General features: G+C 44.7%; 3 protein-coding genes across 5 annotated transcripts in view; all 3 read left to right on the forward strand.

Moving 5' to 3' along the window:
• The first annotated feature begins 1,169 nt into the window (after nucleotides 1-1,169).
• On the forward strand, nucleotides 1,170-9,746 carry GPANK1 (G-patch domain and ankyrin repeats 1). Its single transcript, XM_073641723.1, has 3 exons — nucleotides 1,170-1,429; nucleotides 2,103-2,706; nucleotides 9,238-9,746. Exons 2-3 carry the CDS (start codon nucleotides 2,123-2,125, stop codon nucleotides 9,695-9,697), a joined length of 1,044 nt encoding a protein of 347 aa, XP_073497824.1. The 5' UTR covers nucleotides 1,170-1,429; nucleotides 2,103-2,122; the 3' UTR covers nucleotides 9,698-9,746.
• Nucleotides 9,747-10,695: 949 nt separating this feature from the next.
• On the forward strand, nucleotides 10,696-29,602 carry LOC141153286 (uncharacterized). Its single transcript, XM_073637996.1, has 5 exons — nucleotides 10,696-10,780; nucleotides 19,464-19,838; nucleotides 20,755-20,865; nucleotides 27,326-27,348; nucleotides 29,266-29,602. Exons 1-5 carry the CDS (start codon nucleotides 10,717-10,719, stop codon nucleotides 29,425-29,427), a joined length of 735 nt encoding a protein of 244 aa, XP_073494097.1. The 5' UTR covers nucleotides 10,696-10,716; the 3' UTR covers nucleotides 29,428-29,602.
• A 42,185-nt stretch (nucleotides 29,603-71,787) lies between these two features.
• LOC141153287 (NF-kappa-B inhibitor-like protein 1) overlaps nucleotides 71,788-72,089 on the forward strand; it is a 4,245-nt gene continuing 3,943 nt past the window's right edge. Inside the window, exons 1-2 of one of the 3 annotated variants that reach the window (XM_073637999.1) lie at nucleotides 71,832-71,903; nucleotides 72,077-72,089. The exon at nucleotides 72,077-72,089 is cut by the window's right edge and continues 52 nt beyond it. Coding sequence is in view for 1 of the 3 variants with exons in the window: in XM_073637998.1 (XP_073494099.1) it covers nucleotides 71,861-71,903 (43 nt within the window). In the remaining 2 variants the exon portion in view is untranslated. Of the gene's footprint in view, nucleotides 71,904-72,076 lie in introns of all 3 variants that reach the window. The other 2 variants (XM_073637998.1, XM_073638000.1) reach the window with 2 other exon arrangements.

The raw sequence follows: 72,089 nt of genomic DNA on the forward strand, positions 1-72,089 counted from the left end.
GAGGCCAGTGACTGGCTGCAGCGTTGATTTAAGCTGTAGTCATGGCGTCACCACTGCAGCCATTCACTGAACTCATTTAGTCTACATCAGAAAAGCTGCTGAGCTTAGTGACTGGCTGCAGCAGTGATGTAAGCTGTAGACATGGAGTCACCACTGCAGCTAATCACTGAACTCATATTGTCTATATCAGAAAAGCTGCTGAGCTTAGTGATTGGCTGCAGCGGTGATGTAAGCTGTAGTCATGGGGTCACCACTGCAGCTAATCACTGAACTCAAATTGTCTATATCAGAAAAGCTGCTGAGCTTAGTGACTGGCTGCAGCAGTGATGTAAGCTGTAGACATGGAGTCACCACTGCAGCTAATCACTGAACTCATATTGTCTATATCAGAAAAGCTGCTGAGCTTAGTGATTGGCTGCAGCGGTGATGTAAGCTGTAGTCATGGGGTCACCACTGCAGCTAATCACTGAACTCAAATTGTCTATATCAGAAAAGCTGCTGAGCTTAGTGACTGGCTACAGCGGTGATGTAAGCTGTAGTCATGGCGTCACCACTGCAGCCAATCACTGAACTCATCTCATTTACATCAGCAAAGCTGCTGAGCTTAGTGACTGGCTACAGCGGTGATGTAAGCTGTAGTCATGGCGTCACCACTGCAGCCAATCACTGAACTCATCTCATTTACATCAGCAAAGCTGCTGAGCTTAGTGACTGGCTGCAGCGGTGATGTAAGCTGTAGTTATGACGTCACCTCTATAGCCAAAACCCTGAGACTGGTGCTAGGGAGGGTGAGAACTCTCTGTATAGCTTTATACTAGCATGAGATTGTTTTTAACCAAGTTCACCCCCTGCAGTCACTCCTTTCTGGAGGATAACATTACATTACAGCAGGAGAAGCTTTGTCCTCTTCTTTTTGACATCCTACAATTTGACACTTTAGACGACAGCAACTGCCATGCGGGCAGAGCATGCTGGGAATCTAAATCAGGAGGGCGGGGCGGCGGGTAGTCATCTGCCGCTGACGTCACTCAGCCTACTGGGTTAGACAGTGCGCAGTGCTGACAGAAGCCGGCTGACCGCGCTTGCGAGCGAGCTCGTGACGTCCCGACGCTCCAACCAATCACGTGCTCTGTCTTTTACTCTCACTCGCTGATTCGCTCTTGCGTCCCTTTGGCTTCCGCCCTTCACACGTATAAAGGAAAGTCCCGCCCCTTCCTCGCCGCAGCCGCCATCATTGTTGTGGTCGGAGCGCTGCACTTTTTCTGGTGAATGTTGGTCTTTCCGGACCCAGAAGTGTAATTATGGCAGGAAGTGACGGCTGTGAGAAGATGGCGACTGTGGTTTACTGGGGGCCGTGAGTGCAGCTGAGGAGTAACCGAGAGCCCGAGGCTGGAGAAGGTGTGACTGCCGCAGGAAGCAGCACCGAGAGGTGAGAAGCAGCAGGTAGAGGAGCATGGCCTCAGCTGCACCCAGAATGACGCATTCTGCTAGTGAATGGCCACCTCTGGTGGCAATTACCTGCCCAACACTGGTCGGCGCTGGCCTGCCCCCCCCCCTCTGGCACTGGCCTCCCCCTGCCCCTCCACAGCGACCTTTTTCTGACCGCTTCATCCTATATCTCAGATGAAAATTGCCCGATCGTCTGATCAGTTTAGGTTCCTGCAGTCGGATCTTCCCGATTAATGAGTTACTGTCGCCCATTATCCATCCTAATCCCTGTTCCTTCTTGCTGAGCATGCCCTCTACTTCTACATGTATGTGCTTGGGACGGACAGCAGAACATGGTACCACCTGCCCCATAGGCTGTGAATGGAGCGGCAGCAGGCACAGTGAGAAGCATCAGGTTCCCATTCTGGTGCTTGGAGGGCTCCTGCAAGAATAGACCTTTATTACCCCTCCTGTGGATAGTGGGTAAATGTTTAGTAGGAAAGCCCATATAACGCGATGACTTATCGCCAGGAGTGTATCAGCAGTGGGGGTCTGACTCTTGGTATTTCCTCCGATCCTGTTAATGAAGGGGGCTGAAGCACCGTACCCCTCCCTGTATATATACTACTAGTAACTCTTTTCTAGATAATGATAAATGCTTCCATTTATTTTAGGTTCCCCCATTATAAAGAAGATGAACTTCCCGCGGCTCATCACGTTTACCAAGGCTCGAGAGAAGTCAGACTTCTGGGAAAACGGAGAACAAAGAACTAAGGCTTCACGCCGGACAGGAGAGGGGAACATCTCTGGTGAGGAGGCGAAAACCTTCTATGAGAGTCTCCTATCAAACGATGGGGAGACGACCAAGAGACCTTCTCGGAAACGTAAGCAGGTCACCTTGTCCTCTCACGAGGGAGCAGGACAATCTTGGCACAGACCGACCACGACCGCTCCTCGGGGCACTGACCAACTGGATGGCCACCGGCTACTAAACTGCTCACAACACGGAGACCTAAAGGGAGTGAGACGACTCCTGGAGAAGGAGGGCTGCAATGTCAATTTTCAGGATGGTTATTACTGGACGGCTCTGATGTGTGCCGCATATGCTGGGAAAAAGGATGTAGTGGGGTATCTGCTGACGAGGGGCGCAGCATGGATCGGGGTATGTGAAACGAAGGGAAAGGATGCTTTGACCTTAGCAGAAGAGGCCGGTCATCGGGACGTGGTACAGATTCTACAGGATTCCCTGAGGGATCACCCTCAAGACCGGACTCCGAGGTGGGTGAAGGTGTTACCACGTATGTTGTGTAGGCGACGTCCACAGCAACATCACATTAGGAAGCCGGTGATGTCACTAAATCGTGATGGACATTACTGACGTCATAGCAGCTGTGCTGTACCATTGTAATCAAGAAGGGTCCAACCTCAGATTCAGAAATGGAAGGCAACTACCGGCCTGTTCTACGCGGCGTCAGCTCAGTGGTCACTAACCGTTCCTGCCGGAGATTCGGCTTCTCCACGTCAGCCGAGCAGCTCTTTCTTCCAGGTTGCTGTGTTGATGTAGCGTGACTACCAACGTTATGCTGATTGACTGCCGGCTCTTTGCAGTTAGGCAGCGGGGAGCCAGCTGTCAATCAGTATGACATCGGCATTCACGCCCCGTCAGCAGAAGCGGATGAGAAGCTGCCGCTGTGTCATAGTGACGTCAGCAGAAGCCGCTGAATCGCCAGCAGGAACGGTCTGTGACCACTTTGTGCCAGAAGAGATTGGTGCCAGGCACAACTGGCAGGTAGCAACTACCTGAGCACAATATCAACAGAACAGAGTACATTATATCTAAGGTAAGGACCCTATGCCAAACACTCTATGGGCCCAAATAGTCATATGGACACTCCACCACTATAACATTATTCCAAAAGTATGGAGTAAACAGTCCATTATAAAGTATAACAAAATTTAGACAGAAGTTGATACAAAAGTCAGTGATCACACTTGGGTGCTAAAAGACATACCACTCCATAATGTATCCAGGGTGGGAAGAAAAGGAGCCGGGATAAAACCCCACAATCATAGACAAGTGCCAACCCCAAACAGTAATATCACCACCACCATATATCCTATCTCATATGTCACCACAAAGGCCAATGAAGTATATACCATGTCAAAGTACAAGAGTAATATATGTGAGTTGTAATGGCATATAACTACTGTATTTTTCGGACTATGAGACGCCACTAGTTTTTAGAGGAGGAAAATAGAAAAAAAACATAAGCAAAAAATGTGGTCATGATGCCCTGTTAAGGGGCAGGGGCAGGGTCTGCTGCTGACACTGTTATAAGGGTAATCTCCCCCAATTCTGTTAATATCCCCCATCCTGATATATATGGCCCCCTCCTTCCTGTTATACGTGGCCCCCATACTTGTGTGCGTGGCACACCCTGATCCCTAGTCCTGGTGTGCGTGGCACACCCTGATCCCCAGTCCTGGTGTGCGTGGCACACCCTGATCCCCAGTCCTGGTGTGCGTGGCACACCCTGATCCCCAGTCCTGGTGTGCGTGGCACACCCTGATCCCCAGTCCTGGTGTGCGTGGCACACCCTGATCCCCAATCCCCCAGATCCACAATGCATGGCGTCTCCATCCCATTCTGCTCACAAAAAAATAAACACTTCTACTCCCCTTCCTCCCCCCTGCTGCCAGCACGGATCTCACAGTGTGAACCGCGCATGATGTTACTGCCATGCACCCTCACACTGAGATGGTCTGCCGGAAGAGTCACTGCTCCCCACGCCGGGACTATGGACGTGGGGAGCAGTGACCATTCATTCTCCTTAATAAGCGCGCACAGTGTACCCACAGCGAGGCTCCTGCAGCGGCCGGCGGTCATGTGTGCCTGCTATTAAACTGCATGAATATTCACACCTCTCCACGCCCACGGGAGTGGGTTGTAGTGAATATTCATGGTCTTTAGCAGCGGGGACAGTGTAGGCTGCAGCAGGCCGCTCCTGCCTCTTGTGCCACGCTCCTTCGCCACTGCCGCTCCCCCACACCAGCCACAGTATATACATTCAGACTATAAGACACACCCCCCACTTTCCTCAAAAATTTGAGGAAAAAAAAGTGCGTCTTATAGTCCGAAAAATACAGTAGTTAGTATAGTGACAAAAAACCTATGTAAGGCTATGTGCCCACGATGCAGAAATGAAGCAGAAAATTTCTGCAGCATTTCTGCATCTCCCTGGCAGAAAAAACGCATGCAGATTGTGCATACGTTTTTCCTGCAGAATACATGCGGATTCACATGCGTATACACATGCGCTAACGCTTGTGTTTCCGCATGCGGACTGACAAACACTTTCCAGGCGATAGCATCACTTGGAAAGTGCTTGACAACTAGGTCACGCTGTATAAATTCATGCAAAAGGCATGGATTTATACAGTGTGACCGTAAGAATAAAAAAATAAAAGCTATACTTACCTCCGATGCCGTCGCGCTCCTTCCTGGTTCCTTCCTGGCTTGCCGGCATCTCGCGAGACAGGCTGCGGTCACATGACCGCGACGTCATCTCAGGTCCTGGAAGGAGAAGCGCTGCAGGGGCCGCCGGACAGGTGAATATAAACTTTATTATTTTATTCTTTTTTTTACAGGTACAATGGTACCCAGGTCTGGATTAGAGTCTCCTCTCCTCTAGAACTGGGTACCATCCGCACATTGAGACGCATGATATCCGCTTGTACAAATGTACAGTCACGGATTCTATGCGTCTCAATGCAAGTCAATGGCGGCTCTTCCGCTGTGCTTCCGCAAAATTAATGAACATGCTGCGGATTTATGAGCGCTGCAGAAACGCTGCGGAAAAATCCGCAGCATGTGCATTGACATTGCGGAATGCCATTGAGGACCATGGGGTGCGGATTACCAAGCATTTTTGATGCGTTTCCGCTGCGGAAATTCCGCAGCATAAACGCATGAAAAACGCATCGTGTGCACGCAGCCTTATAAACCAGATACATGAAGTGGAGATAAAAATTTAGCAGACAATGTTCAGGCACTAACCACACCGGGACCAGGGTACTTCAGGGACATGACTGGCTACACCAGGACCAGAGGACAATGTTCAGACACTGGCTGCACACAGACCAGGGATTCAGGTTCAGGATACTGGCCCCATTGGCACTGGAGGACCTAACAACTCACTAGTAGGGGAGACTACATACTAATGAAAGCTGTTGCTTTGGCGACTCCATAAGGGAGAGGGAGTCTTTTATACAGGATGACTCCCAGCAATAGGCTGAGGGCCATCCAGCAGGTGAACTCATTATGCTAAATGCCTCTCCGCAACAAGCTGAGGGAAGTAGACTATATGCGTGCTGACCCCTTAAGAGCAGGGGAGCATGTGCGCATGCCCTAGGCACGCCTCTGGGACAATGAACAGAGTAGGAAGCAGGGAACTCGCTCGGGACCATGCTACTATGGGGTCTGTGAGTAAGCTGGCTTCCCTTCATGGAGGGAGAAGGGGACATCATGCAGGGGTGCCAGCAATAGCATTACAGAATTGTTTGTTCAAGGCGAAGAGGGAAGGGGAGGTCAATAATGAGAAAAAAAAAATGGGGGAAAATAAATAAATATATGAAAAACTAGATGTTCAAATCGGCATCTTTTTTCCCCATTCCAAAGATAAATTGGAAATGTGCAATCCTTTAAAAAAAAATATATCGTGCTGGCAAAATTTTACCGCACAATGAACGCCGTAAAAACAAAACCCATGAAATCATGACAATTTTTTTTTTCTGCAATAATTTCACCACACTTGGATTTTTAGACGATAAATATGTATGGACAATCCCTTTAAGCAACGAGAACTAATTAGAAAATTTTCTCCTTTAAAAAGTTGTATATTTTTCCTAGGAGTTATATTTTGGGACATATAGAATGGTGTGAAAAAGTGTTTGCCCCCTTCCTGATTTCTTATTCTTTTGCATGTTTATCACAATTAAATGTTTCAGATCACAAAACAAATTTAAATATTAGACAAAGATAACACAAGTAACCACAAAATGCGGTTTCTAAATGAATGTCTTTATTATTAAGGGAAAAAGAAATCCAAACCTACAGGGCCCTGTGTGAAAAAGGGATTGCCTCCTAAACCTAATAACTGGTTGGGCCGCCCTTAGCAGCAACAACTGCAATCAAGCGTTTGCGATAACTGGCAATGAGTCTTTACAATGCTGTGGAGGAATTTTGGCCCCCTCATCTTTGCAAAATTGTTGTATTTCAGCCACATTGGAGGGTTTCCAAGCATGGACCACCTTTTTGAGGTCATGTCACAGCATCTCAATCGGATTAAGGTCAGGACTTTGGCTAGGCCACTCCAAAGTCTTAATTTTGTTTTTCTTAAGCCATTCAGAGGTGGACTTGCTGGTGTGTTTGGGATCATTGTCCTGCTGCATAACCCAAGTGCGCTTCAGCTTGAAGTCACAAACAGATGGCCGGACATTCTCCTTCAGGATTTTTTGGTAGACAACAGAATTCATGGTTTCATTTACCACAGCAAGTCTTCCAGGTCCTGAAGCAGCAAAACAGCCCCAGACCATCACACTACCACCACCATATTTTACTGTTGGTATGATGTTCCCGTAATGCTGTATTACTTCTATTCCAGATGTAATGAGACATGCAAAAGTTAAAGGAGTTGTCCACTACTATTTAAAATATGCAAAAGCGTTTTTATGATGAAAAGAAGCTTCTTTGTAATTACCTCCCTCTGCCTTTTCTGCCTGTGAGCGGCGCTATCACAGGCCGCTCACAGGCATCACGTGACCCCCGGCTGCAGCCGGCTTTGACATCACGACAAGTCCAGGCTGCAGCCTGGGGTCCCTCTTCCCCATTCCACGGTGGCTGCTGGGTTGTGGGCGGGGTTATCCCCGCGCGGTGGATGCTGGGTGTGACGTGGTGGGGTAACCCCGCCCACAATCCAGCAGCCACCGCGGGGACCCCAACGCTGAGTCACGCCTCAATAGACGGGACGTCAGCAGGGGGTCACGTGCTGCTTGTGAGCGGCGCTATCACTGGCACAACAAAGAAGCTGCTTTTCATCATAAAAACTCTTTGGCATATTTTAAATAGTAGTGGACAACCCCTCTAAACTTTTCTCATTCGTCCACAGAGTATTCTCCCAAAAGTCTTGGGGATCAATAAGACGTTTATTGGGAAAAACTGAGATGAGCCTTTGTTCTTTTTGCTCAGCAGTGTTTTTTGTCTTGGAACTCTGCCATGCACGCCATTTTTTGCCCAGTCTCTTTCTTATGGTGGAGTCATGAGCACTGACCTTAACTGAGGCAAGTGAGGCCTGCAGTTCTTTGGATGTTGTTGTGGGGTCTTTTCTGACCTCTTGGATAAGTAGTTGCTGCGCTCTTGGGGTCATTTTGGTCAGCCGACCACTCCTGGAAAGGTTCACCACTGTTCCATGTTTTCGCCATTTGTGGATAATGGCTCTCACTGTGGTTCGCTGGAGTCCCAAAGCTTTAGAAATGGCTTTATAACCTTTTCCAGACTGATAGATCTCAGTTACTTTGTTTCTCATTTGTTTCTGAATTTCTTTAGATCACAGCATGATGTCTAGCTTTTGAGGATCTTTTGGTCTATTTCACTTTGTCAGGCAGGTCCTATTCAAGTTATTTCTTGATTGGAAACAGGTGTGGCAGTAATCAGGCCTGTGTGGCTAGGGAAATTGAACTCTGCTTCCCAAAGATGTGAATAAACCACAGTTAATTTATGTTTTAAGGGGGGAGGGGGGGAATCACTTTTTCACACAGGGCTCTGTAGGTTTGGATTTCTTTTTCCCTTAAAGGAAACCTGTCACCAGAAATAATACTGTTAACCTGCAGATATGCGGTTAATAGCGTTATTATGCTGCATACAGCCGAATTCAGTGGGGAGAAAATAAACTTTTATTCTCCCCGCCAGCATTCAGTTTTATTCAGGGGGTCTGTGCCGGTAAACGCGCCCCCAGCCCTGACTGACACTGGCTCGGCATTGGGGCCGGCTATCCGTCAGGGGTGAGGTTACAGCTGCCGCTCTGTATTCTCAGAGCGATGACTGAACCCGCGGCGCCCCCACCCCCCTGTGACTGAAACAGAATGCTGGCGGGGAGAATAAAGTTAATTTAAAAACTGCATTTTGTGGTTACTTGTGTTATCTTTGTTTTCATTTTCATATTCCTTTTGTGATCTGAAACATTTAAGTGTGACAAACATGCAAAAGAATAAGAAATCAGGAAGGGGGCAAACACTTTTTCACACCACTGTGTATGTGTGTAGATAGATATACACAGTACTTTTCTATGACAGTCAAGGAATCCAAAAATGTGTGAAAATCTGGTCCCTTGGAAAATTAAGTTAGTTATGTCTTGGTGGAACTTTTAGACCCCCACCCAGATTGGTGGGGGTGCGATACCTGGCATCCTCGCCGATCAGCTGTTCCCGGTTCTGGCGGCAGCAAGATATACCGAGTTATGGGGAGCAGAACAACTGCAAGGTGGTCGCAGCCAGGTACTCTAAAGATGCAGTTCCCGTCCGCGGCCACTATACACTTGACTGTGCTCTCTAGCTCCACAGCTGATCACAGCTGATCACATCTGGCCGCCTCTGGCACCGGGAACTGCTCATCGGTGGGGTGTCAAGCGCTGCAACCCCACCAATCTGGTATTACTGTCCTATCCTAAGGCTAGGCCATCCATATTAAAGTGACCAATTAACCCCTTTAAATTTAATTCTCTGCATTCACCACAATGTCTGTTCTCTACACAGAACAAATCCACCAGAAAGAAAATACTGCAACGTCTGCAAGACTCATTACCAAGAAGACAGTATCGAGACTCACGAGCGCTCCACCGTACATCTCTTCAACACAAAAAAGAAGCTTCCTTCCACCTACTACGTCATCCCGCAGCACAACATCGGGTATAAGATGATGCTGAAGGAGGGCTGGGACGCTGAGGTCGGGCTCGGGCCTGATGGCGCCGGCAGGAAGTTTCCTGTACAGACAGTTCTTAAAAGGGACCACAAAGGCCTTGGTTTCCAAAGTAACGAGAAGCCAAAAGTCACCCATTTTGCTGCTAATGACACTTTGGCAGTAGCCAGGCCGGCGATCACACACAGGAGAACCGAGCGAGTGGCGACTGTCAGCAGGAAAGAAGAGCGGAGGAAAGAGGCCAAAGCGAAGGCCTGGGAGCGAGACCTGAGGACGTACATGAATATTGACCTATAGTATCAGTGCGGTTTCTCAGTGATGTTAATAAACCAATCTTTATCCTTTATTAATGGGCTTGTGTTCTTCCAGGGCCTGTAACCACTTCTCAATGAAGTCAACGGAGCGGGAAGCTTAGGACAGGATGAGATAAAACTTGGCCAAGTTTCATGTTGCTGAACAAATCCCTTTGCATCATTCTCACTGTAATCCGCTCCACCCAATCAGTTTACTACTACCCCAATTCCTGGCAAATGAACTGTGTCCAGTATAAAAATGGCCACTGGCCCAGTGGGTAATTCCAGGTTGGGTTTGTCACCTTCTCCCAAGTCATACAGTTCACCCTTCTGCCTTGTGTGGATGTCTGGCTTTGTTCGATGAATGTCCGGTGCATGCAAATTACAAGCTGCCCCGCCCTTTACAGCGCAAGGGTTACAGCCCAGCTACGCACATGCGCCCGGTGTCCCGTGAATGGAGCATGTGTGGGATTTTGAGCTTGACGTGGATTATTTAGGTGGAGACGGCCAGTTATGTCAGTAGGTAGGCTGTGTTGCGTAGGCTGTGTTGCGTAGGCTGTGTTGCGTAGGCTGTACGTTCTGCGTATTCAATCCATGATGAAACTCCTCATTCTATAAGAACAGTAATGTGGATTTAGGGTTCATTGGGGGACATCGTCCAGATTGCCCTTTCCACCACTGATAATTTTATAGATTTTGACTGGCAACAGATACCTGATAAATCCGTCATGACTGCAAGAATGAAGTCTTCTGCTCGCAGAACCTGCTTCCTCTAGAGTTGACGTTCTCTCCTTCGGGTGGACAGATCACGAGTGTGATAGCACTTATTGAGGCAGCGCGTTCACCGGTGGTGACCCTTAAAGCAATGCTTTGATGGCTAACCCCAAGCTACGTAACCACATTTTCCATGATGAGTGAATCATACAGGGTAAAGCAGAAGGTGTGACATGGGGGGGGGGGGGGGTAAGACTGTCAAAAGCAAAAAATAACCATTGTAATAAACACTTCTCCATTCTGACAAAAATGAAGCTTCAGATCGGCCGCTCGTCTTTCGCTTTTCTCATGATTTTTTCTATTCCGCTAACCGGTAAGGAGCTGATCGTCTGTCTTGGGGGAAAAAAAAAGATATATTTTTTTGTTTTACAATTTAATATTTGCTAAATTATTATCTGGAAATCAAAAAGTATAATATAGTTTATGAAATGTACCTTTTTTTTTTTTTTTTTTTTTTTTTTTTTTTTACGTAATTTTAATACTTTTTAGGATTTATAGCTACTATTGTATTGAGGGTTTTTTTTTATTTTATTTTATTTTATTTTATTTTGCATACAACCCTAATAATTCTGCTTCTACTTGATTTAAAAAAAAAATAAAAAAAATAATAATTATAAAGAATTATAAAAAAAAAATAACCGGAAGGGATATTTATTATTCATTTTTCATCTGCTGTAAAACCTTACATATAATAAGTCTAATTTTTATAATCCAATATAAAGCTTTATACTAGAAACTGAAAAATTTTTTTGGGGAAAAAACCCCTTCATTCCTCCACTCTAGGATTATATTTAAGAACCTTCACACAAATCTTTTAAAATTTTGAAAAACAACTTGCACAAAAAACTGCATTTTATTTCTTTTCTTGTCAAAATTGCAGAATTCTCTAGGTCTACATTTTCCCTTAGGCAATATGTGACATATTTTCCCTTTTATTATACACCTTTTTTTTCATTGTGTATAATGCATTTCTTTTTTTTTTTTTTTATAAAGTTTTTGACATTATAAATCATCTGATACTAAGTGGAATTTTAGAATCACACAAAACCAAAAAGGCCAAGAAAACAAAATGTGCTCCAGCATTGAAGCAGTTAAAACAAGAATCCCTAACGCCCGAAAAATTTATTTTCTGCTAGTTTCATGACGTGTCCAAAATAAAAGCTGAAGATTTTTTTTTCTCTTCTGTTAACTATTTCAATGCTGGAGCACTTTTTTTTGGGGGGGGGATTTTCTGGTGTTACCAGGACTGCTTCATCCACACTGAAGGAGGTAAGCTTTCAAATTTTTCTACATCTAAAGAAAAATCTCAAAGTAATAAATTATGTTAGTTTAAAAATGCACCAAAAACATTGAAACAATGGCAGAAAAAAAGTGTGAAAATGCTGGAGTTCTTGGTGGCAATTCATTAATTTTTAGATTTTATTTTTTTTTTCATTTTTAGATATTTTATTTATTTACTCACATTAACTCCATAGCACTTTACAGACATTATATCATCACTGTCCCCATTGGGGCTCACAATCTACATTCCCTATCAGTATGTCTTTGGAGTGTGGGAGGAAACCGGAGAACCCGGAGGAAACCCACACAAACACCGGGAAGAACATACAAACTCCTTGCAGATGTTGTACTCGGTGAGATTTGAACCCAGGACCCCAGCACTGCAGTGCTAACCACTGAGCCACCGTCCTGCCCAATAACTATGTATATGTATATATATGTATTTGAACTGTTGATCGTCGGTTCAGACTAAAATGTAGAGTAATGACGTGCTATATAAATGTGATGTTCTGATCACGATCATTTCAAAATAGTTGTTTGTTTAGTATTAGTTGTAAAATTTAAAACCACTTTTTACATATTATTAAATTTTTTTTATAGATTTTTTTTTTTTTTTTTTTGCAGTTTTGTATCGTGAAAGCCTGTATCCTCACCCCTCCCTTGTCGGCCATGAGCCCTCGCGGGGGCAGGGTCCTCTCTCCTTCTGTACCAGTTTGCCATTGCTTTTTTGTTCAAGATTTTTGGTACTTGTTTTCACATGTAAAGCGCCATGGAATAAATGGCGCTATAATAATAACAAATAATAATAATTTAAGCTAGAGAACCCAATTTCTTCATTTCGATGATTGACCCTTAGGCCACATTCACACATTTAGTATTTCCCATTAGTATTTTTAAGCCAAAACCAGGAGTGGGTAGCCTGGGTGTACTATTTAAAGACAGAAGTTTTTTTTTTTTTTCTTTTCTAGATTGTTTAGCACTTTAATAAATGTGATGTAGAAGTTAGTTAATTACCCATTTTAGATGCATTGATTGATTTTCTGTTTTGGGCACTTTTGCTATTCTTTTATCTTGCTAAGAAGATTGGATTTTTTTTTTTTTTTTTTTTATTGCTGTCTTTGTGCATGGCATACGTTAAGCTAAAGGGTTAGATTCATCCTATAAATTAAAATTCTAAAACTACAACTTGAAAGAAAATACCAAACATCTTCTTATCGGCATCACTTCCTTTAGTTATAGCGAGGATCCAATAATAACCGAAAAATAGAAGAAAAGAAATTTCATTTTTGAAATACATTATGGAGTGTAGAACGCCATGCCTGAGAGTGCTCCGAACAGACTTCTGATCTACGGAAGATAAAAACACAGGAAATATAGATACTGGCCTAATAGATCCTATACGCTACATAAAAAAGACAGTTTTACATTGTTATAATTTGACAACGTTTCTACCAAGAGATCTTCCCAGTTCAGTTGAAATTAACCTAGATTAGATAAATTTGGATTGGCAAAACTGCACAGAAGGGGGAACTAGGATTTAAAGCTAGTGTGCTATGTAATACTGGTGGTTTTTGGTATATATATATATATATATATATATATATATATATATATATATATATATATATATATATATATATATAATATAATTTTTTTTTTTTTTTTTCATCCATGCTCTGCTGGGATTGAGCTACACAGATATTCGAGCATTGATCACTAATTGTCTACCAGGTGGAAATTGCCGACAGTGCATTTGATCCATTTTTGCCAAATCACACCCCACATAAATATACCCCCCCCCCCCCCCAACATTCGGACCATAAGACGCACCCCCCCCCCCATTTTCCTCCAAAATTTTGGAGGAAAAAAGTGCGTCTTATGGTCCGGAAAATATGGTATATATATATTTATTATTTTTAGATATATATTTATTATACTTTTAAGTTATTCCGGTCGTGTGGATGCATAATAAAGTTAGTAGTTTTTTTTTTTTTACGTAGAATGTGCAAAAAATCTAGCTATTACAAATTCTATGCAAAAAAACGACTAACTTTATTACGCATCCACACGACCGGAATAATGAAAAGTATTAATTAACTAGTTGAGTTTATCGTGAAATGTGAACTGTAATACAAGACACAACAGTGAAACAATGAAAAAAGGTTGACTTCTAAAATGGAGAGGCAAAAACGAAAAAAAAAAAAAAAAATTGGCTAGTCTTGTGCGATTTGGTTATTTTCGGGTGATTAGAACAAGAATAGTATTTTCTACTTATGGATATATCAATCGCACTAGGACTGTAGACGGAATGAAAAAGTCAGCACAGATGACCAAAGTGCTTCTCAACCAAAAAAAGCAAGTACAAATAAACAATTTTTGGAAAATTTATGTTCATCAAATAAATAGATGATATGGATTATTTGAATATATTATAATATACAGTGCTGGCCAAAAGTATTGGCACCCCTGCAATTCTGTCAGATAATACTCAGTTTCTTCCTGAAAATGATTGAAATCACAAATTCTTTGGTATTATTCTCTTCATTTAATTTGTCTTCAATGAAAAAAACACAAAAATAATTGTCCTAAAGCCAAATTGGATATAATTCCACACCAAACCTAAAAAAGGGGGGTGGACAAAAGTATTGGCACTATTTGAAAAATCATGTGATGCTTCTCTAATTCGTGTAATTAACAGCACCTGTAACTTACCTGTGGCACCTAACAGGTGTTGGCAATAACTAAATCACACTTGCACCCAGTTAACATGGATTAAAGTTGACTCAACCTCTGTCCTGTGTCCTTGTGTGTACCACATTGGGCATGGAGAAAAGAAAGAAGACCAAAGAACTGTCTGAGGACTTGAGAAACCAAATTGTGAGAAAGCATGAGCAATCTCAAGGCTACAAGTCCATCTCCAAAGACCTGAATGTTCCTGTGTCTTCCGTGCGCAGTGTCATCAAGAAGTGTAAAGCCCATGGCACTGTGGCTAACCTCCCTAGATGTGGACGGAAAAGAAAAATTGACGAGAGATTTCAACGCAAGATTGTGCGGATGGTGGATAAAGAACATCGACTAACATCCAAACAAGTTCAAGTTGCCCTGCAGTCCGGGGGTACAACAGTGTCAACCCGTACTATCCGTCGGCGTCTGAATGAAAAGGGACTGTATGGTAGGATACCCAGGAAGACCCCACTTCTTACCCCGAGACATAAAAAAGCCAGGCTGGAGTTTGCCAAAACTTACCTGAGAAAGCCTAAAACGTTTTGGAAGAATGTTCTCTGGTCAGATGAGACAAAAGTAGAGCTTTTTGGCAAAAAACATCAACATAGAGTGTACAGGAAAAAAAAGAGGCATTCAAAGAAAAGAACACGGTCCCTACAGTCAAACATGGCGGAGGTTCCCTGATGTTTTGGGGTTGCTTTGCTGCCTCTGGCACTGGACTGCTTGACCGTGTGCATGGCATTATGAAGTCTGAAGACTACCAACAAATTTTGCAGCATAATGTAGGGCCCAGTGTGAGAAAGCTGGGTCTCCCTCAGAGGTCATGGGTCTTCCAGCAGGACAATGACCCAAAACACACTTCCAAAAGCACTATAAAATGGTTTGAGAGAAAGCACTGGAGACTTCTAAGGTGGCCAGCAATGAGTCCAGACCTGAATCCCATAGAACACCTGTGGAGAGATCTCAAAATGGCAGTTTGGAGAAGGCACCCTTCAAATATCAGGGACCTGGAGCAGTTTGCCAAAGAAGAATGGTCTACAATTCCAGCAGAGCATTGTAAGAAACTCATTGATGGTTACCGGAAGCGGTTGTTCGCAGTTATTTTGGCTAAAGGTTGTGCAACCAAGCATTAGGCTGAGGGTGCCAATACTTTTGTCCGGCCCATTTTTGGAGTTTTGTGTGAAATGATCAATGATTTGATTTTTGCTTCATTCTCTTTTGTGTTTTTTCCTTGCAAGCAAATTAAATGAAGATAATAATACCAAAGAATTTGTGATTGCAATCATTTTCAGGAAGAGACTGAGTATTATCTGACAGAATTGCAGGGGTGCCAATACTTTTGGCCAGCACTGTATTTTATTTATTATCTCTATCTTTTTTTATATTCAAAAGCTGATATCTTTTATATTATAAACATTGACACCACTAATTCATACACCTACCCTTATAATACAAGCCATTGTATGTTTTTTATTTCGGTTTTATCGTGCTGTTACACTGTATGCAGCTCTGTGGGACAACGCTGTATTCATTGCAATTTATACATTTTTATTGCATTATATTTTTTCTGGTTTGTTGTTTTCATATGTATTTGGTTAATTTTTTTTTTTATAGTTTGCACATTTTGCTTTTTCGATTACCAGCACTGGTGATATGTTGGGTTATATGTTGGTTTATGTATTTGCCAGTGTTCACACCTTAGGCTGGCTTCACATGTCCAAGTTTTACAGTCCGTGTCCGGACCACGATTTCTGGCCTCGAGTAAATCTTTAAAGAAACAGTCAAAGGAAAAAATATTTCTAATTTTCCGATGGACACATTTTCAGGAAAATGTTCTCTGCCAGCCTTATTTTTTTTCTTGTCTCCTCTGGACATTCCCCTCTTCTCTATTGTTCCATTGCTCCCAATCAATGTCTATTCTGGTAACCATGACCTGGAATATCCATACCTTTGGGAATTTTGATTTTATAATAGGCTTTGGATATCGTGTCCCGTTTTATGAACTGTCCATGAACTTTATGGATGGTTGGTGACTCTGTTGTGTGCTTAAAGGCGATCTGTAAACAGGTCAAGTGTCGTTTATATTTTGCACTTATTTTCTTCCCTCTGCTTCTCTCAATATCCCTTTTATGTTTTTTTTTTGTTTTTTGTTTTTTTTTTGTAAATCCATCATACGGTTCCAGAGATATGGGCATTTTTATTTATTTCTACTTTTTTTTTTTTTTTTTTTTGTGGGTGAGGCTCTCGGGATCCTCTCGGGCGTGTCTTTGTCTTTAGGCTCCATAATTACTCTGTGAGGCTCTTTCCCATGTGAAGACAATTAAAAATTAGCACTGAATAAAAAGGCCCATATCTGTAGAATCCGAGGGCGTTTTTAAAAAAAGAACAAAAACCGGGAGCAGCAGGAATAAAATAAGAGCAAAAACTGGACACGTTTTGACCTGGTGACATGTCCTCTTTAATGTCTTAATTGTCCAAAACCAAGTCTCACAAACAAAAATAGTTACAGGTGAATCTCACTAAATTAGAATATCATCAAAAAGTTAATTTATTTCAGCTCTTCAATACAAAAAGTGAAACCCCTATATTACACAGAGTGATCTAGTTCCAGTGTATATTTCTGTTAATGTTGATGACATGGCTCCCCAAACCATCACTGATTGTGGAAACTTCACACGAGACCTCCAGCAGCTTGGATTGTGGCCTCTCCACTCTTCCTCCAGACTCTGGGACCTTGTGGAGTGTGTCAGTGACTGCCTTCTGGACATCTGTCAAGTCAGCAGTCTTCCCCATGATTGTGGAGCCTACTGAAACAGACTAAGGGACCTTTTTAAATGCTTAGGAAGCCTTTGCAGGTGTTTTTTGTTAATTATTCTAATTTACTGAGATAATGACTTTTGTGCTTTCATTGGCTGTCAGCCATAATCATCAACATTAACAGAAATAAATGCTTGAAATAGATCACTCTGTGTGTAATGACTCTATATAATATATGAGTTTCACTTTTTGTATTGAAGAACTGAAATAAATTTAACTTTTTGCTGATATTCTAATTTTGTGAGATGCACCTGTATATCTTGATGGAGGTAGAATCTCGGTGGGTCACCGTACTACGTCTCCACGTCTAGTTTTATTGTAGTATGTATATGGGAAATTTATGTGAAAATAGGTTCTTAGCAGTCACATTGCCTGTATGTCTAATACATGATATAGGACTGGTGGTCAACTAAAGGCCACACGAAAATGAAGTGGGTCATGTATTCTCCTCATGACCACAGAGGTTTCTTCTAGTTAGCAGCTCGGTCTGAGTGACTAATGTTTCACGTTCTTTCCATCTGCGTGAGCCTTACGACTTAGTCCTGATGTTCTTCCCTCTTAGTCCTGATGTTCTTCCCTGATGATTATTTCTAATGATGCATTAAGCCTCACGCACTGAAGAACACATTTTAAAGCCTAAATTTCTTGACAAAATAATATATAACAGGTACTACGATCTAGGTTACACCAGTGCAGTAAGTTTCCTGTGTGAAGCCACGATCTACTCCAATTGATGTGTGTACCTGTCAATCAAATTATCACTTCTTGACTCTATGACCACAGATTAGTGTGTGCCGAGAGTAGATGGAAGATAGGAAATAACGTCCTAATGTGCATAAAGCGATAAAGATTTTGTATGGGAATTAGAAGGGTCATAGATGTAACAATGCCTTTCTACCCCAGTGATATCATTAAGGGTTTCACCTGCTAAGAACTGCAAATCGGTTCTCATACTTTGCTCTGATGAGGGGTAACAGCCTGAAACTCCGTGTCTTCAAATTGAGATTCTGATTTGGCTTTTATCCTAAGTCATATTGCACGACTCGTTTAAAAGGTTGATTGCGACTTGTAGGATCGCTGCTTCCAATAGGTGGCGCTATAGAGTACAAGTCCTCTTTTTCTTTGAAGTGGCAATTTGCATACCTGCTCAGTGAGCACTTTAGGCAAACCATAATCCCATCAGGTTAATTTGGACATCTTCATCCTTTTTTCTGCTGTTTGACTTGAAAAGTTTGCTCATGTACCATGTTCTTGGTCATGTTCTCATCGAGTAAAAAACTGAAGGACTGTATGACCCCCCACAGCCTGTTCTCTAAAGATTAAGGCTCCAGTAGAGAGAGAGAGAGAGAGCGGATCTCTGCCTAGGTTCCTACTACTCTTGGGGAAGAAGACCTTGTTTTAGTAAGTTTTGCCTTCCGGAGACCATATTAGTGTGGCGCCACTCCCGGATGGATTCTCCCAGTGCTCCTAGAGTTGATTGACAGGTCTCTCCCTTATGTATACATAATAAGACCTGTCAATCATATACATTTTTTTTTTAAGATATACCTGAAATGCTTCGGCGTTTCAGAGAATACTATAGCTGGAAAACCTACAAGAAGCGAAATGAACATGAACATAAACCCTGCTGTAAATAAATAAAAAGCAAGTGCATTTAAATAAAATAGGGTTCTTAGTAACACTTTTTTTGATCAAAAATAGTATATAAGCCATCCCACCACAACAAGGTGAACCCATTCGGGATAGTCCTACACTGTCTAATATTAAAAACCTTACCATGTGTCAACGTTGACCTCAATGTGTGAATAAGGGCAGACCCAGGACTGGGTTCCAAACTGTGAACACCAGCCTAGAGGAGCTTTAAATGTATTATCGAGCTTTAGGAAGCCTTTGCCATCTTTTGTGTGGCCAGCTTAAAGTTGAAGAAAAGGGGTGATTTTTAACTATGGCGTCATTTGGGAGAAATTTAACAATGAGGTTTTAGCAGAAAAATGTTACTTCATTGTCATCTGTAAAGAAGTTTGATCTGTCTGAAATCAGACTGCCGGCCAGTATGGTCTAATATGTGTTTAGCTGTGTGGAGATATGATCATTCACCAATCAGTCATTGAAGGGTTGTTCAACCATCGACCTACTTCTATTTGATGTGTATGGCCATCTTTACTCCTTTACAGGAGCCGTCCAAGCAGGATTGGTGGTGACACAACCAGAGGGCGTGACGGCAGACGTTGGAAAGTCGGTGACCATCACTTGCTCGTTTACGTCTGAGTCTCCTTCCTACTCTGTGACCTGGTCCATAGGGTGCAATAGTACCGAGAACCTTCGGTATAACTTGTGTTACCAGCGTAGGGTAAACCTCTCCTTCCCAGATGCTGTCAAAACACCACAAAACTCAGAAGTACCCAACTATGAGGGGAAGACCACAATCACTATCAACAACCTGACAGAGAATGACTCGGGAAGGTTCTGCTGTCATATAACGTCTGGGAGAAAGACTGGAAAAGGAGCTGGGACCAGACTGGAGGTCACTCCAAGATCATTTTCTGCAGGTATTATATGAGTAGTAGTTTATAGCCGTATCCACTGAATTGTAAGTGTAGCTGGATCTAAGAATCGTAGATTACTCTCGGTCAGAGGAACTTGAGAAATAAGAAATTTGTCATAAAAGTACAGAGACCTGACCCCATTTGGACCCAAGATCGTGGTGAAATTTGATTAAGCATTTTTATACTTTTTCATAACCCTTATGTTATTTTCTTGATACTATCATGATAATGGCAGAAAAGACCCTGGTGGTCCCATCTAGGCTGCATCTAGCTAGGCTGCACAAGATCGAACTTCCTACAGATCGTCCAAGTCACCATGGCTCGAAATTGAGCCAAAAGCCGTTAACATTTATTATTTTTTTATTTTAAGTATATCCTGACCCAATTAGCTATTCTACAGTGTCACTACTTTTACAGGAAAAGAGCCTTTCTCAAACATGAGATTTTACCCCTTATTCCATTGGTTGGAGATGATGAAATTGTGAATAAAACGCAATTCTGCTATGGTTTTTGGGGTTTCGTTTTTTTATACCATTCATTCCATGGTAAAAATGTCTCTGAAACATAATTCACTAAGTCAGTACCATTACAGTGAAACAAAACTTTCATCAATTTGACTTTTTTAGTTAAATTATGAAAAAAATCAACAGTTAAAAAAAAAAAATTGGAAAATTTGTTATTTTTCTGCTGTTGGAGCTGTTTTTGCGTGGTAAGCTCACACCAACTTCACAGGAGTGCCACGAGGGTAACCCAGCGGTGCCCCGCGATCATGTCGCGGAGGGCTGATGTGAGCAGGGTATGCGAGAGATCCAGCACACGTTCCATTTAAATCCTGCTGTCAGAGATGGACAGTGGCATTTAAATGGTTAACAGCCACGGACGAAGCTCAACTGTAATATTTACTTTTTTTTTTTCTTAGAACCACAGGATCAAGAACAATTGACAATGTATATATCCTACGCCGTGATTGGGGCTGAAGCATTTGTTATAGTAATCCTGATTGCTGTGGTTATTAGGAATCATCCCCGAGGTTTGTATGAATGTATCTCTAGATCTTTCAATAGTAATAATTCCCATGATTTACCACCAGCCATTTTGTCACATGTTGGTAAAGGCAGACTGCATTGCGAGGGGCAAGATGTGATACATTGGGGGGGTGAGAGGCTGGATGTGATACACTGGGGGCGAGAGGCTGGATGTGATACACTGGGGGGTGAGAGGCTGGATGTGATACACCGGGGAGGGGGTGTGAGAGGCTGGATGCCATACACCGGGGAGGGGGGGTGTGAGAGGCTGGATGCCATACACCGGGGAGGGGGGGTGTGAGAGGCTGGATGCCATACACCGGGGAGGGGGGGTGTGAGAGGCTGGATGCCATACACCGGGGAGGGGGGGTGTGAGAGGCTGGATGCCATACACCGGGGAGGGGGGGTGTGAGAGGCTGGATGCCATACACCGGGGAGGGGGGGTGTGAGAGGCTGGATGCCATACACCGGGGAGGGGGGGTGTGAGAGGCTGGATGCCATACACCGGGGAGGGGGGGTGTGAGAGGCTAGATGCCATACACCGGGGGTGGGGGGTGAGAGGCTGGATGCCATACACCGGGGGTGGGGGGTGAGAGGCTGGATGCGATACACCGGGGAGGGGGAGTGAGAGGCTGGATGCCATACACCGGGGAGGGGGGGTGAGAGGCTGGATGCCATACACCGGGGAGGGGGGGTGAGAGGCTGGATGCCATACACCGGGGAGGGGGGGTGAGAGGCTGGATGCCATACACCGGGGTGGGGGGTGAGAGGCTGGATGCAATACACCGGGGAGGGGGAGTGAGAGGCTGGATGCCATACACCGAGGGTGGGGGGTGAGAGGCTGGATGCCATACACCGGGGGTGGGGGGTGAGAGGCTGGATGCCATACACCGGGTGGGGGGGGGTTAGAGTGAGGGGCTGGATGCGATACACCGGGGGGTGAGAGGCTGGATGCGATACACCGGGGGGAGTGAGAGACTGGATGCCCCAGGTTTTGCTCGTTTAAATTACAGTACCTTGCATAATGTCCTGGCTTGTGACAGCGGCGGCAGATGGGTTGGCCGTCCTGGTCGTAGCGGTCACTGTTCCTCCCTCTGGTTGGTGGAATCCTCCTCTGTTGTCGCCACGGGACGTCCTTCGGACTGGAAGCCAGCTGGATCTTCCCTTTGGGGGACACCTGCAAGGACTGCACAGTTTTGGTTAGTGCAGCTACACTTTTAGTCAGCTCTTGGACCTGAAGGTGCAGGTCTGTAGACGGATCATTGTCCAGAGTCTGTGCATCAGCTCCCACAGGCTCTGGGGAAAAGGGTGCCACCTCCTGGTGGTAGGTGATAGCTGGGCGCCGGTGAGATGTAGCGCCACCTGGTGTTGGTTCTCGCAGCACCCGGATAGCTCTGTCTTTAAATTGTGCAAAGTCGAGATCAGGGTTTTGCAGAGCCATTATGCGCAGCTGTGTCCGGTGAGCGATGGACAGTAGACCCTCAATAAAGTGCCCAGTTAACAGTCTATTCTTATCATGCACACTGTCGGGGTCTACCTGTTTGATGGCACTCAGCGCCTCCTGCAGGTTTAGAGCATAGTCCCGTACACTGTCTTGCGCCCGTTGTTTGCACCCATAAAACTTCCTTTTTATCTCAGCTGTAGTACGGGTGTCAAAGGTATCCTTTAGGCGGGCCAGTATCTCTTTCACAGTCCCTTTGTCTCTGGCTGACCAGGACTTCACTTCTCTCTGGGCTGCACCAATCAACTGGCCTATGAAGATGCTCACTTTCTGCTCCTCGGACAGGGGGTACACTTTGAACAAGCTGCTCAGTCTTTCTTTAAAGTCACTCAGGGTGTGTGACTCTCCTGAGTACTGGGGCAACCACGCCGCCCCCGGTATATATGGCATGTAGAATAGCATTACCGCGGCAGCGGCCGCGCCTGCATATTGGGCGTCTTCCTCCCCCCTAGTGAACCGTGGCCTACCTTCTTTCACTTTCCTTCCGTAGGCCGCAGTTCCGCAGGCGATGGTCTCCTTCCAGGACCTGGCGCTGCGTCAGGAGGGGCTTGGGCTTCGTGCGCTTCCAGCGGTTACGCCCCTCTTCTTCCCGCGCGGCGATCCGGAAATGGCGGCCAATTGCGGGAAACAGAGGCAATTGGCGGGAAAACTTCACCACGGTATACGACACAGTTCGTGAAGGCGCACAGTACCCGGTGGTAATGGGCACGTAATCCTGCAGACTACGCCAAAGTTGACGCGCCCCCTGGGCCGTGGGGTACCCGGAGCCGGGCCTGTAGATGCTGGGGGTTGTAGTCACCGTGGCGGTGACCCAGGTGGTCAATCCAAGGGTAGTTTATGTATAGGTTTATAATGTCCGACTACGACACCTGTGGAGTGCGGTTAATAGAGACCGCCGCTGCGGAACAGTCCTCTGAAGCCAGTGGTATAGCAGCAAAGGTGGTATAACTCCCCACAGGAAGAGTTAGCTTCAGGGCAGCATGTGTGGATGATGGTGGTTGTGCAGGGTGTTGCAGTGCAGAAATAACCACAGAGTCCGTGCAGTGCAGTCCCAGGGTCTTTACTGGTAGCAATTAGACAGGCCTGGGCTGGAGTACTGGCTAGAGATAAGAGTCTGGTCAGTCTGGGAGCAAGCATAGAGTCCCCCTGGACAGGTGGAGTTGTAGGCCTGCCGTTCTCGCTATACTCTTTGGCTATTCTGCTTGTAGCTGTGTTGTAGCCCACGTCCCTGAGTGTAACGTGCGGTGCTCACCCGTATGGCTGGCAGCTCGGGCCTTCTGGATGCCTCGCTCCTCCTTGGCGGTACTGGTCCCTCGGTGCTGCTGAGCCTCCGGGCGTCTGATGGGGCCAGGAGACCTGCAATCTCCTGCCCTGCGGTATATGCTGCTGGGCCTGAAGGGTCCCACAGCCTCAGACTCCGGTGTCTGGTTCCTTGTGTAGTCCAGCTAGCTCCAGTCCCTAGCTCCTCTCTCTTCAACGTCCTAATCTCAACTCCTCACACTAAGCTAAACTAACCCCGCCCCCAGATCCAGTTGCCAAGGGGTCCTCCCCTTGCTGGTCTGAAGCCAGGAAGTGTTGCATGTGTTATCTTCCTGACCAGGAAACCCCTGCTTGCCTCCAGACATGGCATTACCTCTTTTGAGGGAAGCAATACCACTGTGGAAACCAGACCCTTGGGGTGCCACAGATGCGATACACAGGGGAGGGGGGGTGAGAGGCTGGATACCATACACCGGGGAGGGGGGGTGAGAGGCTGGATGCCATACACCGGGGAGGGGGGGTGAGAGGCTGGATGCCATACACCGGGGAGGGGGGGTGAGAGGCTGGATGCCATACACCGGGGAGGGGGGGGTGAGAGGCTGGATGCCATACACCGGGGAGGGGGGGTGAGAGGCTGGATGCCATACACCGGGGAGGGGGGATGAGAGGCTGGATGCCATACACCGGGGGTGGGGGGTGAGAGGCTGGATGCGATACACCGGGGAGGGGGGGGTGAGAGGCTGGATGTGATACACCGGGGAGGGGGGGATGAGAGGCTGGATGCCATACACCGGGGATGGGGGGTGAGAGGCTGGATGCCATACACCGGGGAGGGGGGGTGAGAGGCTGGATGCCATACACTGGGGAGGGGGGGTGAGAGGCTGGATGCCATACACCGGGGAGGGGGGGTGAGAGGCTGGATGCCATACACCGGGGGTGGGAGGTGAGAGGCTGGATGCCATACACCGGGGAGGGGGGGGTGAGAGGCTGGATGCCATACACCGGGGAGGGGGGGGTGAGAGGCTGGATGCCATACACCGGGGGTGGGGGGTGAGAGACTGGATGCCATACACCGGGGGTGGGAGGTGAGAGGCTGGATGCCATACACTGGGGAGGGGGGGGTGAGAGGCTGGATGCCATACACCGGGGAGGGGGGGGGTGAGAGGCTGGATGCCATACACCGGGGAGGGGGGGGGTGAGAGGCTGGATGCCATACACCAGGGGTGGGGGGTGAGAGGCTGGATGCCATACACCGAGGGGGGTTGAGAGTGAGGGGCAGGATGTGATACACCGGTGGGGAGTGAGAGGCTGGATGCGGTACACCGGGGGGGTGAGAGGCTGGATGTGATACACCGGGGGTGGGGGGTGAGAGGCTGGATGCAATACACCGGTTAGGGGGGGTGAGAGGCTGGATGCCATACACCGGGAGTGGGGGGTGAGAGGCTGGATGCCGTAGACCGGGGGGGTGAGAGCGAGGGTCTGGATGCGATACACTGGGGGGGGTGAGAGGCTGGATGCGATACACCGGGGAGGGGGGGAGAGAGGCTGGATGCCATACACCGGGGGTGGGGGGTGAGAGGCTGGATGCCATACACCGGGGGTGGTGGGTGAGAGGCTGGATGCCATACACCGGGGAGGGGGGGTGAGAGGCTGGATGCCATACACCGGGGAGGGGGTGGTGAGAGGCTGGATGCCATACACTGGGGGTGGGGGGTGAGAGGCTGGATGCCATATACCGGGGGTGGGGGGTGAGAGGCTGGATGCCATATACCGGGGGTGGGGGGTGAGAGGCTGGATGCCATACACTGGGGGTGGGGGGTGAGAGGCGGGATGCCATACATCGGGGGTGGGGGGTGAGAGGCTGGATGCCATACACCGGGGGTGGGGGGTGGGAGGCTGGATGCCATACACCGGGGGTGGGGGGTGAGAGGCTGGATGCCATACACTGGGAGTGGGGGGTGAAAGGCTGGATGCCATACACCGGGGGGGTTGAGAGTGAGGGGCGGGATGCGATACACCGGTGGGGAGTGAGAGGCTGGATGCGATACACTGGGGGGAGTGAGAGGCTGGATGCGATACACTGGGGGGAGTGAGAGGCTGGATGCGATACACTGGGGGGAGTGAGAGGCTGGATGCGATACACTGGGGGGAGTGAGAGGCTGGATGCGGTACACCGGGGGGGAGGGCGTGAGAGGCTGGATGCCATACACCGGGGGTGGGGGGTGAGAGGCTGGATGCCATACACCGGGGGTGGGGGGTGAGAGGCTGGATGCCATACACCTGGGAGGGGGGGGGTGAGAGGCTGGATGCCATACACCGGGGAGGGGGGGGGTGAGAGGCTGGATGCCATACACCGGGGAGGGGGGGGGTGAGAGGCTGGATGCCATACACCGGGGGTGGGGGGTGAGAGGCTGGATGCCATACACCGGGGGTGGGGGGTGAGAGGCTGGATGCCATACACCGGGGGTGGGGTGAGCGTGAGGGGTGGGATGCGATACACCGGGGGGGTGAGAGGCTGGATGCGATACACTGGGGGGAGTGAGAGGCTGGATGCGATACACTGGGGGGAGTGAGAGGCTGGATGCAATACACTGGGGGGAGTGAGAGGCTGGATGCCATACACTGGGGAGGGTGGGTGAGAGGCTGGATGCCATACACCGGGGGTGAGAGTGAGGGACGGGATGCGATACACTGGGGGGGGGGGGGTGAGAGTCTGGATGCGATACACCGGTGGGGGTGAATGGCTGGATGCGATACACTGGGGGGGGGGGGGGGGGGGTGAGAGGCTGGATGCGATACACCGGGGGGGGGGGAGTGAGAGGCTGGATGCGATACACCGGGGGGGGGGGAGTGAGAGGCTGGATGCGATACATCGGGGAGGGGGGGTGAGAGGCTGGATGCCATACACCGGGGTGGGGGGGAAGAAGCTGGATGCGATACACCAGGGAGGGGGGTATAAGAGGCTGGATGCCATACACACCGGTGGGGGGGGTGAGAGGATGAATGCTATACACTGTGGGGGAGGGGGGAGCGAGGGTCCGGATGTTATACACCATGGGTGGGGCGAGGGGCCGGATGTTATACATCGTGGGGGAGCGAGGGGCATGATGTTATACACTGGGGGCAATGGGGCCAGATGTTATACATCAGGAGCAAAGGGGCCGGAAGATATAACCTGGGGGCAACAGGAACAGATGTTATAACCTGGGTGCAATAGGTCTGGATGAGAACATAGATTTAAATGATTAAGACGTGTGTCCAATACTTTTGTCAATATTGTAGGTTTGGAGATCAGGGCTTCTGGAAATAATTTTACAATTAATATGATTATTTTTGGAAACAGTCAACAAGCATGTAAATAGACTTTCTGTAACAGGTGAGCTATTGTTCCCAGCTGCATTACATTCTAGGAGATCTAGACCTTCCCATGTTAGATTTTTTGTACTTTGCATGGTGCACAGACACAAAAAACCTAGAGAGACTAATTGAAATATAAGTTGGTGTGCATGCAGCATACAGGCACATGTTCACACTGGCCACCAAACAAACATAACCCAAGATAAAAACATGAAAAAATGTTTACCTTGCAGTAAATAAACCGCAATAGTGCATGAAAATAATATAGGATGCTTAGTCAAAATAAATTTGATCAAAAAATGTGTAAATGTATAAAATGTAACCACCTTCTTTTGCTTATTTCACAGGTTTATCGAGATCCAAAGAGCAGGTGTGTGTATAGTCATTGTAATACTATACTGGGGGTGATGTGAGGAGCAGACGTTACTCGTATATTTAATTTGCTCTGCAACGTCTATGGGGACAATAAGGATCTGACAACTTGGACACAATCTCTGACCTCTGATAACCAGAGATGTGGCTGACAGTCATCTTTCTGTCTCATTAATAATATGCAGGCCATGGGGGAGGGGTTAAAATTAATTTGACAGCAGTATGAGGTAGGGGCAGAGAGCCTGATTCCAGCAATGTGTCACTTAAGTTACTTGGTGCAGTAGTTGTGATACAATCACAGTTTTATTTGCAGCAGAGCTCTGAATGCTGAGCTGTGTATAACCCCGCCCACACCACTGAATGGCTGCTTTCTGTGTATAATCAGTGGTTGGGGTGTGGTTGGACCAGGAGACACCAGACACCTAGTCCTGTAGTGATAATCTCCTGCTGATAAAACACTGATTGTATGGAAACAGTAAGTCACAGGCTAGTAAGTGACACTTGCTGGAATTGGGATCTATGCCCCTAAATCATGCCGCTTCTTGATTACATGGCAAAAACTTGCTGACAGATTCCCTTTAAAAACAGATGGCGTATACTACTTGTACTCAAGTGGGCACATTATAGGCTTCATTTATTAAAAACTGGCCTTGCAAGCACAGCATCTAATTCCATCCTCGTCTGTTACTTCCGGGTTCCTAGTAGGGCATTTGATGAATGATGCTCATTATTCTTTCCCATGTCTTAATCATATTAGACTGATGGGAAAATGTGGCAAAACTTTTGCGTCACTATGGCATGTGCAAAATTCTTACATGGTGGAAAATCGGTAATAAATTATCCCCAATATGTTTTGTAAATCTATTACTTTACACCAAGGACAAGGCTAAGTTCTGTGTAGCTGGGGTTCAGTAAGGACTATACAGTCATCAGGAACTCTTTAACAGTACAGGTCCCCAACAATTAAAGATCCCACCAATGGCAGCAAGTTCGTTACAACCATCTAATGTGAACAAAGGCCTCCCAATTTTATTCAAACGCCCAACCCTTTTGTCCTCTGAGAGATACTACCATTATCCTTGGGGAAACCTGTGGCCGTACACATTAGTTGGCTGTTGGCCAAATGATGCGTCGGCCGATCGTTCGGCCAACAGACGTCTCCGCCGACTCTCTCATGCACATGAGTGAATATCGCTTAGTTGGCCGAGCGCTCCTGTCTTCTCTATGAGAAAGCCACAGACTGACACATCGGCCGGTGGCTTATCTTCAGGAGATCTATACGATCGCCACTCCAAATTAGAAATCGACATCTCTCCCGATGATCAGTCAGCCGATGCTACCATACACTTTAGACAGTCAGCTGAACCCATAGATACCGGCAGGATTCAGCCAACATTTTAATGTGTATGGGGACCTTAAGAATTTAATTTTGCTGAATCACCACCACAGGGGAAACTAAACATTACGCAATGCCCACTCAAACCAATGGTTTGTCTACGAGATAGAGTGCAGGTCCTCCAGAGCGAGAGATGATGTTTGATGGTGCTTCTTCACTTTGCAAAGAGATGAGGATCCTGAACACGGAACCTTTCTATATTAAGTCTCAATGGAAAGTAAGGGGTTTTCTGAATTAGGGATTCAATGGTTATTCCAAGCATGGACTCTTATGGCTTATCCCTAAGACTAGAGGTTGGACTTCTACCTATCGAGAGAAAAGGGGTAGGGTGACCTCATAAAGCAGTGTAAAGTCCCCATAGGCAGAGAATATGATGAAGAAGGCATGGGTACGTTGAGTTTGCACCATGCTAACTCCATTACAACTGAGCCAGTTTGGTTGCCTATTCCCATAGACGGCCCATGGCTTGCCCCATTGTATTCTGTGGGATGTAATGCAGTATCGATGACTATTTTGCAGAATCCGCACTTGGATCATTCCGACATCCAGTACGCTGATATCGCTAAGAAAGGTTTCCCTAAGCGGTCAAGACCTAAAGTGGAGGTGGATGCCGTCACCTACTCCGCAGTCAAGATCAACAAAGAAGAATATCTGACCCGTCTTGAGTGTGAATTATATTAAATAATCTTTAATGAAACAATATGAACAAAGCCAATACTGTTTTATGCCTAAAGAGGAGCAATGGTAGCAAATATATGATGTGCGTCCCGCTCCGCCCCTGCGGATCTTGCACTGCATAATAACACACAGTGGAGCGGTTATCCTGATGTCTACCTTTAAGCACATGTTGTACATTTCTTTAGCATGTTTTGAGTTATTAGTCTTCAAAAGTTTAATAAACTTGTACAAAGAAAAACATTTTCTTCTATATATACGAGATTCCCACAGATATAAGTGGCCTCTTCTCTAGCTTGGGAAATGTTTTAGAAGGATATGGACACCTTTAGAAGGATATGGACAACTTTAGGGGCATTTTTTACATGAATAAGTGTATTTATTTTTGTCATTAGGTTTTGTTAATAATGTTGAACTATTTGGTTTCTGCAGCCTCTATGTATCACAATTAGTGTTGAGCATTCCGATACTGTAATATCGGGTATCGGCCGATATTCGCGGTATCGGAATTCCGATACTTAATTCCGATACTTTTACAATATCGGATACCGGAATCGGAAGTTCCCATAATGCCTGCGCTCTGCAGTGTCTGTGAAGGATGACAAGTTGGATGGCAGCGCGATCCAGCCTGTCATCAGAATGCCATCCCAGCGGGGGAGAATTCTCCTGATTGTTTAAAAGCCGGCGGGCGGTATAAAGCCGCCGGCTTTTAAACAATCACACAGCCCCATACTGCTTCCCCGCAGCCTCCCACCCCGATCCTCCGCTCCCCTCGCCACCTCCCATCCCGATCGTAAGTTAGGACCGGGCGGGGAGCGCAGCTCCAAGGAGCGGGGAGTGAAAAGACCGGGCGGGGAAGCCGGCAGTGAAAAGACTTCACCGCCGGCTTTCCCGTTCTGTGCTGCGCTTTCCCGCCGGTTATTTCAAATGAACAGCTGAGGTATCAGGTGATGCCGATCAGCTGTTCATTTGAAGTCGCCGTGGTGCCCTCAGAGGGTTCATGTGAGTTCATGCTTGACTGCATTGCATGAACTCACATGAACTTTCCCACGGCCGCACAGGTCAGCCTCACCTCCCAGACCCGTCATGATTAGTGTGTGTGCGGGGTGTGTGTGCGGGGTGTGTGTGCGGGATGTGTGCGGGGTGTCTGTGCGATGTGTCTGTGCGGGTGTGTGCGGTGTGTGTGCGTGCAGGCAGACATAGGCCGATGTGACACTACTACTCCCATCGGCCTATGTCTGTCCCCCGTCCACTCCTGCCAGCAGGATCAGCTCGATGGGAGCAGTAGTTCCCATCAGACTGATCCTGCTATTTAAATTGCCCTACTGTGTCCCCAATAAATGTTAAATACATGTCATTGGTGGCCAGTGGTTACCTAAAAGAAATTAGTTCATACATTACCTGTCCCCGCCGATCGCCACCTAAAATAAAGTAAAAAATAAAAAACTACACCTATACTCACCTAGACACCTAATTCCCCGAAGCCATCGATCTCCTGTAATAAAATATAAAATAATAAACCACAATCTTATCCTTACCCCTCCGTAGTAGTCCACGAGTGTCCCACGAAGATCTCCAGTTCAGAGCAGCCACATAGAATGTGACCGCTCTGAACCGCTGCCGCCGCTAGAATGACGGGGCCGTAAGGGTTCACCAGAGTTAAGGCAGCGCTGCTCCGGTTAGCTGCTTTACGGCCCTGCTGTATAGTGAGAAATTCCCACGGTACAGCAGTGCCGTAAAGGAGGTCTCCGGAGCTGCGCTGACTGAATGCACTCCGGTGACCTCAGTCAGTGGCTCCCGCTGCCGGGAGCGGACGTGTTCCCGGCAGCGTGAGCTTACAGCAGCCATGCACAGCTGTCACCATCTCCAGATGTGACAGCTGTGCATGGGAGATCAGCGCAGGAACGTGGACAGGTAACTATTATTTTTAGTAAACTAAGAATTAAATAAAATTGTGTGTTTTATTTCAAATAAATTATTTTTTTCTGGGTGTAGTGTGTGTTTTTTCTTTTTAACACTTTGTAGGTTAGTAATGGGGGTGTCTTATAGACGCCCATCATTACTAACCTGGGCTTCATGGCAGCTGGCGCTGACATGAACCCCACCACTATTACCCCCTGCCACCGCACCAGGGCAGCGTGGAAGAGCGAGGCTAAGTGCCAGAGTCGGCGCATCCTATGGATGCGCCATTTCTGGGGCGGCTGACGACTGGTGTTTCTAGCCTGGGAGGGGGCCAATATTCATGGCACCCTTCCTGGGCTATTAATATCAGCCCCCAGCTGTCTGCCTAGCCTTTGCTAGCTATTAAAATAGGGGGGACCCCACGTCATTTTTTTTGGGGGGGTCCCCCATTTTAATAGCTAGTAAAGGCTAGGTATTCAGCTGGGGGCTGATAAGATAAGATAAGATAAGATATACTTTATTTATCCCGGAGGAAATTGTCAATTTTTTTTTAATTATTTCAGGAAATTCATGAAATAATTAAAAAAAAATTATGTGGGGCTTCGCCCTATATTTGTGTCCAGCCAGGTACAGCAGGCAGGAACGGGCTGCCCCCAACCACCAGCTGCCTATTTGTACCTAGCCGGACACAACAATATAGGGAAGCCCTTTTTTTCTTAATTATTCCATGAATTTCATGAAATAATTTAAAAAAAAAATACGTGGGGCTTCGCCCTATTTTTGTGTCCAGCCAGGTACAACAAGGCAGCTGGGGGCTGGAATCTGCAGCGCAGGGAGGCCCAAGCTTTCTGGGCCCCACCCGCTGCAAATTGCAGTCCGCAGCCGCCCCGGAAAATGGCGCGTTCATAGAAGCGCCATCTTCTGGCGCTGTACCCAACTCATCCAGGGCCCTGGTGCGGTGGCTCACTGGGTAATAAAGGGGTTAAGGCCAGCTTGGCATTATCAGCTGGCCCTAAGCCCGAAATTCATGGGGTCACGCCAATATTAGACATGACCACCATGAATTTCTAGTAAAGTATTTAAAAAAAACACAAACACCCAGAAAAAAGTCCTTTAATTGAAATAAAGACACAATTCTTTATTGTTCTAAATTAAACCATACTTACAGTCACGCCCATTCCAGCTGAAGCCAACGATCTCCTGCAATAAAAGTAAAATAATAAAGCAACCTCATCCTTACCTTTCCATGGTTCCCAGGACAGCTTCAGCTCTGCTACATCGAGATGACAGGCTGGACCGCAGCAGAACGCTGCCATCCAGCCTGTCATCCCGCGGACACTGAGAAGAGCAGGCATGCTTGCGCTCCTCAGTGTCTCGCTGTGACGGCATCCAGATGAGCGGAGGTCATGTCCAATGAACTCAGCTCACCTCATGCACGTCACTGACAGCGTGGGAAAATTCTCCTGCACTCAGCGCTTCAGCGTGAGAATTTTCCCACGCTGTCAGTGACGTGCATGAGGTGCGCCGAGTTCATTGGACATGACCTCACCTCATGCACGTCACTGACAGCGTGGGAAAATTCTCACGCTGAAGCGCTGAGTGCAGGAGAATTCTCCCACGCTGTCAGTGACGTACATGAGGTGAGCCGAGTTCATTGTCGGCTCATCTGGATGCCGTCACAGCCAGACACTGAGGAGTGGAAGTATGCCTGCGCTTCTCAGTGTCTGCGGGATGACAGGCTGGATGGCAGCGTTCTGCTGCGGTCCAGCCTGTCATCTCGATGTAGCAGAGCTGGAGCCGTCGTGGGAGCCACGGAAAGGTAAGGATGAGGTTGGTTTATTATTTTTCTTTTATTGCAGGAGATCGTTGGCTTCAGCTGGAATGGGCATGATGGTAAGTATGGTTTAATTTAGAACAATAAAGAATTGTGTGTTTATTTCAATTAAAGGACTTTTTTCTGGGTGTTTGTGTTTTTTTTAAATACTTTACTAGAAATTCATGGTGGTCATGTCTAATATTGGCGTGACCCCATGAATTTCGGGCTTAGGGCCAGCTGATAATGCCAAGCTGGCCTTAACCCCTTTATTACCCAGTGAGCCACCGCACCAGGGCCCTGGATGAGTTGGGTACAGCGCCAGAAGATGGCGCTTCTATGAACGCGCCATTTTCCGGGGCGGCTGCGGACTGCAATTTGCAGCGGGGGTGGCCCAGAAAGCTTGGGTCTCCCTGCGCTGCAGATTCCAGCCCCCAGCTGCCTAGTTGTACCTGGCTGGACACAAAAATAGGGCGAAGCTCCACGTTTTTTTTTTTAAATTCATGAAATTCATGGAATAATTAAGAAAAAAAGGGCTTCCCTATATTGTTGTGTCCGGCTAGGTACAAATAGGCAGCTGGTGGTTGGGGGCAGCCCGTTCCTGCCTGCTGTACCTGGCTGGACACAAATATAGTGCGAAGCCCCACGTTAATTTTTTTTTAATTATTTCATGAATTTCCTGACATGATTTAAAAAAAATTGACGTGGGGCTTCGCGCTATATTTGTGTCCAGTCAGGTACAGCAGGCAGGAACGGGCTGCCCCCAACCACCAGCTGCCTATTTGTACCTAGCCGGACACAACAATATAGGGAAGCCCTTTTTTTCTTAATTATTCCATGAATTTCATGAAATAATTTAAAAAAAAAGTACGTGGGGCTTCGCCCTATTTTTGTGTCCAGCCAGGTACAACTAGGCAGCTGGGGGCTGGAATCCGCAGCGCAGGGAGACCCAAGCTTTCTGGGCCACCCCCGCTGCAAATTGCAGTCCGCAGCCGCCCCAGAAAATGGCGCGTTCATAGAAGAGCCATCTTCTGGCGCTGTACCCAACTCATCCAGGGCCCTGGTGCGGTGGCTCACTGGGTAATAAAGGGGTTAAGGCCAGCTTGGCATTATCAGCTGGCCCTAAGCCCAAAATTCATGGGGTCACGCCAATATTAGACATGACCACCATGAATTTCTAGTAAAGTATTTAAAAAAAACACAACACCCAGAAAAAAGTCCTTTAATTGAAATAAACACACAATTCTTTATTGTTCTAAATTAAACCATACTTACCATCACACCCATTCCAGCTGAAGCCAATGATCTCCTGCAATAAAAGTAAAATAATAAAGCAACATCATCCTTACCTTTCCATGGCTCCCACGACAGCTTCAGCTCTGCTACATCGAGATGACAGGCTGGACCGCAGCAGAACGCTGCCATCCATCCTGTCATCCCGCAGACACTGAGAAGCGCAGGCATACTTCCACTCCTCAGTGTCTGGCTGTGACGGCATCCAGATGAGCCGAGGTCATGTCCAATGAACTCAGCTCACCTCATGCACGTCACTGACAGCGTGGGAGAATTCTCCTGCACTCAGCACTTCAGCGTGAGAATTTTCCCACGCTGTCAGTGACGTGCATGAGGTGAGCTGAGTTCATTGGACATGAACTCGGCTCATCTGGATGACGTCACAGAGAGACACTGAGGAGCGCAAGCAAGCCTGCTCTTCTCAGTGTCTGCGGGATGAGAGGCTGGATGGCAGCGTTCTGCTGCGGTCCAGCCTGTCATCTCGATGTAGCAGAGCTGAAGCTGTCGTGGGAACCATGGAAAGGTAAGGATGAGGTTGCTTTATTATTTTACTTTTATTGCAGGAGATCGTTGGCTTCAGCTGGAATGGGCGTGATGGTAAGTATGGTTTAATTTAGAACAATAAATAATTGTGTCTTTATTTCAATTAAAGGACTTTATTCTGGGTGTTGTGTTTTTCTTTAACTTTGACTATGGGGTTAGTAATGGGGGTGTCTTATAGACGCCTCTCCATTACTAACCTGGGCTTGATGTCAGCTGGCATTATAAGCTGACATCAACCCCAGCCCTATTACCCCCTGCCACCGCACCAGGGCAGCGTGGAAGAGCGAGGCTAAGTGCCAGAATTGGCGCATCCTATGAATGCGCCATTTCTGGGGCGGCTGACGGCTGGTGTTTCTAGCCTGGGAGGGGGCCAATATTCATGGCACCCTTCCTGGGCTATTAATATCAGCCCCCAGCTGTCTGCCTAGCCTGTGCTAGCTATTAAATTAGGGGGGACCCCACGTTATTTTTTTTGGGGGGTTCCCCCATTTTAATAGCTAGTAAAGGCTAGGTATTCAGCTGGGGGCTGATATTAGTAGCTTGGGAAGCTCCGTGGGTATTACCCCCTTCCCAGGCTTCAAACATTTGCCCCAGCTGTCTGCTTAACCTCCGCTAGAGCCTAAAATTAAGGGGAACCCCACGCCAATTTTTTTTTAAATAAATCCTTTATTTTAACACTAAATGACAAGTACAGTAACCAACACTATCACTGTACTTCATATATATGTGACTGACATGTTTCTATCTATCTAATCTATGTATGATTCTCTATTCTTTCTATTCTAAATTGTCGGGTACAGATGCTGAATTGCCGGCCGGCTTTCTTAAAGAGACGGTGCATGAAAACACTATTATTTTTTTAAATAAATCCTTTACACTAAATGACAAGTACAGTAAGCAACACTGTCACTGTACTTCTTATATATGTGGCTGACATGTTTCTATCTATCTAATCTATGTGTGAAGCTCTATTCTGTCTGTTATAAATTGTCGGGTACCGCTGCTGAATTGCCGGCCGGCTTTTTTAAAGAGACGGTGCACGAAAACACTAATATTTTTTTTAATAAATCCTTTACACTAAATGACAAGTACAGTAAGCAACACTGTCACTGTGCTTCATATATATGTGACTGACATGTTTCTATCTATCTAATCTATGTGTGAAGCTCTATTCTTTCTGTTGTAAATTGTCGGGTACCGGTGTATGCCGCTGCTGAATTGCCGGCTTTTCATGTCATTCTACATTATTCTTAGTTGTTTTACTTCATGTAGAATTAACCTACAAGGAAAGAAAGGGTTTATTTTCATTGCGATATTTGTGTCCCATTGACTTGCATTGGTTTCCGGTATCGGAATCGGCGATATCCGATACTTTTTGGGTATCGGCCCGATCCAATCCGATACGATATTTCCTGATATCGGAAGGTATCGCTCAACACTAATCACAATACATAGCAAACTGCAGAAGGAGTTACCAGTGAATCTGCCATTCTGATAGCAGCGTTTGTGATATAAGACATAAGAAGCTGCAGGTTTTTTTTATATTATTTACTAAAATGGGGGTCTTGTGTTCTTCTGCAGTATTAAGACTGCAACTGTAGCACCCTGAGGATTCGGCTGCTACAGGGGTACTGCACCTCAACCCAGAGGTGTGATATTCCACTCCCGGGTAAGGATGGAGTGTGGAACTGAGCTCAGAAAGCTGCATGCACTACACACATCCCATTTCCGAGGAGCAGACCAACGGTACTCCCACTTAGAAATGTGCAGGTACGACCGAGTCTGTTCCTGGCTGGAGTGGGAGGGGGGTGGAACATCCCAAGTAGTGTAGGGGCAGATAGGGGGAGCAGCCTGGGTAAAGATAGGAGCTCATTGGGTGCTGGTCACCTGAGCTCACACATAGAGGGAGTATATAAGGTGGGCACCATCTTAGATCAGGGTCAGTCTGCCAGCCTTTTGCAGAGAGAAGTCAGAGGAGGAGAGCAGAGAGCAGAGCAGCCCCAGAGAGAGAGAGGAGAAAGCAAGAAAGACCCAGAGGGGAAAACAGAAAAGGAACTCTGAGAACCCAAAGTCCATCAGCGGGTGAAGAGTTGGCAAAAGGGTACCGGATCCCAAACTGGTGGGGGCAAAAGCACACCCTAGCCAGAGACCGGAGGCCGTGGGCAGCGTCTGCCACGGCCACCCACCACATCCACCCCGAAGGCAAACCACGTGGAGGGTCAGGGAACCCAAGGCCAAGGGTCTCCCAACAGAAGGCCCGAGGGAGCTGGACCTAGGTGGATCACTAGTGGGGACGGCCAGAGGAAAGGACAGAAGGAGAGCTCAGGGTCACGCTCCGGACTTGTTTGGGGGGTTTGCTGAATCCAGGACCTGGTGGACGCAGCACGGCTCGGGTGGTCACTTGAAGCTAGAGTGACCGGAACATCAGCAGTGAGTAAATACCCTAAACTGCACAACCCGACTCTGTCTTCACTTAACATCTATGCTGCACCACCACAACCCCCATCCTCTGCACCTGACCCCCTGAGGCTATACCCCACCCGTTGGGGGTTATACTACCAAAAGCTGCACCAACACCATCAGCCTCAGCGGACCCTGCTGCAGCGGCGGCCATAGTGACCGCAATACAACGGGTGGCGTAGTCGACATTAAGAACTTAATAACATCAGAGGACTGCCACACACTGAGCTTGACACCCTGGGCACGGACCGGGTCACAGCCACTCGGCGACTACAACCCCCATCTGATCCGGCTCCGGGTATTCCCCTAAAGAATATGGCCCAGGGGGCGCGTCAACTTTGGCGTAGTCGGCAGGATTACGTGCCCGCAACACCCGGGTACTGCGTGCTTGAGGAAAAGAACAAGTTTACCTCAAAAAGAAGTCTCCTGCCGGTTCCGGAGGGTCCATGCCATCGGACTCCATCACAGGTCCATTCCCGCCGGTTGTCCGCCATTAACAGCTTTTTCCCGCCATCTGCAGAGTTTCCCGCCACTGGGAGACGATTCCCGCCATTTCCAAAGGTTTCCCGCCTTGGAAGAGCGGACGCCATTATGGGCGTGCCAGAGGGTGGCGAGAGGCCACCTCCCATCGTGGGCCAGGACCAAAAATGGCGCCAAAAGTGGAAACCGCCCCCACCAACAGAGACTGTGATGCTAGAGGTGTCTGTCAGCGTGAAAGAACTGCCCCTGGAGCTGACAATCACCAAGTGGCCCCGGGACCGCCCTCGAAGTGGGAGGACTGAGAAGAAGAGAGCAAAGATGGGTGTCGCTTGGAGCAGTCTGGAGAGAGCGCACCCGGAGACAAGACGTCTGGAGGGAGAGCCAGGCAGCACCGACCCAGCGGTCAGGAGCCTGATGCGGGCCGCCACTCCAGGCAGCACCGACCCAGTGGTCAGGAGCCTGTTGCCGGTCGCCACCCCAGAAGGCCTGCTGGAGACAACGGAAGGAGAGCAGAGCAGCACCGACCCGTTGGTCAGGAGTCTGCTGGAAACAGCGACCCCACTAGGCCTAGTGGAGGTCCTAGCACAGCTCCCCCGAGACCGGGAGTGTGCACAGACCGCTCTGGAGGGCCTCGCAAGGAGGATGGCCCGGGTGCAGCGAGAGACGTTGGCGGAGTGGAGCCGTGAGATGGCCCAGCAGACCGAGACCTGTCAGCGGAGCACGCCACCCAAGACGAGGAGACAGACCACCTCTGAGGATGGCGCGGGAGGACTGAAGGCCGGAGACGGCGCCGAGAAGGGAGCCGAACGAGTGGAGGCAGGTAAAGGGGACGTCTATACCCCAAACCGGGAAACCGCGTACCTGCCCCAGCTCCCCGTCGCAGAGCCCGAAGTCTATCCTGCCGTGCCCGTCGCTGCAACGTCACCGCCGCAGACTAGGCCTCAAACGGGAGCCGCGACCCCTGTGACGTCACACGCCTCGACCCCGAGCGTGACCAAGCAGGAAGTACCACCAGCCTGGTCGCAAGGCCTAGTACCCCCGGGCGCCGCAATACCAACAGCGCCCCCTACCTCCGCGGAGCCACCGGCCTGGTCGCAGGGCCAAGTAGCCCAGGGTGCCGCCGTCCTTACGGTGCCCTTCACCTTCCAGATACCCCAGGCCTGGCCGCAAGGCCCGGGCAACCCGGGCGCTAACACCACTGCGCCCATAAGACCAAGAGTGCCGCATCTGGGAGAGGACCTGTTCGCCCAGCATACGTGCCCGGACGGGTCTGAAGCTAAAGGAAACCATAAAGAAAGAGCAGGAGGACGTCGTCGTTAAGTACAGCGAAGCTGAAGCTGTATATAGTTGCCCGTCGGGGCACCGTGAACTGTTACTGCTGCTATCATAGTCCCCGTTGGGACCAGCAAGTGTGAACTGTTTACCCGTTTAACCCTTAAATCCCACTGACCGAGGACTGAGAGCGGTCATTCCTCCCTAATACCTGGCCGAGGACTGAGAGCGGCCACCTTCCCTTTTGTATATAGTTGCGCGTCCTAAAGCGCCCCCTACCGGTTTTATAGGAAAACCATTTTTCAAGAAAAGACTGTCGCACTTTACCCGGTCACGCGTTGCACAGTGACCGGAGGAGGAGCTAGAAGCGAAGAAAAGTCTACAAGAATGTTTTATATGAAAAGTTTTATTGATATATATATATATAATGTTTTGTATGATGTTTTATATGTTTATGCAAAAATTTGTATGTTTTGTGGTGTTTTGTTCTTACAGCCCGAGGACGTGCTGTGATTTACCAGGGGGGAATGTAGCACCCTGAGGATTCGGCTGCTACAGGGGTACTGCACCTCAACCCAGAGGTGTGATATTCCACTCCCGGGTAAGGATGGAGTGTGGAACTGAGCTCAGAAAGCTGCATGCACTACACACATCCCATTTCCGAGGAGCAGACCAACGGTACTCCCACTTAGAAATGTGCAGGTACGACCGAGTCTGTTCCTGGCTGGAGTGGGAGGGGGGTGGAACATCCCAAGTAGTGTAGGGGCAGATAGGGGGAGCAGCCTGGGTAAAGATAGGAGCTCATTGGGTGCTGGTCACCTGAGCTCACACATAGAGGGAGTATATAAGGTGGGCACCATCTTAGATCAGGGTCAGTCTGCCAGCCTTTTGCAGAGAGAAGTCAGAGGAGGAGAGCAGAGAGCAGAGCAGCCCCAGAGAGAGAGAGGAGAAAGCAAGAAAGACCCAGAGGGGAAAACAGAAAAGGAACTCTGAGAACCCAAAGTCCATCAGCGGGTGAAGAGTTGGCAAAAGGGTACCGGATCCCAAACTGGTGGGGGCAAAAGCACACCCTAGCCAGAGACCGGAGGCCGTGGGCAGCGTCTGCCACGGCCACCCACCACATCCACCCCGAAGGCAAACCACGTGGAGGGTCAGGGAACCCAAGGCCAAGGGTCTCCCAACAGAAGGCCCGAGGGAGCTGGACCTAGGTGGATCACTAGTGGGGACGGCCAGAGGAAAGGACAGAAGGAGAGCTCAGGGTCACGCTCCGGACTTGTTTGGGGGGTTTGCTGAATCCAGGACCTGGTGGACGCAGCACGGCTCGGGTGGTCACTTGAAGCTAGAGTGACCGGAACATCAGCAGTGAGTAAATACCCTAAACTGCACAACCCGACTCTGTCTTCACTTAACATCTATGCTGCACCACCACAACCCCCATCCTCTGCACCTGACCCCCTGAGGCTATACCCCACCCGTTGGGGGTTATACTACCAAAAGCTGCACCAACACCATCAGCCTCAGCGGACCCTGCTGCAGCGGCGGCCATAGTGACCGCAATACAACGGGTGGCGTAGTCGACATTAAGAACTTAATAACATCAGAGGACTGCCACACACTGAGCTTGACACCCTGGGCACGGACCGGGTCACAGCCACTCGGCGACTACAACCCCCATCTGATCCGGCTCCGGGTATTCCCCTAAAGAATATGGCCCAGGGGGCGCGTCACAACCACGAGGAGTTGAATGAAGTTCCAAGAGGTCAGAGCTGCAATGTTAGAATGATCATGTTTTTAAAACTATAATACTTCTTTAATACAAGGGGTCTTGAGCTCTACTGCCACCTACTGGAAGTAGCAAATAAGTCAAAATCGATCCTTTTACAAGTCTTGCTTCATGACCTAAGATAAAAGCCAAACCGGAATCTCTATTTGCAGACTCGTGTTTCAGGTTGTTGCCCCTCCCCAGTGCAAAGCAAGTGATCTGATTTTGGCTTATGAGAGGCTACTGACTGGGGTCTAAGCATTTCAGGAATGTCATTCTCCACAAGGAGGAACCTTACCCGTTTAGACATCAGTCAAAGGCCTCCTGCTTTGCACCGATGAGGGACACCCCCCCCTCCCGAAACACGTGTCTGCAAATATAGATTCCAGTTAGGATAAAAGCCAAAATCATGTGGCAAGACTCGTTAAAGAGTCAATATTAACTTTTAAGATTGTTACGTCCAGTAGGTGGCACTAGAGCTCTTCCTTTCTGAAGAGGCAATTTGCATACTTAATTTCCCAGAGGAGCATTGCATGGCCTTAAAGTCTCCTTACAATGGCATGTCACTTCCCACATCGAGAGATGTTAGACCTTAATACAAGTGGGAGCTTCTTATTCAGGGAATCCAGTACTAAGCATTCGGGTTTGTTAAATGTATTACTTGTCATAAATGAAAGGACTTTCCTGAAGATCCAGCTACAAGAGGTTCCTCAAAATTACTCTGGACCTGGCCAAATTACGAGATGGGGTCAAAATGGCTGGGGTCTTCATTGTACATTGAATATCTTGGGGACCTTTGTATTGTCTACCAAATTCTATCAGTTATGCGTTAAAGGGTTTATTTGGCGCCGTTCACTTTTGCGTAAGAACTTAGCGATGCCGATGATATTACAACCCCACACACAAGCGGAGATGTGTGTATGGTCATCAGTTATTGGAGCCTTTTCATTAGCATAGGACATGTGCTCAATACCTGGCGATCATGCCCATGTCTCTGCAGGTGTGTAGGGTCGTAATTTCATTGGCAACGCTTGGTTGGCACCTGGAAACCCATATAATCCATGATATTGTATGCGTTCAGCATCCTGATACTGCCATCTAATCACATTGTATCATTGTTCAACAAATTGCATCATTTGTATCTTAAAGGAAATGATAATCATAAAATGATCAATTGTTTAAATCAGCTTTTTGTATTAGATGTATTTTTTAAACATTTTGGGCATTTTTTTTTCTATATCACAATCTATATTAAAAAAACAAAATTAGAAATTTTGCATATTTCACACTGACCACTGGGGCTATTTTAGACTCGCACTTCTGTATACATGACTTTTCATAAGGCTCATTATCATCACATACAGGATTGCAATGAAAAGTAACACTTGTATATACAGTAGATAAAACAGGATCCGCCATTCACAATAGGTGATGTCACAGCTCACCTTCTGTTCCTCTACAATGACTGCTAACACCTCTGTATACAGATGATAACACAGGATCCACCATTCACAACAGGTGATGTCACAGCTCCCCTCCTCCTCCTCCTGTACAATGACTGAAAACACCTCTATATACAGTAGATAACACAGGATCCACCATTCACAATAGGTGATATCACAGCTCACCTAATCCTTCTCCTGTACAGTAATTGATTACCTCTATATACAGTACATAACACAGGAGCCACCACTCACAATAGGTGATGTCACAGCTCACCTCCTCTTCCTCCTGTACAATAACTGATAACACCTCTATATACAGTAGATAACACAGGATCCACCATTCACAATAGGTGATGTGACAGCTCACCTTCTCCCCCTCCTGTACAATGACTGATAACACCTCTATATACAGTAGAAAACACAGGATCCACCATTCACAATAGGTGATGTCACAGCTCACCTCCTCCTGTACAATGACTGATAACACCTTTATATACAGTAGATATCACAGGATTCACCATTCACAAAAGGTGATGTGACAGCTCACCTTCTCCCCCTCCTGTACAATGACTGATAACACCTCTATATACAGTAGATAACACAGGATCCATCATTCACAATAGGTAATGTCACAGCTCACCTCCTCCTGTACAATGACTGATAACCTCTCCATCACAGCCTCATCTAGGTCACTTTAATATTACTAAGGTTATTTTTGCATTAAAGAGCTTGAAATGAGTTGGATACAGTCCTAGGAGACCTCAGGGTGTTACACACGATTTTTTAGGGCAATTGGAGTACTTAACACAACTGAAATGAATTGGAAACATTTGTCGAAGCTGATGAATTGGAATTTCAAAAGATTCATTCATTTCTACCTTCAAATTATTATCTGGCTTATTTTCTTATATCTTTGTAGCCAGTTTTTTTTGCATTGGGTCATTTTTTTATATTGACTGTCAGGGAAACGCCCTTTCAAGAATTGAGGGGCTGGACGGAGTTTATCGACCTACAAAAAAGAAGACAAGCCATGATATGTAAGTTACGTACCCACCCACAGGAGAGTGGGCGGAGGAGACCATATATAAAGTAGGTATGCCCAAAAGTCACACAGGAAATCACTTGCCACAGTCTAAAATACAGAAATAAAAATCTGCTGTAGCGACCGTCTGGCCATTCTCCAGCAAGATGAAGGCGTCAACTCTTCTCATCATCACCCTTGTCCTATTTTTGCTAGTTCACACGGGTACAGGTAAGAGACACTGCACCAATAATATCTATGTATATGACGAGAATATTCAGTCACTTGTTAATAAATAAAGGGAAATTTACTGTAATTGTAAATTTGTTTTCCGAAAAGTTTAGAATCTGCCCTTAATATGGACGTAAATGTATTAAAACAATTGTAAATATTCTTGTGTAAATCAAAAATTGACAAAGTATTCACGGATATTGTTCTATACACCCAGACACTAGACTATTTTAACTTGCAGAAATATTATTTAGGATTTTTACTTCCTAATCTATGATGTACGTTTTTCAAACAAATATATATATATATATATATATATATACATACATATTTTCTACTTAATTTTTGTAAAATAAGTTTACCAAAAAGAATTCTAAAATTATTCCTGCAGAACTTTTTGTTTTCAATAGATTTTTAAAACAACTTGTAAAAAAATGACACTGTAATGATACGGGGAAAAACTGTATACAGGAGCCATATTTATAATGTAAAAAAAAGTCAGAAAATGTTATAATAAATGAAAATTTTTTTAGAATTACACGGCTACTATCTATGAGAAAATAGTGATGGAATTAAAGCTTTGATAGATTTTATGATGCTACTTGATGGACCTCATTAAACAGAGCTCAATGAAGAGAAAATAAAATGTTACCGTTAGGATGAGAATAAAATCGACTGGAAAAATAGGAAATGTAAAAAAAAAATACAAAAAAGAACCATAGGCGCTAACTCAACATTTATTTAGTTCACAAAAACTATATGTCACAGAATAATATATATATAATTATTATTTAATAGTTCAATTGATAGATAAAAGGATAGATAGATAGATAATAGATAGAAGATAGATAGATGATAGATAGATAGATGATAGATAGATAATAGATTGATAATAGATAGATGATAGATAGATAGATAGATAATAGATATATAGATAATAGATAGATAATAGATTGATAATAGATAGATGATAGATAGATAGATAATAGATATATAGATAATAGATAGATAATAGATAGATGATAGATAATAGATAGATAATAGATAGATGATAGATAGATGATAGATAGATAGATAAAATAAAACAAAATGTTTCCTGCTAAACCAGGTGAAATACAGGAAAAATATGTTTTTTTATTTATTTATTTTTTTACGTTTTTGTTTTTTTTTCACTTCATTTTTTATTCAATTTTCAACATTTCTAAATAGAATAATCTAAAATGTTAATAAATTAAACATATCGCACACTTAACCAATTTGTATCGAAAAATCATATTAAACTTTAATGTTTTATAGTGGTTGTCATTTTTTAAAATAATTTTCTGAAAATTTTTGAGTGTTGTAATTAAAGGATGGAATATGAAGCACAACAAAAACAGAGTAACGTGATTTTTTTTTGAAGATAAGTTAATTGATTTTTATTATTTTTTTTTTCTATTTTTTTTTATAAAATCCTTTGGTCCCTTAATATTATGTTATTGCATAAGCCAAGGATACTGTGGTTGTGGTCACAATCAGGCTATTGGGCCAGAGAAGGCCAAAAATGTCCTCCTTCCACATATGAGAAGACTAGTATATTGAAAGGGACGGGTCACAGATTTTCCAGTGAGTCCTAAAATATTTCAGATCCCATCTACATTGTGTATGATCCCGGATGATCCCGCTCAATCCACCAATTACCAAACAGCTGAGTACAATCCTGTAAATATGGCAGCCTGTCTTCTTTTATTGTAAAGGCATTTTGCAAAAATGTGGGCACCCCCCTTCTAAAATTATGTTTCAATTGAATTGAAACCAAAGGCATTAACCAAAAAAAAAAAAAAAAACGTAGTAAAAATGTATATGTACAGTCATGGCCAAAAGTGTTGGCACCCTTGAAATTGTTCCAGAAAATTAAGTATTTCTCCCAGAAAATTATTGCAGTTACACACGTTTTGTTATATACATGTTTATTTTCTTTGTGTGTATTGGAACAACATAAAAAAACAGAGAAAAAAAGGGCAAATTGGACATAATTTCACTCATTAACCCAAATATGGTCCGGCAAAATTTTTTACATCATCAACTTAATATTTGGTTGCACACCCTCTGGAATAAATAACTGCGATCAATCGCTTCCTACAACCATCAACAAGCTTCTTACACCTCTCAACTGGAATTTTGGACCACTCTTCTTTTACAAACTGCTCCAGGTCTCTCATATCTGAAGGACGACTTCACCCAACAGCAATTTTAAGATCTCTCCACAGGAGTTCATTGGGATCCGGACTCAGTGCTGCCACTTCATGACTCTCCAGCACTTTGCTTCCATCCATTTCTCGGGGCTTCTTGAAGTATGTTTGGGGTCATTGTCCTGCTGGAAGACCCATGACCTAGGATGCAAACCCTGCTTTCAGACACTGGGCACTACATTGCAACACAAAATCCTTTGGTAATCTTCAGATTTCATGATGCTTTGCACACAATCAGGCGCCCAGTGCCAGAGGCAGCAAAACAACCTCAAAACATCTTTGAACCTTCACCATACTTGACTGTAGGTACTGTGTTTGTTTCTTTGTAGGCCTCATTCCATTTTCAGTAAACAGTAGAATGATGTGCTTTACCAAAAAGCGCTATCTTTCCTCATCTGTCCACAAGATGCTTTCTCAGAAGGCTTTTGGCTTACTCCCATACATTTTGGCAAACTGCAGTCTAGCTTTTTTAAGTCTCTGTGTCTGCAGTGGGGTCCTCCTGGGACATAGCGTTTCAATTCATTCAAATGTCAAGAAACCTCGGCACTCAAAACGTCCTTTATATGTGAAAATTTATTTTAGCATGATAAACACACAGCAATATTACAACAAAACGTTTCGGTCATGATGACCTTCTTCAGTTGGCAAATAGAACTGCTGGTGTACGTCTCCCCTTTTTATCTGGTTTCAGGTGTGATTTTCATATTGCCCACATCTCTTACTTGCCACAAGTGAGTTTTAACGAGCATCATATGCTTGAAGCAAAGTAGTTTACCCACCATTTTGGAAAGGAGTCAACAATTTTGTTAGGCCCATTTTTGGAGTTTTGTGTGAAATTATGTCTAATTTTCTTTTTTTTCTCAGGGTTTTTTTTTTGCGTTGTTCCAATGACCACGAAGGAATTAAATGTGTAAATGCAATCATTTTCTGGAACAATTTTAAGGGTACCAACACTTTCGGCCATGACTGTATATAAGAGAACATAAGAAAATAGCAACAGTTATGGCCCGGAGGCTCAGTCCCATTTGCTCCCCAGTGAGTGCTATAGATCTTATATTTTACTGATTGTCAAGAGTCTCAATGTCTCAAAAAACTGATGGCCCATCCTAAAGCCCCCCATACACTTTAGATAGCAATGTGCTGAACAGCAACCCCTGTCTCTCCCATACGCAGATGCGATCCCTCTGCTCAGCGCTCCGGTTTTCTCTATGAGAAAGCCGCTGCCAGTCATCTCAGGCGGCGGCCTATCTCTTATAGAGACTGTTGAAATTCCTACGTGCCAGATCCTTCTCTCCCATACACATTAGACTGTCGGCCAAAACGGTCAATATCAGTAGGATCGTCCGACCGAATTCTAGGCTTGGTTTTTGCTGTTATTTTTGCAGGAGTTTAATTTTGTATGACAACATTCATTTTACCATATAATGTCCTAAAAAACGAGAAAATAATTCCAAATGGCATAATATGGTGAAAAAAAATTGCAATTCTGACATTCTTTTTCTGGGGTCATGTTTTTACGGTGTTCACTGGTTGGTAAAAATGACCTGACACCATGATTTTAGAGGTCAGTATAATCCCAGATGTATACTTGTTTTAAATTTTATTTTACTCTTTTTAAAAAAATTAGAACTTTAAAAGACAGAAATTGGTTTGAGTTGCCGCTATCTGAGACATGTACCTTTTTAATTCCTCCATCGACGGAGCTGTTCGAGAGCTTGTTTTTGTGAGTGGCATGCTGTAGTTTTCATTGGTACCATTTTGGGTTAATATGATATTGTGATCGCTTTTTATTTTAACCCTAATTTTTATATATTCTAAATATATTTTTTACTCCAGCTAATTAAATTGAACTTGTCTTGTTGATTGTAACATCTAAATGGTTAAACAGCAGCACTCTGAGCTAGCTCTAGTTGCTGCTGTTAAAGGCATATATTGGCTGTATAACACCACCGGCACCTGCTGTGTATGGAGCAGGCTCAGCTCCTGAGCCCGCTCCATGCAGGCACACATGACCCCTGATGTACTGTATATATGCCTCTCAGGTTCTTAATGGGTTATAGAGAGTAATTTGTGCTGAAGGTCCTAACACACGCAATTCTGTATAATCCTCCATTTCGCCTGTGGTAGAGCTACCAAGAATCAGATTACAGCTGATTACTGGGGGTCGCAGCAGTAGGACACAGCGTGATCTGCTTATTATCAGGGCATTCTTCTAAGAAAGGAAGAGTCAGAGGGCCATATAACTTGGACGGGGATCACAACGCAATGCTCGGACAAGCCAGCGGCTCTCCCGACCTGAGCGTGACAGTTGCATAGAAATACTTGGAGCTCTCACGCTCGGTTCGAGAGAGCCAACGGCCAGTCCGTGTATTGCGTTGCGATCCTCATCTGAGTTATACGGCTATCTGACTCTTCCCTAAAAAAAGGGTTTGATCAAGGATTAATTATCAGGTGATTAATGGTCCTCTCCCTTCCGTATGATAGGTTTTCAGAAAAAGCTATTGGTGAGGCAACCATTAATGATCAAGGCAAAAGTTGGGGAATCGGTGACCATTTCTTGCTTCTTTGAGACGAGGTCGCCTTCGTTTACTGTCAAGTGGACTTTATGTTGTAACCAGTTGACGTCTCTCCTTGAGCACGATAATTACAAAGACAGAGTAAACCTGAGTTCCACTTTCGAAGATATCACCATTGCCAATGTGACAGAACAGGACTCGGAAAAATATTGCTGTGAAGTACTGACGGCAGATGGCGAGACGGGTGTAGGAAATGGAACCTTGTTGCATGTTGCTCCAGTCGTGCAGAAAGAAGGTAATTTTTTTTTTATTAGATTTTAAAACATTTTGGGTGAAATGATCCTTCAAGAAATACGAATTTTTCACTATTTGTATAGCTGGTCTATAAGATCAATCAATGGTCGCTAGAAAATAAGACCTTGGGCAAGGCAAGGACCATGGGTAGATGAGAAAGAAATTTACCTTGGTCTCCAGTTAGAAAGGGAAAACATTACCCTCATGAGGCAGAGATGGTTCAAAAATGTAGAGGTGGTTGTCTACTCTGGCTAGAAGATACCTTGCCTGTAGGTTGGCTCTCTGATTGTGGCAGGCACTAATTATAAACGCCCCACATAGTATTATGACCACACATGATGCTCCCACACAATATAATGATGCTCCGCACAGTATTTTTCCCCATTTGATGCCCCAAAACATTATTATTCCCTTCAACTAATCGCACAAAGAAAGTTAATACTCACCTATCCCTGTTCCCACGAGGAGCGGAGCAGTTCCCCACTGTAGTGACATCATTGCGCCTCCCATGCTGAGCCTCAGACCGCACAGATGAATGGTGGAAATGCTTTCTGCTCCTCCATTATATTCAACTGTCCCTCTCGAGACAGCTAGTCAAATATCTGGATCCAGAATGGTTGGGAGGCATGCAAATATTTTACTGACTGGAGGATGATCTCCTGAACCAAGGATAGTGATTATGGGGGGGAAGAGTGAGGGTGGCAATACCAATGAGTTGCATTATAAAGCTGCCTATATAGGACAAAATTGGTAGTCACAAAATATCTGTCAAAGATGGTGGGGAGGGAGAGGAGGAGGATGGAGCTGATGTTCATCACAGTGTAACAGCACGAGGAGGGGATGACATCAGCTCTTACGTCTTACGCAACACTACGAACTTGAACCACAATGGATAAGTAATAGGATTTCGAAAAAAGGCTCTTGATGTGACTAGAGAAAACAAGTAGACGAGAACGATGTTCTTCCAAATCAGTACAAAATAAATTAAGTAGAAGGCTCGATTTCCTCACTTAGATAGGTCTTCCTGTCTTTGGTCAAGTGGTCAGAGCAGCACGCTACTTATTCACCAGCCGAATGAGACCATGATAAGTACAGGCGTGGTCCTCCTTTCTCATATCGAAAGTTATATACACAGAAGGGGCTGACAATCACTTACAGAAGGTGATGGTCCCGGTCTGAAAAGCCCAGCGCAAGGGTTCTTAATAAATCATTTCAAACTAATAAAACACCAATTTATTATAATATATATCGATCTGTAGATACCCTATAAGCTAAATCCAGATAGGAAACCCTGTCTGTTGGGGTATCACAAAAATGCTGTCATGTATGTACTTGAGAAAAATAAGTGTTCACACCACAATATTTCCTGTACGATGTATTTTTAATAGCTTTGCAGGCTCAAATCCTATTTTTCTATTGCTCAACTCCAGAAGGGGGCGCCATTAGCTGCTATGATATTCTCCCTCATTCAGAAGCACTGCACCCTGTCTATCAGCCCAAAATTCTGTGCCTGCTACTAATGGACCAGGAGAGGCTCCAGAACGATGTCTTTGGGGAGATTTTTCTACAGGAAAGACTAAGGCTTTGTTCACACATGTTGGGTTTTTCAGCGTTTTTTTGCTGCAGATTTTTATGCAAATTTTCAGCTGCATATTGCAGTACCAGCAAAGTGTATGTGAAAGCAGAATTCTCTGTTCACACATCTTGTTTTTGCGTTGTTGCGTATTTTGTTGCGTTTTTTTCAGCATTTTTTCTGCGTTTTTTCACCCATAGGAAGTAATGGGTGGTGAGAAAAACGCTGAAAAAAAACGCACCAAAATTTGCGTCAGCGTTTTTTTCAGCAAAATAGAATGGGGTTCTTTTTTTTTTTCACTGAACTTTATGTACATGCATAAATAGAGACAGAAGGACAGTGAAAAAAAAAACGCTGAAAAAATGCACAAAAACCGCAGCAAAACCTGCGTTCTTGACGCAGCTGATTTCCTGCCAGAGTTGGGTTTTGCTGCAGATTTGTGACACTGAAAAACCCAACATGTGTGCAGACAGCCTAAGTAATGTTTCTGTGTAATTACATTCCAGAATAAGATACATTGAATCATTCCCAATAGTTGTAGCAGTTTTTCAGCATGGCTACGGGGCAAAGAGGCATTTATTGTAACCAAGTTATAGTGCAATATATATTTTACATTTTATTACTTCTACAAGTGGTTCTTATAAGTTACTCTAAATAACTTCATATCAGGTGGTAATTTTTACCTTTTTCGATCCACAGAATATTTTTCTCAAACCGTTTGTATTGTGATAGAGGTCGTCCGCATGGCAATGCTCACCACCATCATCATCCTACTAAGTGTAATAATCAAGAGGCTACCTTAAACTGACTGCTGCTGATGTGAAGTCTTCCGCGATATACATCCTAGTTCGTAGCTGCATTCTCAGTTCTGCAGGCTTCAGAGCTGAAATCCTTTATCAATCATTGTTGTCTTAAAGAAGCACTCTTCCACCTCCCATCAAAGTTTTTATCCTCTAAATATATTCCTGTCATCATATTATAGAGCACTTTGTACTTACAATTGCTCATTTTGCCTTTCTGCCTAGTTATTTTTTTTTCTCTGTTCTATGTAGAAACAGGAAGTCTCTTGTCCGTGCATTTATCATCCCCCTCTTCAGCCCCTGACCCAGGTGCTCACTCCTCTCCACTGCCATAGACTTTTGCAGTGAGTCATGACTTGTGCAGAGAAAATTGACCTCCTTTTTCTACATAAAACTTAGAAGGATTCAGTTTTTAATCACGTGATGTCATAGACCTAATGGAAAAGAGAACAATTAGCTGGTAGAAAGGCAAAACGAGCAATTGTAAGTACACAGTGCTATATAATATGATGACTGCAATATAGTAAGAGGATAAAACGTTGATGGGAGGAGGAGTGCTTCTTTAATGTCTGTATTCTGTGAAGTGTAGGCATTATAGGACCTGGCTTACTGGTTAGGCATGTTAACTATTTATTAACTTCAAGATTCTGAATGCAGCTCTGGAATATAATGCAGTTTACAACTCAGGATCAGCATCAGATAAGTAATCTTATGTATTTACAAAATTACCAATTGATGTAGATTCCTCTTTGTGTATTGTAAACTGTGCGAATTATTTCTGCTAAATCTACTTTAAAATCGTCATCAGATTATACTTTGTATAATTTACATTCGATGTACAGAAAAATAAAAGTTTTAACTGAAATCATCTGGAAAATGGGACTGTCAGTGACAGCACATACATTTTTAGGGGGTCAAGTGGATGACAAAATATAAGCCTTAGGAATTCTGCCCCTGATTTTTTTTAGGACCCTAGCAAAAGCCCTGTGGGGTCCCATATGTGAGACCCCGTCTATTAGGTGAACAAGAGTCCCCTCCTTTTTGCCAGTGCAAACCGAATTCCAGTGCTTGGAACTTCCATAGGCCACAATGCAAAGCAGACGCAGTTGGCAACTATGTTGAATTGTCAAAAAGAGGTTGGGGTACCCCTAATCTTGTGATCCCATTTCACCATTGATCTCAAAAACAGAAATCCATTCCTTGGGGATCTATTTCTAGTAATGCAAAGAGGTTTAAAGGGGTTGTCCATTTTCAGGAACTGTGTAAAATACCTAAAATAACAAACTCAGCAGAGTAATCACCCTCCCTAGATCCAGCGTCAGCTCCCCACCGCTGCTATGGTCTTGATGTTTTGGCTGCAGCGCTCACGTCACGTCAACAGTGCGTGTCACCGCTCTAGCTAATCTGTGAGCTTAGCAGCTCATGCACTGAGCTCAGCAAGAGCGGTGACACATGTTTTTGTTGTTGATGTGACGTCACTGCAGCAGCCAAAACACTGGAACTGGACCAGCAGTAGACAGCCATCATTGGAACTAGACAGGGTGATCACCTGCTGAGTTTTGTTATTTTAGCACAAAGCTCAAAAAAGAAAAAATGCTGGCTCTGCCACCATACCCAATCAAAAAGAAAGATGGGATCAAACAAAAAAAAATTGGGTTATAATCGCCATATTTTGCAGTGCTCAGCTTGATACATGTTTTCAATCATGGGTTTCAGAAGAAAGCTAAAGAAGAGGCACTCACCACCAACAATTTCCATAAAGGACCCTTTTGCTCAGCTTGATACATGTATTAAATCATGGGTTTCAGAAGAAAGCAAGAGAAGCAGCACTCACCACCAACACAATTTCAGTAAAGGACCCTTTTGCTCAGCTTGATACATGTATTAAATCATGGGTTTTAGAAGAAAGCAACAGAAGCGGCACTCACCACCAACAATTTCAGTATAGGACCCTTTTGCTCAGCTTGATACATGAATTAAATCATGGGTTTCAGAAGAAAGCAATAAAATCGTCACTCACCACCAACAATTTCACTAAAGGACCCTTTTATTGAAATTGCCGGTGGTGAGTGCCGCTTCTCTTGCTTTCTTCTGAAACCCATGATTTAATACATGTATCAAGCTGAGCAAAAGGGTCCAATACTGAAATTGCCGGTGGTGACTGCCGCTTCTCTTGCTTTCTTCTGAAACCCATGATTTAATACATGTATCAAGCTGAGCAAAAGGGTCCAATACTGAAATTGTTGGTGGTGAGTGCCGCTTCTCTTGCTTTATTCTGAAACCCATGGTTTGTTATTTTAGGTATTTTACACAGTTTGGGACCCACTTTCCAGACAGTGTACCACCTTTTTTATTATGTAGTGTAGGATGTTGAGGTTCTCATGGTATGGAGTCTTGAGAAGTCCTAGAAAACAGTTCATGTCCTACAAGTTGTCACCTAAGAGCTTTTCATGCATACTGAATTCTTATTCTTAGGTAAGGATACAATTCCGTTTATGGCACCATATATACACCTGAATGTTGAGTATTCCCTTTACCCCCCAGGTAGAAAGCCTGTTACCTGAAGAACATATTTACAGTCCAGCCTGATATAATAAAAGCTGTATAAAAATAGAAGTGAAAAGCTTAGTCACTTTGCTTGTTGGCCGCTTCGTTGGTGTGAACGTCCCCATTAATCTTAACCTGTGGTTTTGGCTTTTGTGCAGTGTTAAACCTCAGGCAATGCTCCGCTATCCTTCTTAGGTGAGAAGTATGCTCACACTTATACTTCTTTGTTATGTGATATCCTGTTGTAGCCACTGCACTCGCTATAATAAGTGTGTCATTCTGCATACAGTATACGGACACTGGGCAGCAGGTACTTGGCTGAACCAGAAAGCGTGTGAACTAATTGCCTGCAGATTGAATATGAATTTAATACACTGATTATTACTTACATAGAGCTATACCATCAGCGGCTACTTAAATCCCTAGGGACCCAATAGAAAATCTGCATGGGAGCCCCAAACTACCATAATTTACATATTGAACAAACCTCATCTAGGACATTACGACCTCCATGGGCTCTGGGGCTGCAATGTGACGGCGCCTTCTTCAAATCCCATAATTATATCTATGTATTTGTCTGAAGAACTACATTTTTGCAAACCAGTTCGAGCAAAATAAATGAAAACTGCATTTTGCTTCCTGTCCCTTAACCAGTTTTTTTTGTGTGCGTATAGCGCCCCCTAGTCCCTGCTTCTGGAACTTCAGTAGATCCATATTTGTACTTACCTCCTCGTGGAGAGTCAGTATGATGGTGAGACACGACTTATCTTTCACGAATCCATGCTGATTATCATTTATTATATTAGTCTCTGCAATATAACTCTGCAGGTCATCTCTTATGATGCCCTCAAAAACTTTGCACACTACTGATGTCAGACTTACCGCACGGTAGTTACCTGGATCCACCTTATTACCCTTCTTAAATATCGGTACCACATGGGCTATCCTCCAATCCTGTGGCTCCACCTCTGTTACAAGAGAGTCTATGACGAGATACATTGGTCTATCAATCAGGGCCGGCTCCAGGTTTTCGTGGGCCCCGGGCAAAAGAGTCTCAGTAGCCCCTTTAACACATACCACGATTCATGATGAACAGATACGGCAGAGAGATATAGGTATAGTACAATATAGAATAAATATGACCACCCATGCTGTGCCCTAAATAAGCCCTACACTGTGCCCCGGAGTAAATAATTGCCCCTTACTGTGCACAAAAATTACCCCACATTGTCTCTTATGTTACATAGAGTCCACACTGTCCCCTCTTATAACATATTCCCATTGTACTGTTCCAATTTTTTTTTTTACTATGACTACCACTATAATGTATGCCCTGGTGAACTACAACTGCCACATGTTCCTCCATTATGAGATATACCCAAAACACCTTCCTTCTTTATGGACTATGACCTCCACATTGTTTTCCCCCAATGCTGACCCCCCACTATGCTTTCACTCCATATTGAGCCCCCTCTTCACACTGTTCCCCCACTCATTACTGAGCCTGTTCTTTACACTGTCCTTCCAATGCTGCCCCTTCTCCATTCTGATCCCCATACTGCCCAATCTCCAGTCACAGACTCCCCATATTGATCCATCTGCACCCTAAGTCCCCCCTATACTACCCAATCTCCACACCAAATCCTCACATACTACCCCAACTCCATACAGAGCCGCCCCCCTCTTTCAGACCGATCTCCATACTGTCTTATCTCCACAAAGTGACCCCCAACACTGCACCATCTCTATATTGAGCCCCCTATGCTGCTGCATATCATCCAGAGTCCCCCTACACTGCCTCATCTCCACACAAAGACCCCATTACTGACCCATCCCATCTTTATAAAGAGCATCCCTATGCTACTAATTGCCATGCTAAGCCCCTTATACTACCCCATCTCTAACAAGAGTCCTCGTATACTTTCCCATCTCCATATAGAGTCCCCTATCCTGCCCATCTTGATACAGAGCACCCTATACTGGCCCATATCCATACAGACTCCCCCTATACTGCCCCATCTCCATACAAAACCCCTATAGTGTTCCATTTCCATATAAAATCCCCCCTATACTGCCCCATCTCCATATACAACCCCCTATAGTGCTCCATTTCCATATAAAATACCCCCTATACTGCTCCATCTCCATACACAACCCCCTATAGTGCTCCATTTCCATATAAAATCCCCCCTATACTGCTCCATCTCCATACACAACCCCCTATAGTGCCCATTTCCATACAGAATCCCCTCTATACTGCTCCATCTCCATACACAACCCCCTATAGTGCCCATATCCATACAGAATCCCCCCTATACTGCTCCACCTCCATACAGAACCCCTATAGTGCTCCATTTCCATATAAAATCCCCCTATACTACTCCATCTCCATACACAACCCCCTATAGTGCCCATTTCCATACAGAATCCCCTCTATACTGCTCCATCTCCATACACAACCCCTTATAGTGCCCTTTTGCATACAAAATCCCCTCTAAACTGCTCCATCTCCATACACAACCCCCTATAGTGCCTATTTCCATACACAATCCCCTCTATACTGCTCCATCTCCATACACAACCCCGTATAGTGCCCATTTCCATACACAATCCCCTCTATACTGCTCCATCTCAATACACAACCCCCTATAGTGCCCATTTCCATACACAATCCCCTCTATACTGCTCCATCTCCATACACAACCCCCTATAGTGCCCATTTCCATACACAATCCCCTCTATACTGCTCCATCTCCATACACAACCCCCTATAGTGCCCTTTAGTGCCCATTTCCATACAGAATCCCCTTATACTGTCCAATCTCCATAAAGAGCACCCTATACTGCCCCTTCTCCATATAAAATACACTTATACTGCCCTATTTCTATATAGAGACTCCTATACTGCCCCATCTTCATATTAAAGTGCCCTATATTTCCATATTGAGCTCTTTATACTTCAGCATCTCCATAAAGACTCACCCAGCTGTAATACCGCATCCCCATACGGGCCGGGGCCCCTTTCCATATTAATCCCCTATGTGTATATGGCCATGTCTTCAGCTCTACGAGCGCTTACCGTCTGCCGGCTGCTGCACCCATGCTGTCCGCTCCTCTGCGGCGCTTTCATGATGTCTGACCTCATCACGCTGCATGTCAGGTAGGGAGAAGATCCCGGAAGTGTCGGCTCTTGCATCTGTAAAGACGCGAATGCAAATGAATGACCGCAGAACGTGCACTGCCTCCCCTCACCCCATGACGGCGAGTGAGTCCCCCTGTTAGTTCAGGGCCCCGCCACTTGCCCGGGTGCTGACGCCGGCCCCGCTATCAATTACTGAGCTCAGCTCCCTCAATGTCCGTGGGTGAATGCCATCCGGCGTGGAGACTTTATCAATATTTAATTTGCCTCTATAATTATATAACGATGATCAGATTTTTCTTTTTGTTGTAAATATATTTATAACATTTCCTTGGATTTATTTTCATGTTTCTTTCTGGCGATCCTCGCTAGCTCCAGACCTCAGCACCTTCTCTCACCTACAAGCTGGATCACCTCTATCGACTCAAGACGTGCTTTGGAGTTGCATCAGTCTTTATATTAAATGTATTTTATTTATTTCACAGATCACTTTCCTTATTAAAAAAATAATAATCCTCCATTTTTTACACTTGCAACTGGGCATAGACATTAGCTGCAATAGACTGACGAAGACCCTATTTGTTTACATAGAACTTTAAACAGTGCATGCTCTAACATGGATAAAGGCCATTGTGCAGGGAGGGGGAGGAGGTAAGCTGTGACATCACCTATTGTGAATGGTAGATCCTGTGTTATATACTGTATATAGAGGTGTTTCCAGTCATTATACAGGAGTGGGAGGAGAAGAGCTGTGACATCGCCTATTGTGAATTGTGGATTCTGTGTTATCTACTGTATATAGAGGTGTTATCACTATCAGTCATTGTACAGGAGGGGGAGGAGGTGAGCTGTGACATCACCTATTGTGAATGGTGGATTCTGTGTTATGTACAGTATATAGAGGTGTTATCACTATCAGTCATTGTACAGGAGGAGGAGGAGGTGAGCTGTGACATCACCTATTGTGAATGGTGGATTCTGTGTTATCTACTGTATATAGAGGTGTTATCAGTCATTGTACAGGAGGGGGAGGAGGTGAGCTGTGACATCACCTATTGTGAATGGTGGATTCTGTGTTATCTACTGTATATAGGGGGATATCAGTAATTGTACAGGCAGAGAAGGTGAGCTGTGACATCACCTATTGTGAATAGTGGATCACGTGTTATCTACTGTATTTAGAGGTGGTATCAGTCATTGTAGAGGAGGAGGAGGAGGTGAGCTGTGACATCACCTATTGCGAGTGGTGGATCCTGTGTTATCTACTGAATATAGAGGTGTTACCAGTTATTGTACAGGAGGAGGATGTGAGCTGTGACATCACCTATTGTGAATGGTGGATCCTGTGTTATCTACTGTATATAGAGGTGTTATCAGTCATTGTACAGGAGGAGGTGAGCTGTGACATCACCTATTGTGAATGGTGGATCCTCTATTATCTACTGTATATAGAGGTGTTATCAGTCATTGTACAGGAGGAGGAGGTGAGCTGTAACATCACCTATTGTGAATGGTGGATCCTGTGTTATCTACTTATATAGAGGTGTTATCAGTCATTATACAGGAGGAGGAGGTGAGCTGGGACATCACCTATTGTGAATGGTGGATCCTGTGTTATCTACTTATATAGAGGTGTTATCAGTCATTATACAGGAGGAGGAGGTGAGCTGGGACATCACCTATTGTGAATGGTGGATCCTGTGTTATCTACTTATATAGAGGTGTTATCAGTCATTATACAGGAGGAGGAGGTGAGCTGGGACATCACCTATTGTGAATGGTGGATCCCGTGTTATCTACTTATATAGAGGTGTTATCAGTCATTATACAGGAGGAGGAGGTGAGCTGGGACATCACCTATTGTGAATGGTGGATCCTGTGTTATCTACTTTATATAGAGGTGTTATCAATCATTGTACAGGAGGAGGAGAAGTTGAGCTGTGACATCACCTATTGTGAATCGTGCATCCTCTGTTATCTACTGTATATAGAGGTGTTATCAGTCATTGTACAGGAGGAGGAGGAGGTGAGCTGTGATATCACCTATTGTGAATGGTGGATCCTGTGTTATCTACTGTATATAGAGGTGTTATCAGTCATTGTACAGGAGGAGGTGAGCTGTGATATCAGCTATTGTGAATGGTGGATCTTGTGTTATCTACTGTATATAGAGGTGTTATCAGTCATTGTACAGAAGGAGGAGGAGGTGAGCTGTGACATCACCTATTGTGAATGGTGGATCCTGTGTTATCTACTGTATATAGAGGTGTTATCAGTCATTGTACAGAAGGAGGAGGAGGTGAGCTGTGACATCACCTATTGTGAATGGTGGATCCTGTGTTATCTACTGTATATAGAGGTGTTATCAGTCATTGTACAGGAGGAGGAGGTGAGCTGTGACATCACCTATAGTGAATGGTGGATCCTGTGTTATCTACTGTATATAGAGGTGTTATCAGTCATTGTACAGGAGGGGGAGGAGGTGAGCTGGGATATCACCTATTGTGAATGGTGGATCCTGTGTTATCTACTGTATATAGAGGTGTTATCAGTCATTGTAACCATGTCTGTAATGATAATGAGGCTTCTGAATAGTCTTCTAACAGAGCACAAAGTGTGAATCTATGGAATATTGAGAAAAAATACACAATATCAAAAAGTACATTACATTTAAAATGAATAAAGTAAACAAATGTAAGCATTGGCTAATTTTCTGATGACACATTTAATCCTCTAATTAATGGCTACTTTCTAGCTTCTCTCCCCATAAAGACCACTTGGATACAGAGCTCTGGATGTTGGTTGCTTTGACTTCACTCCGATCTCAGCCATTAACCTCTGCGGCTGCTGAAGTTTTGGGGGTCCTCAGTGCTGGATGCAGCTTCCATTTCATCACTATTAATCCATCGGGGCTGATTGAGATTCCCGAACACTTGGACATTACTTTGTAGCGTCTTCCAAGGTCTCAGCATCACACAGAGGTCTGAGCATTATGCAAACAGATGTTTTCTCAAACCACAGACACATAATGAAGTTGAAGGTTTTGCATGCCAAGAATACTGGCGTGAGCACACTAGGCGTCATATGTAATCGTGGCAAATCTGATGATTTTTTTTTTTGTTTGTCAGTGGGGAAAGTTCTGCAACTTTTGCAATTTTTGTATTGTTCTACCAACCTTCTTAAATGCAAGAGGAAACACATGAAGAAAAAGATGAGTCCATTGGTCAGAAAGCTGAGACCACACATTTTTTGATGTCACAAGCCAGAAAAAAGCATCCAGCTCTTAGATGAAAGTCACCGTGAGCCTGAGCATCGAGCCAAGACACAAAATGGAGATTTCTTCTGGGCTTCGGTTCTTGCTTATCGTTCATCTGACCTTCTCGAGGACTGCAGGTAAGAGACTGAACGTAGTCCGGTCCAACATGCGACCTGGAGAAATTAGCATCAATATCATTGTCCGAGAAACTATTATTCACTATTAAAGGGGCACCCTCCCCATAGACATTACCTTTTTTTCTCATCTACTGTGTTTAGCAAGAAAATCCCAAAATACAGGGCGCTAATATATCTGCAAATCCTGAGTTTTCAAAAAATCCATAGAGGTCATTCTCATGAAGAGGTGATCCCATTCAGATACCTTAATAAAAAGAACAGATTAATTTATTTCATGACCTTTTTTTTCTTCATTTCTTCCATTAAGATTAGTGACTGTCTCTATTTTGGAGGTCCGCTTGACCGACCGTTTTTAATTAGTATAGAATGTAGGGTCCACGTGCTGCATGGACTGTTACGACGACATGTGTCAACTCGCGACGTGAAGATTGCAGTCCTGTATTGGGATGATTGAGGCACAGAGTCGCGTTGAGACCTAACGTGATGCGACCATCACAAAAAAATCCTGCTCTGTTGGACTTTTAGTCAAAAAATGAGCAGAACTGTGGAAGTTTGGATTCTGGTACTCTACCCAAACTTTATTCCAAAATTTGGAACGGCTACCAGAACTGCACCCGAATTTGAACCAGAACTTGAACCCCATTGAAAACCGAACTTTTCAGTTGGAAAATATTATTTCTTCTCTCTCTCTTCTTTCTCTCTTCTCTCTCTCTTCTTTCCCACTTCTCTCTCTTCTTTCTCACTTCTCTCTTCTCTCTCTTCTTTCTCACTTCTCTCTCTTCTTTCTCACTTCTCTCTTCTCTCTCTTCTTTCTCACTTCTCTCTTCTTTCTCCCTTCTTTCTCTCTCTTCTCTCTCATTTCTCTCTTCTCTCTCTTTTATGTCTTCTTTCCCACTTCTCTCTCTTCTCTCTCTCCTTTCTCACTTCTCCTCTCTCTTCTTTCTCTCTCCTCTCTCTTCTTTCTCTCTTCTTTCTCATTTCTCTCTCTCTTCGTTTTCTCTTCTTTACCACTTATCTCTCTTCTCTCTCTCTTCTTTCTCACTTCTCTCTTCTCTCTGTTCTCTCATTTCTCTCTCTTCTTTCTCTCTTTTTTTCTCTCTTCTTTCTCTCTTCTCTCTCTTCTTTCTCATTTCTCTCTCTTCTTTCTGTCTTCTTTACCACTTCTCTCTTCTTTTTCACTTCTCTCTCCTTTCTCTCTTCTTTCTCACTTCTCTCTCTTCTTTCTCTTTTTCTGTCTTCTTTCTCTCTCTTCTTTCTCTCTTCTTTCTCATTTCTCTCTTCTCTTTCTTCTTTCTGTCTTCTTTCCCACTTCTCTCTCTTCTCTCTCTTCTTTCTCACTCCTCTCTTCTTTCTCTCGTCTTTCTCATTTCTCTCTTCTCTTTCTTACTTCTCTGTCACTTCTCTCTCTTCTCTCTCTTCTTTCTCTCTACTCTCTCTTCTTTCTCTCTTCTCTCTCTTCTTTCTCTTCTCTCTCTCTCTTCTTTCTCACTTCTCACTACTCTCTCTTCTTTCTCACTTCTCTCTCTCTCCTTTCTCACTTCTCTCTTGTCTCTCTCTTTTCTCTCTCTCTCTTATCTCTCTCTCTTTTTTTCTCTTTTCCCAGAGTGGAACTGGATTAGACTTGCCCTGAATTTTGCGATTTCTTGGAAAAGTCACATTTCATAAATCGGTCTAAAAGCCACATTGATGTAAAAATTTGAAAACGAAGTCGACCACTAAAAGTACAACTTGTACAAATTGTTTGATGAATTTGTAGCCAATGAAAAAATACAGTCACTAATTGAGAAGTGTTCACTCCAAAAAAACTTTGGGAAATGCAATGATGAATTGGGTCATTTTGGTTTCTGCCCCGAACACTGAGCAAAAAGATTCCATGTGAACATAGACTTAAGGGTTTATCCATCAAAGTGGTGCCCAAATCTATACCTAGTAGTTAATACTATGCCAGAGTGTATTGTATATGGCACTGATCACATGTACTGTATGTGGTGCAGGAACAGCAAAATCGCTCCAGTCAGTGCTCATTGTTTATGTTCAGTGTTCTTTACGTATGTTTTGATGCTTTTTTTATGCATTTTATTGAATGGGTAAAAAAAAACATGCAACGTCTGGAAAAAGCTGTAACAGAGGCCGTAATATCATGTTCTTTTCTTCTAATTTATGATTGACCATTTGAAGACCAGGGAATTTTTCATTTTTGTATTTTTGTTTTTTCCTCCCCATCTTCCAAGAGCCATACGTTTTTTTCATTTTTCTGTCGACATAGCCATGTAAGGACTTGTTTTTTGTGGGACGAGTTGTAGCTTTGAATGGCACTAGTTGATTTGCCATATAATGTACTGAAACTTGGGAAAAAAATTCAAAGTGTGATGAAATGGTGAAAAAAATGCAATTCCACCAAATCACCTGGAAACATAATTATCCGTGTCAGTCCGATTACGGTGAAACCAAACTGGTACCTTTTCTCTTTACGTGCTGAAAAAAATTTTTGAATATTGAATTTTTTTTTTTTTTATCATTGTGTTGCCATTTTCTTATATTTTTCTGTAAATGGGGCTTGTTTTATATGCGGTGAGATGAAGTTATTATTGATATCAATATCATGTACATTCAATTTGATTTCTTAATGTTACATTTTTAGAAGGGTGAGGAGATAACAAACCCCACAATTCTGGAGTTCTGAATTTTTTTTTCTCTTTATAAGTTTTTACCGATCAGGTAACGTAATTCCATATTTTAATAGATCGGACGTAGCAATACCAAATACAGTATGTTTCTTTTTTTTTTTCCTTTCTTTATTTATAACAGGGGAACAGGAGGGGTAATTTGAACTTTTATATATTTTTTATATTTTTAAAACGTTTTTTTTGTTCTTTATTTTTTTTTTTTACACTATTTTTTAGTCCCTTTAGGGATTTTAGATCATTTGATCGCTTATGCTATATTTCTGGGCTCTCACTGGGCAACATTGAGTTTCAGCTCCCTCCGTAGATTTCCAATTGGGTTCAGTTGGCCAATTCTGTACAATCTCAGAGATTCTGCTGTCTTTGTTGTGGGCAACAACACTTGGAAACCCCTCTATACATTTCCTGCATTTGTGGTCAGCATTTGATCAGAGGAAAACTTAAAGGGGTTGTCCGGGACTTTAACATCGATAGCCTATGAAGAAAAGAAAAGAAAAACAAATACATCACACTTAGCACTTAACATGAAGGGCAGACATGAGATCACACCCATAGTTAATATAAACAATTAACCCTAAGTGTCGGATCGGAGTACCGAGGGCCCACCAGTAACCAACTCCAGGGCTCCACTTTTCAGCTACATGCAAATGTGACTTTATCCTCAATCACAAATTCATATAACAATGAACTGGGTAGATTGTTAAATGAATAAGATCCCGTCTTTGTCTGTATATAGTGATTCAAGTATATAGTGCCAAATACTGCTCACATAAGACTTACACAGGGGCCCACCGGAGGATTCTCCTGTTCGCCCGTAGGCCAGTCCAAGCCTGACCCAATCTAGGAAAGACTTAAAGTAGCAGTGGAAATGAATTTGATACGTTCACCTAAGGTATGTCGTATAGCAAATAAGAAAATCACACATATCATATAAAAATGCAAAATAAATAGTCTTGACATTTTAGATAGCGTCATTGCACATAATAAAATACATGATCTATCAAAGACTGGTAGTTTTTAAGCCAACACACTGATTTTCATCCTGAATGTTATTCTTATTTTCATTCTTATTATGATTTTACTTTTCACAAATAGTGTTCATTTTTTATCGCAATTAGTAGCGTCTTTGGAACAATTATCAATTTCAATATTACATGTTTCAAACACTGTCGGTGTGTTTGAAACATGTGATGTCAAGACTAAGAGATAATCATCTTGAAACGCGTAGACCTGGTGTCTCATCCTTTGTATATATTTTTAATCTCCCCTTTGGATTTTTACATATGATAATAAATGTGATGTTTTAATTTACACGTTTTTGGGGTTGAGGGGTATTTTCTCCTTTTTCATGAATGATAGCCTATCTTTAGAATAGGTGTAATGGGTGTGTCAGGTTTGACAGACACTCATTCTGGATCCGGCTGTAGAAGGTCACTGCGCTTGGCCTTGCAGACACCTTCTTGATCCTTTTCATCATCCATCCCTCTCTAAGACCCAGTGGTGATCTCCACTTTCTGCTGCTAATTAACACACCCTTGCTGGACCTTTAAATAACACCAAGTCTCTCCAGAGAGTCACTGGTGATAGAAGTATATTCCTCTGTTCAGGCCTGGAGTTCTAGCAGTCGACTAGTTTTTTCTTGGAGTTCCTTTGTGGATTGTTGTTGTGATCTCTCTGGTGTCTTCTCAAAGCTAAGTGTATCCTCTTGTTTGTTTGCCTTGTTTGTCTTTAGTTGCAGTGTGGCTGACTAGTGCTCACCCCTTCCCCTCCCTACCTAGGGCCTAGCTCAAGGGTCAGTCAGGGCTAAGGTATCCTGCTCAGCGATAGGTGCGGAACCTATTTAGGGACGGTAGGGGAGTCAGGGTGTTGTTTGATCTACCTAGGGGTCTCCACTCTCCCTTTCCCTAGTTGCTGGGCTTCCCCCCTTTTCCTATCCTCATACGCTGGGTCCTTCTCATACCTAGCATGACAATAGGTCATCAATTTCAAATCAGTGGGGGTGTGACACCTGGCTCCCTCGCCATCAGCCTTTCCCAGTGTCGGCGTCAGCTGCTCAGTTGCGCAACTGCATAACAAAGCTCTGTTAATGGAATAGTGGGCGCTGCCGGGCGCTGTACTTCCGTCCCTTATTGATTCGATATGTAGTACCCAGCTGTGGCCACTATACAGTTAATGGAGCTGTGCTGAGCAGTTCTGTCTGCCACCAGCATCGGGAACAGCTCATTGGCGTGGATGCCGCATGTTGCATTCCAACCGGTTAGACATAAGGAGAGACCATCAATGTTAAAATCTCGGACAACCCCTTTAAGCCCCAGAAAACTCCTTTTAAGTTAAAACAGTTGTATTTCTTCATTTAACTAATAATGTTCTGCTTTTTTCCTTTACTTAAATCGTCCTACAAGGATTATTGTTGACACAACCAGAGATCGTGACAGCAGAAGCTGGAGAGTCGGTGAACATCACTTGCTCTTTTATCTATGAGGTTAATTCCTTCTCTGTGATATGGACTCTGTGCAACAGTACCGAGAACCTTAAGGATAACCCTTGTTTCCAACATAGAGTAAACATGTCCACCCAAGGTAATAACACACAAGTGACCACCTATGAGAGGAAGGCTACAATCACTATCATCAACCTGACGGAGAACGACTCCCTGGAGTTCTGCTGTCATATAAAGACTGGTAAAAAATCAGAAACTGGATCTGGAACCAGACTGGAGGTCACTCCGAGATCATTTCCCACAGGTATTTTATCAGTAGTAGTATATAGCTATTAAATAGTCACGAAAATAATAACTAAATGAACAACATATTCCCGTTCCTGAAAATTTAGACAAATCCAGAGTTTCAAATCCCCTGGATAACTGCAGAGATAAATTCAGTTTGCCTGCAGCCACCACTAGGGGGAGCTCCCTGTATACAACTTATACATTGAACTCAGTAATTACACTGTATGCAGTGAGCTCCTGAGCGCCCCCTAGTGGTGGCTGGAAGAGTCCAAAAGTCAAAACTTTCTGAAGGTGATTTGGAGATCAATATCAGAAAAAAAGGAGATCTGATTGAGCTAAAAAGTGGTCATTCTCTTTATGCAACCAATCGATTATCTTCAGTGTCTAATATGCTTGTTTTTATATACATTTTGGTAAATGAGCTCCAAAGTGACCCATGCCCAACCAATACTCATTAATTGTGACTAATTGTGTCTTTATTTTACAGTGTGTACCCACAAAGTGTTCCTTCTAGTGGAAATCATACGCATCATCTGCCTCGTCATCCTCATCACACTCCTGGGCATCGCCGTGAAGAAGTCCTGCTAGGGTCATTTCACTTGGCGTCAGTTTCTTCTCCACTTATGGCGGATTTGCTTCTCTGCTTTTTGCTTTTTCTATGTTATAATAATAATGTTAGACACAAGCCATATACCTGAAGTGAACTGTGCCGGCCACATCACAGACCACACAACCTTTAGGGAGTTATCACCAGAGTTGATCAAAAAGTTTTGCGGTACCCTGGTCCAGTGGCCATGTTTGTTGTCCATGTCCACCAGACCCCTATAAACCCCCTGCTTCCTTCTGACACGTCTTCCTATTAGAAGACTTGGCGTGACGTCATCGTTGCGGCGTGATGCGTGGATGATGTTGCGCCAGGGTCCAGATGTACAAATCAGAAGAGACACCAGGAATGCCGAAAGGTTCGCTGTGCTTTGGTCTGGTGGCTAAGGACTACCATGTGGCTACTAGACGTGGTTCCTGAGAATCACACGTTGATGGCCAACTAATCACACGTTGATGGCCAAAACTGAAGAGGCTGTTTTATCGTATAAACCCTTATTATCGACCGGGGTTGATCACACTCGGATCTGTTCCCAACAACCCCAGCAAATATCTGATTTTGCTTCAGATAGCCATACGGCAGTGTAATATTATATGGTGCCCGTTCAGATAAATGGCCATCCATTATGGCTACGACTTGGTCTGCAAGGACTGGAGAAGTTCTGAAGATCAGAGGAACCGCTCTCCTACTGTGTAATATTATATGGTGCCCATTCAGATAAATGGCCATCCATTATGGCTACGACTTGGTCTGCAAGGACTGGATAAGTTCTGAAGATCAGAGGAACCGCTCTCCTACTGTGTAATATTATATGGTGCCCGTTTATATAAATGGCCATCCATTATGGCTACGACTTGGTCTGCAAGGACTGGAGAAGTTCTGAAGATCAGAGGAACCACTCTCCTACTGGGATATGTGGACATAGGCTATCTTCATCAGACAACCTCTTTAATATTTTATCCCTAAAATCCCTTCAAGGGCAGATACAGATTCCTGCATGAAAGACTGAAGTTTGTTGGGGGAGCGGCTTACAAATGTTTCGTTATGACTGAGTCTAACGTGAATAATTCAGGCATTTCCTAGATGAAACGCTTTTCCCTTTTCTGCCTTTGCTTATATTCGTCATCATTTTTGGCAATAAAATAACATATTGAATGAGATGTTGTTTCTTTGGTCGAAAATAAAACTTACATGAACGTGTCTCTCGTATTCTCGGAGCAGAAGTTTGTGCCTCAGAGCTGCTTTTCTTTATCGGTGAAATGGAGCGTCAAACCTCAAAGATATATATGAGATTTGATCAGGGGCATAATAAAGGGGTTGTCCTGTCATGGCGGAATTTTTGCCAAGCATTGCAGCTTGCCGGATCCTGACAGTGTGTATTGTACACACTTTTAGGATTCGGATCAGCTTGTTGGTTCCAGCGGTCGTCAGTATGTGAGTTACATAGTTTCGGTCACGTAAAGACTAGAAACAGATGAGACTCTTGTGAGCAAGTGATCGCCCCATTTTTATGTAATATAGTAAGAGGGGGCTTAGAAGCTGAGACCACTCCAGACCTGGCGACTGCCGGCTATACTATACAGCTGACACCCACCTGCAACTTATGTACTGTGACATCTAAACTCTTATACAGAGATGTGGGGCCCTTCTATAATCACATTATCCTCCATTCCCTGTGCAGCGTGATTCTCCTGTCATGCAGCCTTTTCCCTGGATCAATCAGAAAAATATTATCCCTGCATATATTTATCTAAAAAAATCTAACCCCCCCCCAAAAAAAACAAAAAAAACATAAAAATCCATAAACTTAAATCACCCAACTTTTCCCCTTTGTTGCATACAAAAATCTAAAAGTGTAAAAAATGAATATATGTGGTATCACCACGTACATAATAATCCCAATCTGAACTATTAAAATATTTTGTTATGGGGAAGCCGTAAAAAGAAAAAAAAATGGCAGAAGTATTGTTTTTTAATCTCATTATCCCAAAACAAATGGATTAAAAACTGCTCAAAAAACATAAAAATGCAAAAAAAAAAAATCTAAATAAATCAAAAACTACAGCTCTCCCCGCAGGGTAAGTTCAGACTGTTCTATACAGCCAGCACCTGCTTCTAACAGCAGCGTCCGTAAAAGTCCATCCTATGAAAAGATATAATGCGTTAACCCAAAAGATAAACTGTGTAAAGAAAAATATATCTAACGACCAGAATTGAGGTTTTTTTTGGTCATTGCACCTCCTCCAAAAAAGCAAAAAAAAAGCAAATGTAAGGTTTTCAAAATGATGCAAAATAGAACCAATAAAAACGACAGCTCACGGACCGAAAAATAAAAAATATCGTGAGTGTCAGAAAATGGCGACACCAATTTTTTTTTCTAAATTTTTTCAAGCCAATAAAATATAAAAAATCTATCCAAGTTTGGTGTCATTATAATCGTACTGACCTGGAGAATCGTGTTACCAGGTCATTTTTACTGCACTATGAACTCTATTGAAAGAAAACACCAAAAAAACAATGGCAGAATTGGATTTTTTCATCAATTCATAGCATTTGGATTTTTTACCCCCGTTTTTCAATATACACTGCTCAAAAAAATAAAGGGAGCACTTAAACAACAGAATCTAACACCAAGTAAACCAAACTTCTGTGAAATCAAACTGTCCACTTAGGAAGCAACACTGATTGACAATCAATTTCACATGCTGTTGTGCAAATGGAACAGACAATAGATGGAAATTATTGGCAATTATCAAGACACCCTCAATAAAGGAGTGATTCTGCAGGCGGGGACCACAGACCACATCTCAGTACCAATGCTTTCTGGCTGATGTTTTGGTCACTTTTGAATGTTGGTTGTGCTTTCACACTCGTGGTAGCATGAGATGGACTCTACAACCCTCAGAAGTTGCTGAGGTAGTGCAGCTCATCCAGGATGGCACATCAATGCGAGCTGTGGCAAGAAGGTTTGCTGTGTCTGTCAGCGTAGTGTCCAGAGGCTGGAGGCGCTACCAGTTGACAGGTCAGTACACCAGGAGATGTGGAGGGGGCCGTAGGAAGGCAACAACCCAGAAGCAGGACCGCTACCTCCACCATTGTGCAAGGAGGAACAGGAGAAGCACTGCCGGAGCCCTGCAAAATGACCTCCAGCAGGCCACAAATGTGCATGTGTCTGCACAAACAGTTAGAAACCGACTCCATGAGGGTGGTATGAGGGCCCGACGTCCACAGATGGGTGTTGTGCTCACAGCCCAACACCGTGCAGGACGCTTGGCATTTGCCACAGAACACCAGGATTGGCAAAGTCGCCACTGGCGCCCCGTGCTCTTCACAGATGAAAGCAGGTTCACACTGAGCACATGTGACAGACGTGACAGAGTCTGGAGGCGCCGTGGAGAGCGATCTGCTGCCTGCAACATCCTTCAGCATGACCGGTTTGGCAGTGGGTCAGTAATGGTGTGGGGTGGCATTTCTTTGGAGGGCCGCACAGCCCTCCATGTGCTCTCCAGAGGTAGCCTGACTGCCATTAGGTACCGAGATGAGATCCTCAGACCCCTTGTGAGATCATATGCTGGTGCGATTGGCCCTGGGTTCCTCCTAATGCAGGACAATGCCAGACCTCATGTGGCTGGAGTGTGTCAGCAGTTCCTGCAAGATGAAGGCATTGAAGCTATGAACTGGCCGCCCGTTCCCCAGACCTGAATCCGACTGAGCACATCTGGGACATCATGTCTCGCTCCATCCACCAACGTCACGTTGCACCACAGACTGTCCAGGAATTGGCGGATGCTTTAGTCCAGGTCTGGGAGGAGATCCCACAGGAGACCATCCGCAACCTCATCAGCAGCATGCCCAGGCATTGTAGGGAGGTCATACAGGCACGTGGAGGCCACACACAATACTGAACCTCATCAGGAACATGCCCAGGCGTTGTAGGGAGGTCATACAGGCACGTGGAGGCCACACACAATACTGAGACTCATTGTGACTTGTTTTAAGGACATTACATCAAAGTTGGATCAGCCTGTAGTGTGTTTTTCCACTTTAATTTTGGGGGTGACTCCAAATCCAGGCCTCCATTGGTTAATAAATGTGATTTCCATTGATGATTTTTGTGTGATTTTGTTGTCAGCACATTCAACTTTGTACAGAACAAAGTATTCAATGAGAATATTTCATTCATTCAGATCTAGGATGTGTTATTTCAGTGTTCCCTTTATTTTTTTGAGCAGTGTATTATATAGTAATATAAATGGTGTCATTATAAGGGCTCGGTCACACCAGTGTATAACACGGCCGAAGGCTATTCCATGTTTCATCGGATAACACTTGGATAAATGTTATACTATTGGGCAGTGCAGATCTGAGATTATTTTCTCACCCTGATGAGAAAACAATCAAGTGGCTCCAGAATTTGGATCACGCGCACCCATACACTTCTATGGGTGCGCGTAAAACATCTGACTGCACTCGGATGACATCTGAGTGCAGTCTGACATCTGCAGACAGAGACAATGGAGAAGATGGAGAAATTAAGTTCTCCGTCTTCTCCACACTTGTGATACGATTTTCACATGCGAGAGAATCGGATCACTTTAAGGTGATTCTCGGATCAACCTCTGACAGAGCGTTAGCATAATTGGCTCGATCCTCTCGCATGAGGGCTCATACGGCCGTCTGACCACAGCCTAAAACATGAACTCCTTCCAGCAACATCAAGCCCATAGCTGCAATGTCAGCATCAAAATAAAAATGGTGAAGGAGCCAATATCAAGAAATAAAAGCCAAAAATATGAAAAATGGTTGCCGGGTGAATACGATGAGGTCCGACCAGACTATGTGAAGTCTTTTCTGCAAGGGAGAGTTCACACGTAGCGGCCACACACCCATAACTGTCGAGTGTCCCTGATTTCACAACCAAAAGGGGGCTACAAGATCCTATCCCAATATGTAGTTGGTGTAATAATAATAATATTAGCAAATACCTCCAATTAGAAATGTTGTATAGTTCTTCTGATTTGCTACGTATCACCCCATGTGCAGGGCATTTCAGTAGCTTAGGAACTCATGGTTACGACCACTCATATAGTGACAGTTAGTTCTTAGTGGTTGTAACCATGGATACCTAAGCTACTGCAATGTCCTGCACATAGAGTAAGCGACATAGTGAATCAGAAGAACTATACTACATTTCTAATTGGAGGTATTTGCTAATATTATTATTATTATTACACCTAATACATATTGGGATAGGCTACTGAAGATGGGAATAGTCCTTTAATCACACGTGGCTGCGGTTTTCAGGCGACGCTGTGACCGCTTTGTGTGTGAACGCGTCCTATAATAAGCTTGTCTGCTTGTAGGAGTTCTCTGTACAGGAGGCGACCACAGGGAGTTTTTTCTTTATTGTACAATAGTCAGAGGATGTTTTATTCCTCACATGGAGTGAATGTGGACATGAGACTGCTGTACCACTAAACATAAATACAGATCAAATATGGTGTATATATATATATACACACACACACATACATATATATATAAAACATGGCTGTGTCTTTCCCCTCATGCCAAAACTCATTCAAATCATAGTCGGGCACAAATACAAGAGTTCTTGTTTCCAGGGGAAGAAATTATAAGGCGGACCGGAAGCTCAGCATTAACTCCGCCCAGTACACCCGGAAGTATGCGGTGAAGCTTCCTGTCCAATGGGCAGTGACCGTGGGTGTACCGAGCAGAGCAGCTATAGAAGTGAGTATGGGGGGAGGGATAACCTGTGCTCAGTCCTGTCTGTCCTGCACTGTCAGGGTATGCTGGGGGTTGTAGTTCTATAACAGCCTGCATGGTTCCTGGCTGCTGTGTGCTGCCATCACTAAGGTGTCCAGCCTGCCTGCTCTAGTCTGTAAATAACGCTCATTTTCCAGGTCTGTGTTTGCT

This window comes from Phyllobates terribilis, unplaced genomic scaffold, assembly GCF_046119375.1.
Source record: "Phyllobates terribilis strain yellow unplaced genomic scaffold, ASM4611937v1 Scaffold_7__3_contigs__length_470593459, whole genome shotgun sequence".
Lineage (NCBI taxonomy): Eukaryota > Metazoa > Chordata > Amphibia > Anura > Dendrobatidae > Phyllobates > Phyllobates terribilis.

What these genes read in the sequence shown, in the direction of transcription:
- LOC141153286 (XM_073637996.1), top strand. Translation starts at nt 10,717, where the DNA reads ATGAAGCTTCAGATCGGCCGCTCGTCTTTCGCTTTTCTCATGATTTTT. An exon ending in TATTAGGAATCATCCCCGAG is followed by an intron (nt 20,866 to 27,325) that starts GTTTGTATGAAT and finishes CTTATTTCACAG; the next exon opens with GTTTATCGAGATCCAAAGAG. An exon ending in TATCGAGATCCAAAGAGCAG is followed by an intron (nt 27,349 to 29,265) that starts GTGTGTGTATAG and finishes ACTATTTTGCAG; the next exon opens with AATCCGCACTTGGATCATTC.
- GPANK1 (XM_073641723.1), top strand. Translation starts at nt 2,123, where the DNA reads ATGAACTTCCCGCGGCTCATCACGTTTACCAAGGCTCGAGAGAAGTCA. An exon ending in CCTCAAGACCGGACTCCGAG is followed by an intron (nt 2,707 to 9,237) that starts GTGGGTGAAGGT and finishes TTCTCTACACAG; the next exon opens with AACAAATCCACCAGAAAGAA.